The sequence below is a fragment of the Adiantum capillus-veneris genome, chromosome 13 (assembly GCF_014529385.1).
Source record: "Adiantum capillus-veneris isolate H3 chromosome 13, ASM1452938v2, whole genome shotgun sequence".
NCBI lineage: Eukaryota > Viridiplantae > Streptophyta > Polypodiopsida > Polypodiales > Pteridaceae > Adiantum > Adiantum capillus-veneris.
In genome coordinates this window covers 39,507,556-39,579,644 of record NC_140943.1, presented here as the reverse complement: position 1 = coordinate 39,579,644, position 72,089 = coordinate 39,507,556, and the positions used below count along the sequence as shown (strand labels likewise).

The 72,089-nt window shown below is 44.9% G+C and overlaps 1 protein-coding gene and 1 long non-coding RNA gene across 3 annotated transcripts; one reads left to right on the top strand and one right to left on the bottom strand.

Annotated features, from left to right (window-relative positions):
- The first annotated feature begins 15,341 nt into the window (after positions 1 to 15,341).
- On the top strand, positions 15,342 to 63,981 carry LOC147443849 (uncharacterized). Its single transcript, XR_015189987.1, has 3 exons — positions 15,342 to 15,934; positions 63,093 to 63,147; positions 63,843 to 63,981. It is a non-coding gene; the product is annotated as an uncharacterized LOC147443849 (long non-coding RNA).
- Positions 63,388 to 66,169, bottom strand: LOC147443848 (uncharacterized). Of its 2 annotated transcripts, XM_086526658.1 has the most exons (5): positions 66,032 to 66,169; positions 65,750 to 65,902; positions 65,097 to 65,474; positions 64,948 to 65,024; positions 63,388 to 64,777 (listed from the first exon to the last, which is right to left on the bottom strand). In XM_086526658.1, exons 1-5 carry the CDS (start codon positions 66,147 to 66,149, stop codon positions 63,773 to 63,775), a joined length of 1,731 nt encoding a protein of 576 aa, XP_086382784.1. In that variant the 5' UTR covers positions 66,150 to 66,169; the 3' UTR covers positions 63,388 to 63,772. The 2 variants fall into 2 exon arrangements, with proteins under 2 accessions (XP_086382784.1, XP_086382783.1); XM_086526657.1 differs by having other exon boundaries at positions 64,948 to 65,474.
- Positions 66,170 to 72,089: the final 5,920 nt, after the last annotated feature.

The following is a 72,089-nucleotide window of genomic DNA, read 5'->3' as shown; positions in this document are numbered from 1 at the left end:
GAAAAAATTTCCCTGGAGAACCAAGAGCGCGCTCTAGGAGATTCAAGACCAAATCACGATGGATTCCAAAACGACTATTAGAAGCCCAAGGCTACTATGATGGAAATGAGCAAATTTGGGTACCTAAACGTAAAATGTGTCCTTCCCTATCGACAACAAACCCATATGAGTCAAACAGTGTAACGCTAAAGCCAATGGCAGACCGTGGGAAGGGAAAGATCACAGAATGCTACACACCTAGTCCAGAGCTAGTTTGGGCTCCAAGGCAAAACCAATTTATTCCACCTAGCTCAGGAAGGGGGGAGTTCCCTGAAGCTTCTAGCTCCTCATGTAATTCATCCATAGAGGTAAAAGCTTCTACACAGCCTCCATCTATAGTAGCGGACCTCCATGAAGCTACAAAAGAATCCACACCTCCCAGTGTTCAAGAATCACCTGATGAACCATCTCAAGTTCGATCCTGGGAGAGTACCTTACCACCCTTGCAACTTGACAAGGCACCTAGGGTAATAGAAAACTACTGGCAAAAATCCTCACCTATTACCAACTGGAACAATTGGTTTCAAAGGGTGACGACATCATTTCAAATGGTATGATCTACCCAAGGAAGGGGGAAGTGTTTTTGGACATCCATTATTCACTTGCTTCCCTCTCAACCTTTCTCCCTGACCTCTTAATCTCCAATCTTAGGGAATGTATATATAAAGCCTTATACTCACAAAAACAAGATAAAAAAGTAAAAGAGCAAGAGCCATAACACAAATCATAAAAACAAATTATGCACAAGAACACGACCCTTGTAATATTTGCACTCTAACCATCATCTATTTGCGTGTACAGATATGGCTAGTACGCTAGAGTCATCCACTCCTGCCTTGGGTGAGAGGTACCCTCGTTACTTTTCACAAATATTTCACATGGTCTTTCCAGTGCTTGCATGTGAATGGGATTTGATAGGTACGCTAGCATGTGAGAGGAATTTTGAAGAGTTAGAATGGCTGATACGTCTCTTGACCACGTCTGATCCATACTTAGTAGAGAGCGTTTCTCCCATTGCACAAGCCTACCCTTTTGACCAAGATGATTATAGGCGTCTAGTGACCTTCTTAGTAAACATGGGCACCTATGATGAAGAAGAAAATTTACAGGACTACACAGATGGCACATATGGTCTCATGGATGATGACTTTGTTTATCTCGACGACGAGGATAGGGGTTTAGCCTTAGGGTTTCCCCCCAACCTCTACAATATCCTATTCCCTTGACTCTCTAGGGGGAGTGCAAATAATTAGGTTAGGGTTCCTTATGTTTTTTATTGTGTTCAATAAGTGTTGGTACCTTTTCCCACTAATGTGCCTCCTGGAGGTATTCCTTTTGTTTCCTAGTGTGTACATGAGTGTGTTGCTATTGATAGGATTTGGACCTTCATGGAATCTTTATCTCGACTCACTCTTCAAATCAAGCGCGACCATCGACACAAACAGGTGTTTCTTGTCCATTAGCATTGCCCCTTATCTTTTTTGCATCTATGATTGTCTGCTTTAATTGTGATTGGTAGCCTGATATTCACCGCATTTTCTTAGTATCAAACATTTAATTCAATGTAATTTTTTGTCATAATCACTTGTCTAGGTTTAAAAATCAAGTAGTCCGACTAAGCTAGTTTGACCAAGTTAGGTGTTAGAGATCTTCTCTTAATACCATGGGGAATGCCTTCCTAATAATTAATGGTTCCTTAGGTTCTTAATCCGATTTAGGCAGCATTGTGTGAAATGTACTAGGGCTTTCTAGTGGGCTTGACCCTATTGACCTTTAGCTTAAGTATTATAAAGGGAGTTTACTAGTGTGATGAGCCTAGGGAGGTGTATCAATGTTATATGACCCCCCAAAGTTACAAAATTAAAATGATGAAAATGAACAAACAAAAAATCAAAGTGCCACATTGTAAAATCTTAAGCTAGAAGAGAAATCTCAGCTTGATTGGGTACTTCACTCACATGTATCGCCGATGGTACTAGAGCCCTAGAGATTCCCAGTATGGGCGCTTTTTCTTGAAAAGCAAAAAACCCAAGGCATACAAAATAAGCACACACATCAAAATTGAATCACTGTGAAAAGAATTTGGGGGGTCAAAGAAAAAGTAATCAGTCAGGCGATGATTTCATGAGAAATTCCTTTTATGTTAGCTTAACTACAAGGTCTTCTAGATATAGCCTCTAGTCAGCCCTCGAACATGAATACTTGGCTCTCGCGATTAAACAACTTAATTGACCACAGAAAATTAAGAAGCTTACCCATGGTATTAATAGTCGATCTCTAGTGCCCTTCGACCGTTAAATTAGCGACCCCAGACTTGTTTAATTTTTTACCTTTACATCTGTTTATGCATTTGATTACATTGCAATTTAATGTTCATTGCTGACAAATTGTTTGAAATTCTTTTACCAATCAATTTGTCTACCTAAAACTGCATATGCTTTTTAATCACTTATGAGAATGCAATTACTGTGCCAATGTTGTTTGATTTTGCAGTGACTGAAGAAGGCTAAGGACATTCATCTCAAATGCTCTTCCACCTCAACAAACGAGCTTCAACTCAATAGCTTCCGAGGACGGAATCTACATCAGGAAGGGGGGCATGTTAACCCTCACGGCTCACGGACACCCCATCACCTACGATGAACGTGTATTATGTATTTGGTAGAGTCAGGTACCGGGCTTGTCGGACCAATAGGAAAAGGGTAAGAGTGATCGCCGATGAGAGGCGCACTCTAACTGGGACATTCAAGGGATTAGTTGGCTAAGCATGGGCGCCCAAGTGTGAATGGGGTGAGCTCATATAAAAGCCAACTAAACCTAAAATTCACTCATTCTCTCATTTGTGCAATAGAAGAGTGCTCTTGCTCCATATCCATCTCCATCTTCATCTTCTTCACCTCCTTGTTGTGTGTGTGTGTATGTGAGAGAGAGAGAGAGAGAGAGAGAGAGAGAGAGCGCGATCGAGCATTGCGGCGGCACGACAGTGGTGAAGCGGTTGAGCGCGACGTAGCGACGTCTCCTTCTTCTTCGCGGCGAGGAATCCTCCACGGCAGGAGCATAGAGCGGTGAGTGACACACCATTGCCCTCTTTTGAGCTTACTAGTTAAGCTAGTTGTGTGCTTGGAGCCGTCTATGGCTCGCACACAGTGTTAGGCAAGGCCCTTGCTTCGACAGTGCGGCAAGGAGCGCACATTTTTTGCCATTGCTTGCTTCAGAAGATGAAAAATTTGAGGAAGATGGAGAAGAGGGTGACCTCTTCTCGCCTTTTTCTTACCTTGGTCTCCCTTGTCTACACCATCACTTTCATAAGAGGAAGAAGATGAAGAAGATGGAGAAGAGTGTGACCTCTTTCTTGCCTTTTTCTTCTCTTGTTTTTTATCATCTCTCTTTGAATTATGGTGTGGAGAAGTGTGCGATGGTCTTATCCGTTTAGGAGGTGATGGAGAGCGTTTTGCCCATCGTCTTTGTGGAGCCATCTCCGTCGAGGTGGCAGGAGACTCACTTATTTCGCGTTCCTTTGGTGGGGGCTCTTGAGTTCTCTTTTGGGAAGGAGATGAGTCATCAAGAAGTAAATTTCTGAGCCCCTTCATATGGATCCTCTTCTGCTTCCCGAATTGGAGAGAGTCCTCTTTTAGAAGTCTCACAAGAAGGCTTCGTAGCTACTCTCTCTTCATGGTGGGGAGCTTGGAGAATCCCATGAGCACGAAGCTGTTGTTGCACCTCACTTTGGAGGGATGGATTGCCCATGGCTTGTTGAAGCTTAGAAGCAAGGTAGTTAACAAGCATAGGGGGAACCTTTATAGCCTGCTCAATAGCAAAATCAAAGCTATCAATATTAATTTCACTCTCTTTACTATTGTTAGCCATTCTAACAATTTTTAGGTGTAACATTTTTAGGTGTACTTTAGCAATTCAAGCCCTAGTTGCTACTCCTCTTTACCCCTTTAGAAAAGCACTCAAGCAACTGTACCCGTGGCTCGAATATCATTAATTGCAAGGAATAGAAGAGAGGGTCTTCCAACACCAAAACAGCACCGGCTCCTATCAAGCTTCTAATAGTTCAATAGTGGTTAAGCCGTAGGAAAGCCACGTAGGACTCCACTATTAAGACCATAGCTCTCGACGGTGATGCCCCTTTATCTGCACGAAGGCAAGCGCACTGCAAGGCTGAAAAATCCCTATTCTACTTACTCAATTGCAATTAATAATAGCAACCATTTATAGCTAGCTTGAGGACCTCCCTTCTTGAGCAAGAAAAGAGAAACCTTGTGCTCTGATACCAATGTAACATTTAATGGCCTAGTAACTTGTGTGTAGCGGAAAATAACATAGACATAGTGAGCATTTGTTTATAATAGATTCTTAATGAGCATAGCAAGAGTGCTTGGATGGAGGGAGAAACAAAAAGCATAACACCTAGTTAGATAGGCATGAACAATACTTCAAAAGAGAAAGAAATTAAGCTATTGACAATAGTTGAGGACCGGATTTACATGGAGCCGGTCTCCCCTCCAAAAGGCTTTGTATTATAGGTTTCCCCCATCAAGGGAGACATTTTACAATACGATTCTTTGTGTTCCTTCAATAACTAGCTAGTGCAATGAAGTTGGAAGCTTCAAGCACTAAGCAAACACTTATAAAACACTTCCTCATGGTCTCAAACCCAAGACCTCACACACCTTCGAAGATGGTGAGAGCTAGCAGGGTATGAGAGTAGATTGAGAGGAAGAAGGAGTAGTCTTACAAGAAAGAAGTGTATCTCCTCACATAATCACTCATAAAATCTTAGCATAGCTTAGTAATTAGCATGGTAGAGGAGATGAGCATGCATTGAAGCTTGGCTCTTGGTTGGATTTGCATCACAAAGCCAAGAGTTGTTGGTGTAGGCCTCCCTTCTCACAAGCTTGGAATAGATGATGAGCTTTCCATTAAAGCTTGAGAAGGAGAGAGAGAGAGTCTTCTTGCTTCACACATGAGATTGTCTGAGTGTGTGTGTGATAATGCCTTGCCAAAATCACCCCCCTCTCTCTCTTGGTCCCCCTCTTGCAAATTACTCTTGCTGGCACCCCATTGGACCCTGCAAAGCTTAGCCAATCATAATTGAGAAGCATAAGTGATAGCCTTGTGACATGTGTCCCCCTTTCCCCTTTTGTGAGAGCTTTAGGTAATTACATAATGCAACTAAACTCTCCCTTTGTCTTTTGGCCAATAGGAATCAGGAAAGCCATTGGGCTGCTGATAGCTCATTGGATCCCTTTGGAGACTGTCCAATAATCTTCTAGAGAGCTTAATTCTTATTGGTTCTTTTATTAAGTGTTTTTAAATGAATTAAACTAGATTTACTCTAGTCTAATTCTCATTGGTCCACCTCTATGGCCATCCAATAGGATTTGAGTGCACCTTTGGGCAATTGGCCTAGGGAGCTGACATGTGTCTGTCAGGACAACGGCAAGGCCGGACCAGACAAGGGCAAGGCCGGGCTAGGCAGTGTGAAAAGGGAGTCCAACTAGGGCAAAGAGCTAGGAGCCATGCTATATAGTGGGTGGTTGGAAGGTGGACTCCTAGGTTCTATTTCCCCTTGTCTAACATCGGTATCAAGAGTAAGGTTCCTTTTTGGGGAAGGCACAGCCATGGAGGAGGGGAGCCACACAATTTTGCATGTCGGGGTCAAGGGGGCGTGGAGCTCACCCCCTGTGAGGAGGACAATAGGGCCCAAGGCTGGGCAACATCCCTTGCGAGGAGAAGCTACATGTCGGCAAACTGCATCAAACTACACCCTTGCGGGCTCTATGGCATCGTGCCGGCGTGGGGAACAATTCTCGTGCCTGTAGGCAGGCGGGGACGACCATCATACAAGGCGGGGGGAGCTTTGCTCAACCCCTTGCATTGTCTGCGGGCTGCCATAGCCGGTGAAGCAAGGGAATTTCACACCTGACGGGCGCCCAACCCCATTGGGGGTTAGTGGCCAAGTTTTTTTTCAATAACTAGGGGACGGTACCCACAGTGGGGTACCCCCCCTCCCTCTTGTGAAGCTTTGGTGATGCTCGGCATCCCAACACGGCCGGCAAGTACATCCACCACACACATTCTCTGCGTATTATCGGCACAAAATCAGAAATTTAATAAAGCATCTCAAGGGGAGTTCAAGGTGACGTTATTTCTCAAAATCCATTATGGTCAAACGCAATTCTACCCATAATCGTTCGGCTACAAGGGATTAAGGAATTCCCTACACAGCGGACATTTCGGATTGATTTCCACTTGGATAATATCAATTATCCACCACACACATTCTCTGCGTATTATCGGCACAGAATCAGAAATTTAATAAAGAATCTCAAGGGGAGTTCAAGGTGACGTTATTTCTCAAAATCCATTATGGTCAAACGCAATTCTACCCATAATCATTTGGCTACAAGGGATTAAGGAATTCCCTACACAGCGGACATTTCGGATTGATTTCCACTTGGATAATATCAACTTCGACGGGATTAGCAAGACTAATTAAAGTTTGCAAGTGCTCTCAATCTCAGGTATTTTTCTGATTATTCCTTTCACTGCACTGTGTCGCCATGGATTTAGATATCAATATGACTTTTGATTGAGCAAAGTATGCCTGATCCTGCCCATGATGGCCTGCGATCGGATTCTCTCAAGGAGACTACCCGCGACGCTACGGCAGGTGATGACACTTATGAATTGCTCGACATTCAAGAATTTTGTGCACTTCAGACATGCATATCAATTATGGAAGGAAATTTTAAATCTTTAAATGAAAATGTCACTAAATTATCCACATTAGTGATTCAAAATTAATGCAATAGCAGTCCAAGGGTCCTGCTGACATGCACATGCATGAGCACGTTGCTACATAGGGACAAGGCCCTTCTAATCAAGGACAAGGTCCAACTGCTGATACTTTGCACACTCTCACTACAAAAGAAGTGGATGAGTTGTTGAAAAACACCAAACCACCGACTTTGAAGGGAGAAGATCGAGACCGCAATAAGGATGCAGTGAATATCTTTCTCAGCAAGTGGGATGGAATTCACGCCTTACGGTGTACTCCGGACACAGTCAGAGCTTTGCAAACGAGCCTAGCTCTGGAAGGCAAGGCCTACAAATGGTGGATGTCTCTCAAGGAGAAGAATATCATACCACAAAGTTGGGCAACTTTTGAAGCTATGTTTCGCAAAGAATTTTTGCCTACAAATGAGGTCGATCGGAATTGGACAGCTTGGGACACATGTTCCATGCGCCAATATACATTACTTGAATATATATCTTACTATCTTGATGCTATCCTCAAGTTGGAAGAACTTTCAGCAAGTATGGAGATTTATACGTGGTCCGACATTAGAGCTTAAGAAGCACATCAAGACCCAAGATCCTAAAACACTTGAGGAAGCCATAGTGAAAGCACATATTCACGAGGATCCAGATGAAAAGAAAGCACATAATACTCACGTGTGTGCTAATACACATGGTAATACACACACATAATATGGGCACAATAAAAGGAAATTCGTAGTAGCCAATGCAAAAGCATCTAAAAAACCCAAGGGGTCCAGAGGTCCTCTCTCTCCTGAGGACTTTGATAAAGCTAAGAAAGAGAAATTATGTTTTCAATGTTTAGGAAGCGGTCATGGCAAAAAGGATTGTCCCAAGGGGAAATCTATTGCTCATGGCAAGGAGAAAGCAGTGCACACGGTGCAATTGCTGCCTCTTCAGTCTTTCTCACGATTCTTTGGTAGATGACAGTGCTACTCACAATTTCATCAATTACGGATTGGTGAAAAAACTCAAATTGCCTCAAACTCCGAGTACCCACCGCTACAAGGTAGCAATGATGAATGGACATGATACCAAAATCTGGAATACTCAAGTCCGAGCTGTTCCGTTGGAAGTACAAGGTTACTCCACATCCTTGGATTTTCAGGTGATGAACATGGAGAGGGCAGATGTGGTCCTTGGTAGGGAGTGGTTGCATAGCCTAGGACCATCACTGAAGCGTAGCTATGAGCACAACAACTTGATGTTTGAATCCCATGGCGCACATGTGTTGTTGTTAGGAGAGAAGGATGTACCTTCTTCACCATTAATATGTACAGCTGAGCTTATGCAGCTCGTTTCTGATAATAAAATAGATCAAGTTTTTTTGTGTTACTCATTTTCTCTCTAACATTAAATCTGTTGAACATTCCTCAATGCCGCATGCTTCTCTCTCATCTCTTCCACCAATGGCTACTTCCAAACAAGCAAACGTTGCTAGTGAGTTACAAAAATTATTAAAGGAATTTCAAGATATTTTTCCTAATGATTTTCCACCAGGATTACCGCCGACACGATCGGTGCAACATAGCATCGACGTGGTTGCAGGCTATAAACCTGTCAGTAAACCGCCCTACCGCATGAGTTACTCTGAAGCTGCTAGGTGGAACGTGAGCTTGTTGACTACCTTAGCAGAGGGTTTATACAATCCAGTTCTTCACCATGGGCTTCTCCTATCCTATTAGTGAAGAAAAAAGACAGCAGTATGCGCATGTCCGTAGACTACCGTGGCTTAAATGTGGTTACGATTAAGAACAAGTACATATTGCCACGAGTGGATGAGTTGTTCGACAAACTCACTCATGCTCGTATTTTTATGAAAATAGACTTGCGGTCAGGTTATCACCAAGTTTGTATTCGACTTGCTGATATACCCAAAACTGCATTCCGAACAAGGTTTGGACACTACGAGTTTTTGGTGATGCCCTTTGGGTTAACCAATGCGCCTGCAACATTCATGACACGTATGGATAGTGTCTTGAAGCCGTACTTGGGCAAATTTGTCATCGTTTTTCTCGATGACATTCTAGTCTATAGTGCTTCTAAAGAAGAACACTTACAACATCTCAGGGCATGTGTTCGAGTTGTTACGAACAAATAAATTATATGCCAAGGAATCTAAGTGTGATTTTCTAAAAGAAGAAATTCACTATCTAGGACATATTATTTCAGCTAATGGGCTATATATGGATCAATCCAAAGTGGATACAATCCGGCAATGACCTTCTCCTAAAAATCTGGAAGAGTTATAGATTTTTTTAGGATTTGCAGGTTTTTACCGCAGGTTCGTTAAAAACTATGTTAATATTGATGTTCCTGTGATGGATCAACTGAAAGGCAAAGGCAAAGCTTTTAAGAGGGGACCCGCTCAACAGCATAGTTTCGATACATTCAAGGATGCATTAGCTACAGCTCCCATACTAGCTATTGTAGATCCTTTGAAACCATTCGTTTTGGAACGGATGCCAGTAACCGTGCTATTGGAGCAGTCATGTTACAAGATGGATGGCCAATTGCATTTGAAAGCAAGAAGCTTGATGCAGCTCAACAGAAGTACTATGCTTATGAACACGAACTCTATGCAATAGTGTCTACATTAAAAACATGGCGGCATTATCTGTATGGTGCTCAATTTGAGATTGTGTTTGACCATGAAAGCATCAAATGGTTTACACAACAAATGGACTTGCAGGGTCGGAAAGCCAGGTGGACCGAGATTCTTTAGGAATATGACGCCAAGCTCCGGTATCGTAAAGGTCGATACAATGTGGTGGCTAATGCTCTAAGTCATATGCCGGAGATCATTTCTCTCTTGTTCACGGAACTTCGTAGTGAACTTTTGGATTCTCTCAAAGGCAAATATGAGCATGATGACGTATATTCCAAAGTGTGGAGCCATGTACAAATGAGGGATCCTTCTCACTCCAATGATGGTAGTGTAACGTTAACCTCCACACCTAGTTCTCCTCTATCGAGTGATGAACTACAACGATGGAAGCATTTCACCATCGACAATGGGTACCTACTCCATAAGGGGAGAGTTTGTGTACCGACGGACACAGACATTCGGCGCCAAATTCTTTATGAATGTCATGATAGTCCAAGTGCAAGGCACCCGGGTATTAGAAAAACTTATGCTCTCATACAACGACAGTTTTACTGGCCAGGTATACATGGCTTTGTTCAAGCTTATGTCTTGCATTGCCAAAAATGCCAAGTTAACAAAGCAGAGCGCCTGAAAGCCGGAGGAATCTTACATCCTTTGGAGATTCCCATTGGAAAATGGGAAAGTATCTCTATGGACTTTATTGTGGGTTTACCAACCACTGTACGAGGTCATGACTTGGTATGGGTAGTAGTATACCGGTTGACTAAACTATGTAAGTTTATTCCAACCAAAGCAATGGTTAAAACACCAGAATTAGCCAAGTTATTTGTGGACAACCTATACAAGTTGTATGGTTTGCCAAGTAACATTGTCAGTGATCATGATCCCAAGTTTAACAGTCACTTTTGGAGGGCTGTGTTTAAACGATTGGGTACACAACTAAACCTCAGTACAGCCGATCATCCAGTAGCAGATGGTTAGACTGAACGAGTTAACCAAGTGCTAGAGGATATGGTAAGAGCATATGTAAAAAAAAAAAAGTCAGACTGGGAAGAATACTTACCTATTCTAGAGTTTGCCTACAATAGTGCTAAGCATGTCAAAACTGGATTTAGTCCTTTCATGCTCATGTATGGGTTTCAACCTACGTCATCTGTTACGGTGGGGTTGGCAACCGAAAAGCACCATACAGGTTAAGAATGTGCGACAAGCACAGGATCGGTATAAGAAGTATGCTGATGAGAAACGTCGGCAAGTTACCTTCGAGGAAGGGGAGGAAGAATTTTTACGTGTGCTAGAACATTCAAAAAGTCTGAAAACTGGTCCAACACCTAAATTATCTCCCCGATATTGTGGGCCTTTCAAAATACTCAAGCGAGTAGGTGATCGTGCCTACAAATTATTGCTACCAACACATTCTCGTATTCATCCGGTGTTTCATGTAAGCCGTTTACGTAAGCGGTTACATGGGGACGACAATGTCATTGACCAACAGATTTTGGTTGATTTCATTGAACCTCCTACCTTACCGCATGAACCTGAACATGTTCTCGATTATCATGAGTTATGTACACATCATCATGTACGTCAGTAAGCCTTAATCAAGTGGAAAGATCGACCTGAGGAAGGTGCCACTTGGGAAAACATTAGTGTTCTTAAGAAGAAGTTTCCCACTTTTGTTTTCGAGGAAGAAAACTCTTCTTTAAGGGGGGAGTAATGTCAAGACAAGGGCAAGGCCGGACTAGACAAGGGCAAGGCCGGGCTAGGCAGTGTGGAAAGGGAGTCCAACTAGGGCAAAGGGCTAGGAGTCATGCTATATAGTGGATGGTTGGGAGGTGGACTCCTAGGTTCTAGTTCCCCTTGTCTAATAGTGTCCACTATGCCCTTTGTGTAAAGGGGCTTGCATGAGTGTGTGTGTGTGTGTGTTTCTCTTTCATCCCCTACTAAAAGGGCTCGCCCCCTCCTCTATAGGAGCTTGCAAAGACTTTTTGGCACACTACAAAGCATCCAATTTTTGACACAACCTTAGCATTTTGGAAGTCTTAATGGGCTGAACCTTAGGGTCTTTCAAGCCCATTGTTGCACATTGCTCTTTTGCAAATGCCCCCCCTTTGGATCCCTGTTTTTCCTTTGGATCCCTACAGTGGACGGTCTACCAGCTTAACCAATATTCTAGCTTTTTTTCCCCTGGTACTTCCCCATATTAAATGATCAGTTTAACATGAGAAAATCATTTAGGAGAATTAGATATTAGTTATTATGACACTTTACTCTTGCAAGTCACTTGGAAACCATATCCACAATAGCATTATATACCACAAATAAAGAGGCATGTCTACAAGATGAAGAGCACACTCTCCATTACAAGATTCTATTCTTATTACACACTATGTTTACAACATGGGTAAGGTTTTCATCACATGGACATATGCAACGCATTGTGACAAATATGTTAGGGTATGTTTGATGTTTCCAATTTGTTACACTCTTGTAGGTATTTAGCAACCATAACCACGATAACATTATATACCACAAATAAAGAGGCATGTCTTTGAACTAAAGAGAACACACTCTCCATTAAAAATTTTAAATATCAAATAAGTAATTGTGCTAAGTTTCTACATATCTCTTCCCAAACTCGCTTCCAACAGTGGAAGCCCAAACTCGGCTCCTAACAATAGGAGTCCCTTGTGCTAAAAGGAGGATGCATATTTTCATGACTATTTTAGGAGGGGAGAATAGTGCCACCTCTGCCCACACACTCATCTTAACGACCATGCGTACAATATGTCTGATTCACTTGTACTATAGACGTGCACAAACATGACTAATTAAGAATTTGTTAATAAGGTACTTAAAATCAATCAAGATATATTGTCTTAAGTTGATTGGGTTGGCAAGGAGAGAAAAACATAGTACACAAAGGAGGATAAAGAAGTTTGATGTCATATGTTTTCAACGTCAAACTTAATTGATGTTTTCAACATCAATTAAGTTCCTTCAAATCATACAAATCCAACCTACTACCAATGAAAGATAATTTCTCAATGTAAGAGCCACTATTTTTGTTTGACACCTAGCTTTATGTGTGTGTATGTGTGTGCACTTTCCTTGGTTGATATATTAGCTTTACATTAGGATGCATCGTGACACTCATGATAGTGGGTTACTTGAGAGGAACAAATAATAGCAAATTACACATCGCTAATTATGTATACAAAGAGGGGTGCGCTTGCAGTTAGTTTTTTTGGAAAAATACTTGGTAGCTGCCTAAAGATAAAGCTCTACTTTATTGGTAACCAAAGGAAGGACTATGTGAGGGGGTGAAAGTGTTTTTGCTAACTCTCAATCGATGATGAGTGTTTGATATGATTTCTTCTCTCAAATAAAGATAATGATCTATTTTATACGTCTTTTTCTTTCTTTCTCTTGGTTTTTTAAAAACAAGCATGATTGCATGTGACATGATATCTTTTACAATTTTATAATAGTTTTATCTTGGTTCATATCAATGATTAAGTCTAGTTTGTCACGTATGAATTCATCCCTTTTGCTAAGGATTTTCATACTTAAAAATGGTTCTTCCATGTTTGCATCTGTCCTTATGCGCTTAACCAATAGCTTACTGCAAGTACCATGAGGAAAAGGTGAAAAAACCTTGCCGTATGCCAAGAGTGCAATAGTAAACCTAAAATTTAAGCTCATTATATATTGGCTCAAATTAATGATTAAGTGTAGTTTGCTATGTATGAGTTCCTTAGTTGTTGACAAAGAAAATTCTTTTAAGATCTTATTGAATTTAGACTTTTGAGAAAATTACTTTTCATTTGATCATGAGTTCTCTCTTGTGTGTGTGTGTGTGTGTGTGTGTGTGTGTGTGTGTGTGAGAGAGAGAGAGAGAGAGAGAGAGTGAACAAAGTTGTTTGTTTTTGCTTTTCTCTTTTATACTTGTATAGGTTAACAACATACTGGTTCACTTTTTTAAAAAAATCAATTCTTATAAGATTCCCTCTCCCCGCACCATATTCTCCCTACCTTGCACCAATGCTCACCCACTATGGCAATGGAGTAGCTCACGGAGAGAGAGAGAGAGAGAGAGAGAGAGAGAGAGAGAGAGAGAGAGGACCTTGTCACCCCGCTCATCACCTCGCCACCTTCCCCTCACCTCTGCATGGACCCTACAAGTGCAGACCAGGTCAATAAAAGCCTCTCTCATATAATAAGCAACAATTTGGCGGATATCACCTCCCCCTCCCCCTCTGCGATTACGGGTCCATCATCTCCCTCTCTCTCTCTCTTCTTCTTCTTCTTCTTCTCTCTCTTCGCTTCTTGGCCGTGCGCCTGTTGCCTCCTTTGGTTCTTCCTCGGACTGGAATGTCTCAAAGTGTTGAACACCCTCCTTAACACACACACCCTCTCACACACTGTTGCAACGAAGCGGGAGATGGTGCAGACATGTTGCCAACACACACACACACACACACACACACACACACACACACACAGAGAGAGAGAGAGAGAGAGAGAGAGAGAGAGAGAGAGAGAGAGAGAGAGAGAGAGAGAGAGAGAGAGAGAGAGAGAGACGATCTGTGGACACCAAATCGCCATGCATGCATGTAAGCAGGCAAAGAGAGAGAGAGAGAGAGAGAGAGAGAGAGAGAGAGAGAGAGAGAGCAGACTAACATCTTCACTGCATGCTTAATTGAGTGCTCGTAGATTGCATGAGGAGAATCAACACTGATTCTCCTTTTCTTTTTTTTTTTCAAAGATCGTGGGACATACTTGTTTTTTTGAGAAAGTAAAAATAAATTATCCCATCAACAACAAATTAAAAATTCTCAAAGGTATGGAAAGGGGAGATAAAAAAGGAGAGGTGAGGGGGATCAAGTGAGACTTCCAATCAAGACAACATCTTATTCTATCAACATAATAAGCTTTGGAGAGGGTGGAAGTCCATTACTGCCATCTAATCTCCTTCATACCTTGAACATTGCTCATAAAAGAAATATCAGTTACAAAAGAGGATAAATAACTAGTTAGACTGTCAATCCCAGAGGCAAGAGAAAATCTACAGTGACCACCATCTCCATGAACAAAGCTATTTCTTGCCAACCATAGGTATCAAAGTTGTATGCCATAACAAGATGTCATCATTATGAAATTCCCCTAAAATTACTCTTTCAAAGAGAAGGGAGTTGGATGGATAAAGTGGAGCTAGCTTTGCTAGATCTTCATATATGGTTGGTTGTGAGGACATGAGAAGAATAGGTACTTAATCGTTTCTTTATTCTTGTGAAATTTGGGACACCATCTAGCATCTTTGCCTATCTTCATGAATATTTCAACTATCCAAATTCCTTGGTGGAGGATTAACCACAAAAGAAGGCTATGTTTGGCTTTCAAAGCAAAAGCCTAGACAGTTTTGAAACTATTAAGGCCATTGTTTCTTGTTCCAACACATGTTCCATCTTTTGATGAACTTCTAACATAACTCTTGGATGAGACCATGCTTGTGGGAGAAATTCTTATTGCATAGAAGTATAAATCTCATCCAGATCAATGACTTTACACTTCTTGAATGCCCCTTTATCCAATCTAGCACCATCTACTTGCATTCTAGACAAATGGAAGTTCATATAGTTGTTAGAAATCTAGAATCTCTCAACATCATCCTAAGCAGTGTAGAAGGAATGGTCCTTGTAGATGTCCTTCCATATCCTAATTCTAGCCTTGAAGAAAATATGATCTTTTCTCGTTATATTCCAATTTTGATTTGAAGATTTGCCCACTTCTCAAAATGTGACAATTATTTTGAGCAATGATATCTAAGGGTAAAGGGGCTATTTAAGAACCGGGTACCTCTACAGAGGCCCATCGCCCCATAATGTTAACACACGCTTGCTCTATACGAGAGACAACAATAAGCCTTTAATCCTCTGTTCAGTGTAGCTGAAAGTGAATCAAGTCCGTCAGATCGTAGTTCGACCTTGCTGGCTGCGATGGCACTAAATACCCCCCTTGAGTGGTTTCGCTTTGGTAGTCAAATTTGTTACACACGGAAACTTCGTTACTGTACTGCGTGGCCTGTTGTACTTCATTCACGATGGCGCTTCTACTATAGATAGCTGTTGCAATGCTCTTTCAACCGCACCCCTTCAATTGACATAGAGTGAAGTATATTGCACGCAGTCGGTCACTCACCTTAGGTGGCACTAACATGGTCCCTTTATCCTAGTACAGAATCGTCATCTGTAACTGAACCACTAGCTTTACAAAAAGTCTCCAAGCAATCCCAAAGAAAATTGATAGATTGAGGTTGTGTTGTGTACCAAAACCACTAGTGTCGTCAGCAAATTGTTGCAACAGGAGGTTCAACTGGCAAAGAGATGGCAGGCTACCGTCTGTGTCCATTGTCTAATGAGAGGATCATCGCCGTATCAAATTGTAGCCGTGCAGGTCTCTCTCTCTCTCTCACACACACACACACTTTTTTTTTTTTTTTTTTTTGTAGATCTGCTTTGATTAATTTACAAGTGGGAAACCTCAAAACGAGGAAAACCCACGAAAAGAAAAGGATACAAAAGACAAGAAAAGGATACAAAAGACGGAGCACTATGAGGCTCCGAAGGCTAGAAACAGTCAAAGTAAATCTTGTAGGCATCAAGAGTGATGTCTCCAGCTTCATAGGCAAAATGCAGCGCTTGACCAAGAGATAATTTGAAATAGGGAAAGGGGTCAACAAAAGTGCCCTGGAACATTAAGGAGTTCCTATGATGCTAGATGGCCCACATAGTCCAAAATCTGACCCAGGTGAAGAAGACCGCAAACTGAGATTGTGGTGACCGAAGCACCCCAAAAAGCCAAAATCGTCTCTGAAAAGAGCCGGAAGGAAAACGTAGTCGAAGAGCAGTCGACACTTGCCGAATGAAGGCTCTGGAGTGACGACAACTCCACAGCAAGTGTGGCACGATCTCCTCAGCTTCAAGGCATCTGGGGCAGCGGAAAGGCGCAATATGCCGAGCATGCAACACACTGCCAACAGGTAGAGCTCCCACCAAGCACCGCCACAAGAAAACACGTTCCTTCAAAGGCAGATGACTCTGCCAAATGCGAGACAATGCGTGTTGCCACCACAAGGATTACTCGGAAAGCGACCACAACTGATTACCCCGATGCACAATCCATACATCAGACTGAAGAATGGCATAAACACTGGCAGCTGAGACGTTGTCCAATGTAGTAGTAGCCAGATTCCAATATGAGAAGCGAGAGTCTTCATCTAGAGGAGGAATGGGCGAATGAACAACAAGCATGTTTTGAATCTCCCACCAGAGAGGAGAATAGTGAAGACCCAACCGAAAGTGGGAGACAGCATCAACGAAAGAAAGAACATAACCCGAGTCATCAACCACCTGATGCACCTGACAGATTCCTTTTTGGGAAAGAAAATACGCTTGGCGAGGAGACTGTTGAACCAAATTCTAAGCAAAAACCCTGCTCCAATGCAGACTCTCCAAGCGAAGAGAGTTACCCCCAGAGGATTGTCGACCATCCCAAGCCAAATGCGAAGTGACAACCTTCCAATCAACAATTAGAGAAGAAGTAAATGGACATCCAGGAATGTGTCCTTCAAGCTTCCCAAAAACAAAATCCCAATAAGTCGGTTTCCAATGACCAAAAGAAGGGGTGACAATGTGCGCACACAAATGTGTGACCATGAGAGCCCAGGGTTGCTGCTGCTCCACCAAAACGGGCAACAACATAGCTTTCCGAGCCAGAAGATGACGTCTCAAGTCCAAAATATTCAACCCTCTTAGCCGCTCGGGAGAACACAGCTTGTCCATCGATAGAAGCCGAAGGCCCCTCTTGCTAGACGAGGTCGGCCAAAAATGCTCTAAAATATTGGACATGAGGGATTGCAAGTGCAACACACACACACAAAGTATGACCATTGCTCGATATGTGTGGGTATGTAAGCTGCAGAGGTTTCTGAATTTAAGAAGCTTTTCGCTGCAGTCATTTTCTTACTCGTTTGATGGTAGTGCCGTGCCACACCTTAGTAGTAATGGTGTACTTGAACGCAATCCTTTGTAGCGGCAGAGGAACTGTTTGGCATGGAGATTCCGTTCAACCAAAATGCTGGAATTCAGAAACGAGCGCACATCAATAAACTTGCACTGGTATCAAGACCACCGTTTTTGACAAAGTGCTGGCTACCCTTCACATGTGCTACAAAACCTTTTTGCAACTGAGATCATGGAGGTTACTTTGTAGGAAGACTGGCTTTGTTAAACAGTTTAATCCTTGTCATCAGCCTTTCATGACCATGTAGTAGTCGTCTCTTGATACAAAGGAGCATCTACTAAACAAGGTGAAATTTTTCTAGCACACCATGTTGCAAGCCAGATGGGGGGTTGTTCATTCCCAGTTTGTGAGGGCGATTTTCTTATCTGAGCTCTACTTTGGTGTCACGTGACACATCCCAACCCTATGTGTCCGTGGACAAGCTACACCATAGTAGGGTTCCCGTCAGCCAAGTCAGTTAGATTAGCAGTGATCTGGCACTTTTGTGAATCTATTCGTAGACCGTGCATGCCCAGTCACTTAACATAGATGCATATCCTCCGGTTGCACACAGCATGATCATCGGAATTCCCATCAGAATCCACTAGCATCAGTTAGGGGAATTTTCCAGTGTATTTAGCCTATTTTCCTATTTATTGGGATTTTCACTTATTATTTTTAAGTGACTTTCCTACAAAAGTAGGTAGGGCAATTTTGCTAAGTTAATATATAAGCAAACCCAAGTTAGCACTTTCTGGCAAAAGAGGCAGCAGGAGCACCTTGCTCAACAAGCAACTTCTCAGCAAGACCAACCCCCGCGACTACTTTGGCGTTTTCTCCACAGAAGACCTAGCGCTTTTGCATTAGATCAGCCTTGGCGATTTGTGTACAGCAGATCAGCCCCGGCGTCATCACGACACAGCAGATCAGCCTAGCGTTTTTGCATTTGCAGAACCCAGGCGATAGAAGGACCAATTTCAGCCCCTGGCGTTTTTGGATTTCAGCAGCAAATTAAGACCGGCATCATTCACCTAAAGTGTAGCAGATTCAGCCCGTAAAGACCATCAGTTTTCAGCCCTAAGAAACCTCATTTTTCAGCCAAGACAACGCAGCCAAAACAGTCATTTTCAACCACCGAAACAGTCCTGAAATTCAGCGATTAGAAGATCTCAGATTTCAGCCGTCGCCGTCGTCGTCGTCATCGGCATAGACCAAGTTGCATAGTCCATTGCATACGCATTGTACACCTTTGTGCAATCAAAGAATAGACCACTCTTGCCGACGAGAGTGGGGCCTTTGGAGGAGGGTTTTACAGCCACTCGGGTGTCGTATCTCTTCTCTATCCTTCTCTCAGTCTCATTCACTTGCACGCACAATATCCACTCACTTTGTTCGTGATCACAGCACTCTCCATAAGACGGAAAGCTCTCTCTTTCCCTAAGAACTAAAAGGAACCTTGAGCAATAAAGATCACTAATCTTGAGAAAATACAACATTCATTCCGCCGCACCTAACATTGGTATTAGAGCTTTGGAAGTGTTCTGCATTACTCAAGGAAAGAACCACAAGAACCACAAGAAATATTTTTTGCTTGTTGTGATCGCACGAACCCAAGTTTACTTGGGCGTGGTGATTCCTAATCGTGTTTTGTTGAAGAGTGACAGGAATCCCAAGAAAGAAGGGCTTGTCCAGCCTCCCCTTGTGTCTCTTTTCACTCATTGAGAGCGGACCGTGCACTTAGCGGCCGGCCAATCGACGTGAGGCGGGAAAAAGAAACCTTGGTGTGAGCGCAAGGCCGCCAAGGGGTGCGCCCGCAGAAAAGGGTAGAACTCGGGTGAAGAGAAGATCTTTCTCCAACGCGATTTACAAGCGAAAGAAAACCTCAAGAACCCAAGACCCATAAGAACCCAAGTTCCTCGTGAACTTAAGAACCCAAGACCCCAAGACCCACAAGAACCCACGACTTCAGAATGGTCATCACTCGAAGCGGAATGGATACTTCGCTTGGAAGTGATGAGCATAAGAGAGGCGAAGAAGAATTTTCCCCACCAGGAGGTTTTTCTGACCCTTCCCCATCTACGACACCGATTGCACTAACTCCTATGGAGGCTTTCGACAAGAGGATGATTGACAAGAAGTTAGAAGACAAAGCAAGAAATGCAGAAAGAAGGACAGAATTTGATCGTGAATGCAAAGAAAGAAAAGCAGAAATGGAACGCAGACACGCAGAAAGAAAAGCAGAAATGGATTGCAGGCACGCAAAAGACAAAGCAGAAAGAGAAGCAGAAAGAAAAGCAATACAAGAACAAAGCGACCGACAAAACAAAGAGTTTTGGCGACTCTATTCTCAAGTTCAGGCACAGATGCAAGAGATTTGGGGAAAGGAGACTCTCTCAGTCTCTTCTTCTCCCAAGCATGACACACAGGATTTGCATGATTGTGTGAAGCATGATGATGATTTGATTGCCCATGATAAGCATGATGATTTGGATGACAAAGATAAGCATGATGATTTGAATGATATTGCTAACCATGATGATTTGGATGCCAATGATAAGCATGATGCTTTGAATGATAAAGACAAGCATGATGATTTGCATGATGATCAAGATTTGATTTCTCACAAGCATGATGAGTTGCATGAAGATAATGTGATTATTCACAAGGATGATGTGTTAGTGGATGCTTTTCCTAGCAAAACTAACCTCGCAGATTCGATCAATCACGAAGATCTGATCTTGGCTTTCGAGTCGAGGTCCAAAGAACCCCCATAGGACGATTCGATCATTCAAGAAGAAGAGATCTTGGCTCTCGAGCCTAGGTCCAAGGAACCATCATAGGAAGTATTATGTGTTCGCATGATTGGTACACACGCATTGTTCGAGTGTTTCATTCGTGAAGGTTTCCTGTATTTTAGTCAGCATCGTTATGTGATCCCTTTTCCTAGGCATGACATATTGTATGTTGAGCACGTTTCTCTCATGGATGAGCACAAGTGTATGCGGATTGTTCATGAAAAGTTGAAAAGTTTGTATGTTAGGAAGTCACATTCCATGTCTCTTCCTTGGCCTGACACATTTGTAGAAAGAGCACATGAAAGTATGAGCACCAAGCATGGGCATTTCCGTTGTGAATTGCCACAGTTGATTGCTCTAGATCATAAGAGAAAGATTCGATCTCATTGTTTGTATGTGTTTGATGAACGAGTTGTCACCCCGTCTCTATGTTCATCTACATTGCATACAGAGTCTTTTAGGAAGACAAGATTTTTTCCACTCACTTTACATGGAATGGGTATGTTCATGGTTGTGTTGGAGATGGTTTCAAGAATTTTTAGTCATGGAGATTCTTGAAGACGAAGGAAGCAGGTCTCTAGACGAAGATGACGCAAGAAAGGAGATTCAGAAGACTTTGTGTCGCTTTCGGCGCGGTCCAAAGAAGCAAGCGTTGCAGACCTTTATGAAGTTCAAGTACTGCGCGACCCACACATCAGAGTGGGCCGGCGAAGAGTCCCTTCCAAGATTCCGGATGCTATTGGCGATCTCCCTCAACGCCATACAGTTCGGTACCAGTACCTCACTTTGAAAAGGAGGGGATGCCACGTACACATCCAACCCTATGTGTCCGTGGACAAGCTACAGCATGATCAGGGTTCATTTCAATCCAGTCAGTCTAGATTTAGAAGTGATCTGGCACTTTTGTGAGTCTATTCGTAGACCGTGCATGCCCATTCACTTAGTGTAGATGCATATCCTCTGTATGTCTTGTTGATGCCTGGATGAGCAACAAAAGGGACTTCATGATGTTCTTGGATCAAAATTTTCCGCAATGGTGTATTGTGTGGAACACAAATGCGATCAATGTAATACAGCAACTCATTGACAATGGTGTAAGCTGCAAACATATTCATCTCTGCAGGAGTCGGAGTAGAGGATTTAAGGGCTTGAAATGCATCCCCAAAATCTCGATCTGTCAAATACTCACGCTTGAAACAAGCAGGTATCTCCATCTGCACACTAGAAATGGCAAAATTGATGGCTCGAGGAAGACGGCTTAAGGCATCTGCAACTGCATTTGCAAGGCCTGGCACGTATTGAATAATCATATGAAAATTTGCCAAGAACTCAACCCATCGTCCTTGACGAGGATTCATCACCGGTTGAGTAAAAATGTATGTCAATGATTGATGATCTGTCTGCACCACGGAATCTGCGCCAAGAAGATAATGTTTCCAAGTGCAGTAAGCATGAATAATGGCTAAAAATTCCTTGTCATAAACTGGGTATCTCATTTGTATGGCTGAAAATTTGCGGTTGTCAAAAGCAATGACACGCTCATTCTGCATAAGAACACCTCCAGAAGCACGATCTGACGCATCGGTCATGACCTGAAAAGGTTGAGTAGGATCTGCAATAGCCAAAACTGGAGTTGTCGTCAAGGCATGTTTAAGGGCTTTGAACGACTGTTCTGCTTCTTCAGTCCATTGAAGTTTATCCTGCTTGGTAAGCTCAGTCAAAGGAGCTGCAATGTCGGAGAATTTGTGGACCTTGGTATGATAAAAGTTTGCCAGTCCCAAAAAGGAGCGCACATCTGAGATGGTGAGCGGTAAAGGCCAATCCACTATGACCTATATTTTCTTGGGATCGACTGCAATGCCACTGGCAGAAATAATGTGACCAAGGTATTCCACTTGATTCTTGAAGAAATCACTTTTCCTCTTATTGATGTATAGCACATTGGTTCGCAAAACTTGGAAGACAAGCTTCAAATGTTCCTTGTGATCAGCCATCGTTCGACTGAAAACTAAAATGTCATCCAAATATACGATTACCTACTTGTCCAAGTATGGTCTGAATATTTCGTTCATCAGCGTCATGAAAGAGGCCGGGGCATTGGTTAACCCGAATGGTAATACCAGAAATTCATAGTGACCATACTTTGTGCGAAAAGCTGTCTTGTACTCATCACCAATGCGAATGCGAATTTGGTGATACCCTGATTTTAGATCAATTTTGGAGTAGATTTTTGCTCCCAAACGGGAAACTTGTTTTTGATCGTCAACTTATTCAAAGCACGATAGTCGATGCAAAGACGCATAGACCCATCCTTCTTTTTGACCAACAGAACAGGAGCTCCAAAGGGACTTTTGCTTGGGCGAATATGACCTTTATCCAACAAATCTTCTAGCTGCCGCTGTATCTCTTGAGACTCTGAGTATGAAACTCGATAAGGGGCTTGAATTGGTGGAGGTTGGCCGGGGATCAAATCAATGGGATGATCCACGGGACGCCGAGGAGGCAAAGTTGTTGGTAGCTCGTCGGGAAACAAGTCCAAATGTGGTTAAAAGAAGGGTTGCTGCAAATAGGCAATTTTTGAGGAGGATTTAACTTCTGCTTCTTCTGCACCGGGTTTAACATCTCTTAACATGATTAAGGCAGTAGCACAATCACGTTTTCGAACCAGCCGTTTGACTTGTAAAGCAGAAACCAATATAATGGGTTTGGCACTGAAAAGACCACGAAGCTCTATTTCCTATTGCTTGTGAAAGAGTCGAATTGAGTGATCTCTGAAACTGATTATTGGATCATACTGAAATAACCAAGATTGGCCAAGGATCAAGTCGTAATGTGACAAGGGCATAACTGAAAAACCAAGCTGATCTTGGTAATCCTGTATTTGAAAATCCAGCTTTTCAATCCTTTTGTTGCACTCGAGGAAGGAACCATCAGCAAGTTCTACTTGGTAAGCTGCCTCACTAGGTTGAGTTGGAAGGCGCAATTTAGTAAGCAAAGATGTGCTGACGAAATTAGTAGAACACCCACTGTCCACAAGAACGTTGATTGGCTGCTTGCCAACAAAGCCAAGGAGGCTGAGAACCTGATTCGAAAGATCCACTGGAGCAGTAACGTGATTTCGAGCATTCATCATTAAGGCACTTACAACCTTGGAAACTCGAACACACTGTGCTGCTTGTTTGCCTTTGTCTGGGACAGGAGGTTGGCTGTGGACAGTTTCTGCAATTGTGGTCTCCATGTGAGAATTCTGGCGAGGATTTGAAGGATTTGGCTTCTTGGGGCATTCATACCATCTGTGATCTCCATGAAAAATTGTACATAATCCTGTACGGTTGGAGTTGGAGGTTGAAGGAGTTGATGAAGAGGATTGCTGTCCAGAGGACGTGTTCGGCCGAAAATCACGACGACCATTCCTTCTATGATTGGGACGATTGTTTCGTCGATTCTGATTATTTGCCGAAGAGGAGGCTCTGGAAATGGCTGCTTGGCCAGAAGATTGTTTGTCCATCAGAGTATTGTCTCGAAGTGTGAGCTCCTGAGAAAGAAGGCTGATTCTGACCACCTTGTTCTTGGTAATTACGTTGTGAAGAGCTTGCAGAATTGGAAACTCGATCACCAGGAAGGAAACTTCTGAGTGGGCGCCGATTGTCACCAAGACGCTCAACATAAGCGATTGCAGCATCCAGTGTGGCAGGGTTAAATTTATGGACATCATCTCGTAGGGAAGACTCAAGTCCGTCAACAAAACTGTGGAGTTTGTCGGAAGGACTGAGTATCTCTATCTCAAGAGTTAATTTCTGAAACTCTGAGATGTACGCGGCCAAGGAGCCAGTTTGGCTCAGGCGGCGGAGAGAAGACCGGGCGTGGAAATCGGCATTTGCAGGCTCAAAAGCCTTGCAAAGAACGCGCCGGAATTTGTCCCAAGTAGCGGTGATTTTTCCATCTTTGATGCGACGACGCCACCAAAGGAATGCAGTATCCTTCAGTAGAGAGCTAGCCAAAGCAACTTTCTTGCTTTCAATGAGATCAGTATTTGAAAAGTAAACCTCCATTTTGAAAAGCCAATGGTCCAGCACGCGCTTATCACGGCGACCGTTGTATGGCTCGGGCAACTTTGCATCTATCTTCTTTTTTTGTGCTGTGTTTACTATCTTAGAAAGATATTTCAATTCAGGATTGTCTACCTCTGGTTCCGGAGCGTCGACTTGTTCAGGAATTGACTCTGCTACCGAAGAAACTAAATGGATAGCTGGCTGCGTCCTCGAAGAAGAAAAGGCCTGCAGGACATCCAAACGTGCGGTCATCGATGCAAGACCGGTGGAGAGGGCCTCCTGGAGGACGGACATCTGTTCTCTGAGGATGGCTATCGGATCGTCTGGTACAGCACTGCCTGTCTCTGACATTCTGACGGCTCACAGGGAATATCTCGGAGAAGTTGGAGAGGTGTGGTTGCCGTACAAAGATGAAGCTGCTGCTGATGCTGCGTCCCACTCCTCTAAGAAATCTGGTCCAAGATCCGAATCCTCGATATCTTCCACCTCGTCGATAGGAGGTGTGTCGTCTGGCGTCAAAGGCGTGTAGTCCGGAAGCTGTAACTCGCTGTGAACCCGAACTAAAGGCTGCTAGAAAATGATGTCATTTACTGAATCCACGCGACACTCCGTCAGAGAATAAGCCAAGTGGGGGTACCGGCTCAGTATGTGCTCGTAGTGTTGCAAATGAAGAGGCTCGCATGTAACGATGATATGTGTCACCAGGAGGTGTATTTTTCCTGTTGCCTTCCGTAAATAAGTATTAGATATATTTATTTTATTTTTACTTGTTTGTCTCGGAACCCTTGAAAAGGTGCAAGTGGACATTGCATGGCCAGTGTGAAACGGCTACAGCCAAATGGGTTTCTCACATCGGGGATCTAGGTCGGTCAGACAGGGACTGCCCGGGCCAGTTAGCACTGAATTCTAATGAGTATGGAAGCTCGTGTGCGCCAAACTGGAATTTGGGCCACTCGTCAAGTCACTGCAACTTTATAAGTTGAAAGGGGCCAGTAAATTAACTCACATTGTAGATGTTGGTCGAATGGTAGTCTTCAATGATGGTCAGGAGACCGATAGGGACGCCATGGAAGCATCTCCTAAAATTTAGGGAACTGCTATTTTTGACCGGAAAATGTGTTCGCGTCATTAGCTCTGGAATGACAAGGGGAACATTTTATTGCTCTGCTGCCAAGTTAACTGACGCACCAGTTGAGATATTTTTAGCAAGGAAATCCCAAACTCGGAAACTGCGCGATGTGTCAGCCTGTGAGCGATTCTGCCACTCTGGGAGGCAAAAACGAGCTGCATATCAACAAAGGGGGCGCCATTTTCAGCCTCAGGTGGATTGTAGCAGGTACAGAAGCTATGGAATGCTTACCTTGCCCTCTATGCATAGTATGGTGACGGGAGTGATGCCTCGCACGCTACATACTGCTCTCTTTCTCCCCTACGTACAATATGTTATGCCCCACTAGTGGGCTTCTCATTTTACCTATGTACAGTTCTGGGGGTGTATGCGCGTTTGCCAAGGCAAGAGCCTTCTGAACAGGAACCGGATTAGCTAATTGCTAATCCCCCACAGGTACGCACAGTTCCATCACGAAAGATTGCGAGTTTGGAGAGTTTTCTCGCGTGAAAACTCGTCCAATTCACAGGGGAACTGTCCCATTGCGTGCGGGAGCCCTTGGGACACGCGTAGGCGTGTTCGCTCCGCTAAAAACGATCCGAAACAGGGAATTACAGCCTGCTGTGTTTTTCTGCAGGTTTAGGGTTTCGCACCTAAACTGCAAGGGAACATCGGGGGAGCCTTGTGAGAGCCTTGGGATGCGTGTACAGGCTTTTGGGCTCCCGGCAGTGAAAAACAGAGAATTACAGCCCACTGAATTTCTGTGACAGCTCACCAGAAAGCTTCCAGATATCGAGGGAATCTGTCCTAGACAGATGTTTTTGACCTACATGGGTTTTTGCGCCGTTATGTTGTCGAAATCCGGTCAAAAACCTGCGTTTTCAGCCCTCGCTAGGTTTGGACAGCTTTGTGAAAGCTTGTGCTAAGTGGTCGGATCGTCTACCTTAATTTGAATAAAGAAATACCGAAAGGGGCGCCAGTCTTTGGGGCCTACAGGGTGTCGGTCTTGTGTGTGCAGTGACATTCTAGTCGCTGGACGCAACTGTGTTCTCTTCCCTTCTCAGTGCTCTGTGTAAAGTTAACAGGTAATTGAAATAGTACCGCCCTCTACGTTGTATAGGCCAGTTATATGGTTCCATCGACGGGATAGTCACTTTTTCTTCAAAAAGTGCAGCGTGGATTGTTGTGGGTGAAAGCAACACAGAGCTTGTCGATATGGCAGAGAAGAGAGACCAAATACCTGAAGAGGGATCTTCCTCACATGGCACAGAGAAAATTCCTTCAACTCTTCAAGAAGAGGACAGGTTGTTTAGAACTCAACTGCGTTGCTACATGGACATGTTTCAGCAGTTGGCTAACAACCCAAGGATGCAGGAATTCTTACAGGCTCCGACACAGGGTTTTAAGCCTCCCACACAGGGTTTTAAGCCTCCCACACAGGGAATGACTGAGCCGTTGCAGGAAAAGGAGATTTCCAATGCGCAGAGGACTCGTGATGCTCGAGGGAAAGCCCATGTGGTTGAGCAACTAGCGGTGTCCAATGATCCAAAGCAACTTGCTTTAGCTGGACAGGAACTGTTTGTGAATGGTCAAGGGAGCAATGAACAGGCTATGCGTCAGACCCTTCCATTACCTAATACTTATCCTGGTTATTTTGGAGGTGGTTCAGTGTTTCAAGCTATGGCTGGACCTTCCACAGGTTATATGCCAGGGAATGTGTTCGGGACAATGCAAACAGGCATGGGTAACTCTATGTACGCGAACATGGGTGTCCAACCAGGTTTTCAGGGTGCCTATGGCCAGTTTCGAGTGCCTGGAACACAATTTGGTATGGCTGGTTTTTTGCAGCCATACGTACAAAATGCAGATATGACAGGGAAAACAGTTGATGCGAGTGCTGGAATGAACACTCATGGAGCACCACTGTTACAGGCACCTGTTTATGATAATGTGGCTCCTTTGAGTCAGCCTAAGGATTACAAGGAAGGTGGGCAGGGAGTGAAGTTTGAAACTTTCAGAGGAACTGAGGACCAATTAAAGGCTTTGACCTTCATACAGCAGTTCGATGCAGCTTATGCTGGAGGAAACTTCACGGAATCTTCAAAGATACGCAAGGCTGCCACTTTCTTGAAAGGGAATGCGCTCCAATGGTGGACCGCATTGTTGAACCAGGGTCAAGCCCCAACAACGTGGGTCCAATTCAAACAACTTTTTGCGCCTGCATGGTTGACAAACACTTTTGAAGTGGATGTGATGACAGAATGGCACAAGTTGAATGCTAAACAGTGTGCGAATTTGGAAGAGTACAATAAACAGTTTTGGGCCGCACTGTTGCCAGTCACCTCTTACAGGTTTGTGCCTTTGTCAGAACAAATTGAGAAGTACTGTTGCGGATTGCCCAAGAAAATCAGGGACTACTGCACAAAGACTACTGTCATGAATATGTTTCAATTGATAGAGAATGCAAGAGTGGCCAACAATCTGTTGAAGGGAGATTCCGATGGATTTAATAGCCACAAGAAAGGGGCCCAGGGCAAATAGTTTTCAGCCAAGGGCAATGTTGCAGCAAAGCCTTCTGAGTCTCCTGCAAAGAAGCCCTCCACTGAAGAAGCTGATACGTCTAAGAAGCAGTCTAAATCTTCTTCGGAACGAGGACAAGGACAAACAAGGCATTTTTCTGGCAAAACTTTTCAAGAAAGGAAAGCTCTTAGGGAGGCCAAGAAGTGCTACATTTGTGAACAGGAAGGACACTTTGCAAATGAGTGCCCACAGAAGAAGTCACAGGATAAGGATGACAAGTCAGACCATAAAGGGAAGAAGCCAAAGCCGAGTGCAGGACTTGTTCCAGATTTGGTTGGAGATCAGCCAAACACAGATGCCACGGAGCTGTGCAGAGCTTGGGGCGAAGTTAGAGACTAGACAGTGCTGGTTTTCTTTGATCTAGGAGCCCGTGCAAATTTCATATCACCAGAATTGGCATCAAAGTTGGGCATTTGTGCAGAGGAGATGGGTATGACAGGCGAAGCAGGTTTGGCATGCCCAGGACATTCAAAGCCTGTTACTCCCATTCTGGGAAAGCTTCGTCTGCACATTCAGAGCTATGTGGATGCGGAAGAATTTCATATTATGCCGCTTGAGGGCTGTGATGTGTTATTGGGTATCCCATGGTGTTACAGGTTGCATGCTATGGTGGATACTTACAACAAAAAGATTACCCTTGTACATAGAGGAAAGACTCATGTCCTTGATGTAAAGCTTAAAGGCGAGTCTGTTCCAGTTGTTTCTGCTTCTGCTATTTCATCTGTAATAAAGAATCATCTTTCTGCGTACTTGATCTTTGCAAAAGAAGTACCTCAAGTTGTATCTAATTTGTCTACCTTAGATAAAGACAGGTCAACTTTTTTGAGTGGTTTCAGTGATTGTTTTTCGGACTCTTTGCCAGGGGAGTTACCTCCTGAGAGACCTGAGGATCATACTATAGATCTTGTGCCAGGTTCTAGTCCACCGAATAGACCACCATACAGGGTTAGTGCAGCCAGTAGAAAGAGAGTATGGGTCAGGTCAACGAGCTTTTAGAGAAGGGGCTTATTTAGCCAAGTTCATCCCCTTTTTGTTCGCCTGTACTCTTAGTGCAGAAGAAGGATGGTTCATGGCGCATGTGCATTGACTATCGTGCCTTGAATAAGAATACTATCAAGAACAGGTTCCCCATACCGAGGATAGATGACATTCTTGATCGGCTTGAGGGAGCATCATTGTTTACAAGAATAGACCTAAAGAGCGGGTATCATCAGATACGCATTAGACCAGAAGATGTCCATAAGACTGCGTTCAGGACAACATTTGGTCTCTATGAGTTTCTTGTCATGCCATTTGGTCTCACAAATGCTCCTGCCACATTTAATAGAATGATGGACAGAATTTTTAGACCACATAGAAACTTCGTGGGTACCTTCTTTGATGACATGATTGTCTACTCAAAGTCTGAACAGGAGCATAGGGATCACTTGACCGCAAATTTCAATGAGCTATGCAAGAATAGGCTACTCATTAATGCGAAGAAAAGTGAGTTCTTTTTGCAAGAGATTCACTTCCTTGGGCACATTGTTTCAAAGGATGGGGTACGCATGGATCCCGCTAAAGTGGAAGCAATTAGGTCATGGCCAGACTTGAAGTGCCGTACATGACATTCGAAGCTTTCTAGGCTTATGTTCCTATTACAGGAGGTTCATCCGAAATTTTGCTGAGATTGCTTCTCCACTCCATCCATTGCAAGGAAAAGGAGTTACTGTCAAGTGGACAGCCAAGGAAATTTTAGCGTTCAAACACTTGAAAGAGAAGCTGACTTCAGATCCGGTAATTATTTTGCCAGATCTTTCTAAACCTTTTGTGGTTCAATGTGATGCGTGTGGCCATAGTCTTGGTGCAGTTCTGATGCAGAATGGCCGAGTAGTCGCATATGAGAGCAGAATTCTTTTGAAGACTGAAAGGAACTTGCAAGTCTATGAGAAAGAATTGCTCGCAGTAATTCATGCTCTCACTAGTTGGAAACACTATTTGCTAGGGGCTGATTTTGTGGTCCAAACGGATCATCAAACCTTGCGATATTTTCTTACACAGACGAAGTTGTTTGAGAAGCACATGCGATGGGCAAACATCTTGTCAATGTTCCATTTTCAGATTGTGCATGTGCAAGGGAAAAAGAACGTGGTGGCTGATGCGTTGTCACGAAAGCCCCAAATTTCAGTAGTGTCAATTCCGTACCATTGTGAACTAGACAAAATGAAGACACAATATGCTGAAGATTCAGATTTTGCAAGGATCTATGACCAGCTTGTTGATGGGCAACATCATGAGCACTATATGCTTAAGAATGACTTTCTCATGATGCATGGAAAGTTATGCGTTACTAAACAGTTACGGCCAAAGATTTTGATGGAAAGTCATGCTCCACCTTATGCTTGGCATCGTGGAGTTGATGCGATAGTGAAAGGGGTTGAGGCATTCTTCTATTGGCCAGCTTTGCGTCAAGATGTTGACACATTTGTAAGATCATGCTTAGTATGCCAAAAAGTCAAATTTGACAGACAAAAGCAACCGGGATTGTTGCAGCCATTGCCGATCCCTGATAGGCCATGGGAAAGTATAGCAATGGACTTTATCTTTGATCTTCCAAGGACGCAAACAGGAAATGATGGGATTTGGACTATCATTTGTAGGTTCAGTAAGCAGGCCCATTTCATTCCTGTTAGGAAGAAGATAAAGCCAGAACACATGGTCAAGATATTCATGAGCAATATCTTTAAATATCATGGGATGCCTCAGTCAATTGTCAGTGACAGGGATCCACATATGACGAGTCTTTTCTGGAAGGCATTGTTTGAGAACATGGGCACTACACTCAAGTTCTCTTCTTCGTTTCATCCGCAAACTGATGGACAGTCAGAAGAGGCAAATTCTATTGTCTTGGACCTGCTCAAATGTTATGTCTCAGAGCACAAGGCAACTTGGGAACACCATCTCCCATTGGTTGAATATGCTTACAATAACACTGTGCATATGTCAACAGGTAAGGCACCATTTGAGATAGTGGAAGGAGCAAAGAAAGTCCCGCCCATTTTGCAGACTAAGGACAAGATATTTGAGGCAGACAAGTATGTGCAAGATATGGATGAAACATACAGGAAGATAAAGATTGCTCTTGAGAAGACTCAGGCTAAGCAAAAGAAAGCTGCTGATCGTCACCGTCGTGAACTTGTATTTTCACTTGGTGATTGGGTACTTTTGCGCTTTGAAAAGGCCAGGTTAAGGAAAAGGAAAGGCAAGGAACGCTTGTTTCCTAAGCTTAGTATGCGATATTATGGTCCTTTTCAGATTTTAGAAAAGATCAGCGATGTAGCTTACAGCTTAAAGCTACCCGAAGGCTAGAAAATACATAATGCTTTTCATGTCAGCCTTCTAAGGCCCTTTGTTGGTGATGTGCCAGAGAATATGCTTGATGAGGAACAACCCGAAGTGGAAGAATTGGATGAAATCCTTGTTCCTGAACAGATATTGGCACATAAAGAAAGAAAGGTTAGAGGAAAAGTTGCAAGACGCTATTTGGTGAGGTTCAAAAACTATCCATCGTTAGATGCCAAATGGATGGAAGACTCTGAATTGGTTGATTCACCTCAGCTATTGCAATTGTATCTTGAAGCCTTTCAGATGGAACCCACAGTGACTTGATGCAGCCTTTTTGGAGCAAGGCAAGAGCATGGTTCATGATGCTCAAGAGAGTAGTTAAGCAATTGTATCTACTCTTTCCATACAGAATTTAGCTAGAGAAGTTTGTGCTCAAGAGTACATCAGAAGACTTCTATGCTTGATGTATGTGTCGTAGCCAGGTTGGTGGGATTGTTTAATCGTCCAACGCTACATTTCCGGAAGCATGTATATCTTGGATTCCCATCATAGAATATATCTGATATCAGGAGATACTGCATGTATTATTGGCATGCAATCGCTTGCAATATTTCAAGGGTGGGGTGTGTCACCAGGAGGTGTATTTTTCCTGTTGCCTTCCGTAAATAAGTATTAGATATATTTATTTTATTTTTACTTGTTTGTCCCGGAACCCTTGAAAAGGTGCAAGTGGACATTGCATGGCCAGTGTGAAACGGCTGCAGCCAAATGGGTTTCTCACATCGGGGATCTAGGTCGGTCAGACAGGGACTGCCCGGGCCAGTTAGCACTGAATTCTAATGAGTATGGAAGCCCGTGTGCGCCAAACTGGAATTTGGGCCACTCGTCAAGTCACTGCAACTTTATAAGTTGAAAGGGGCCAGTAAATTAACTCACATTGTAGATGTTGGTCGAATGGTAGTCTTCAATGATGGTCAGGAGACCGATAGGGACGCCATGGAAGCATCTCCTAAAATTTAGGGAACTGCTATTTTTGACCGGAAAATGTGTTCGCGTCATTAGCTTTGGAATGACAAGGGGAACATTTTATTGCTCTGCTGTCAAGTCAACTGACGCACCAGTTGAGATATTTTTAGCAAGGAAAGCCCAAACTCGGAAACTGGGCGACGTGTCAGCCTGTGAGCGATTCTGCCACTCTGGGAGGCAAAAACGAGCTGCATATCAACAAAGGGGACGCCATTTTCAGCCTCAGGTGGATTGTAGCAGGTACAGAAGCTATGGAATGCTTACCTTGCCCTCTAAACACAGTATGGTGACGGGAGTGATGCCCCGCACGCTACATACTGCTCTCTTTCTCCCCTACGTACAATATGTTATGCCCCACTAGTGGGCTTCTCATTTGACCTATGTACAGTTCTGGGGGTTTATGCGCGTTTGCCAAGGCAAGAGACTTCTGAACAGGAACCGGATTAGCTAATTGCTAATCCCCCACAGGTACGCACAGTTCCATCACGAAAGATTGCGAGTTTGGAGAGTTTTCTCGCGTGAAAACTCGTCCAATTCACAGGGGAACTGTCCCATTGCGTGCGGGAGCCCTTGGGACACGCGTAGGCGTGTTCGCTCCGCTAAAAACGATCCGAAACAGGGAATTACAGGCTGCTGTGTTTTTCTGCAGGTTTAGGGTTTCGCACCTAAACTGCAAGGGAACATCGGGGGAGCCTTGTGGGAGCCTTGGGATGCGTGTACAGGCTTTTGGGCTCCCGGCAGTGAAAAACAGAGAATTACAGCCCACTGAATTTCTGTGACAGCTCACCAGAAAGCTTCCAGATATCGAGGGAATCCGTCCTAGACAGGTGTTTTTGACCTACAGGGGTTTTTGCGCCGTTATGTTGTCGAAATCCGGTCAAAAACCTGCGTTTTCAGTCCTCGCCAGGTTTGGACAGCTTTGTGAAAGCTTGTGCTAAGTGGTCGGATCGTCTACCTTAATTTGAATAAAGAAATACCGAAAGGGGCGCCAGTCTTTGGGGCCTACAGGGTGTCGGTCTTGTGTGTGCAGTGACATTCTAGTCGCTGGACGCAACTGTGTTCTCTTCCCTTCTCAGTGCTCTGTGTAAAGTTAACAGGTAATTGAAATAGTACCGCCCTCTACGTTGTATAGGCCGGTTATAATATGCAACACCACCCAGCCCTGTGAGCACGAGGCATGCCGATGAGTGACATAAACGAGGTAATTTTGGGGCAACACTGTTGGCTGTAATGCAGGTACAGGAGCAGGCTCGGGTGCCGGAAGGAAGTCGGGAACCTGTCTTTCCTCTGGAACTGGAAGTGGAGACGGGGAATCCGAAATGAGAATGACTTCCGGTTCGAATGCGGGTTCCGGTTTGGGTACGGGTTCTGCTTCGGGTGTATCTGGTATAATTATCACTTCGGGAGCCCGAGGATGATTTTCTGGCAATATTTCTTCGGGTACCTCGTCTATGTACGAGAGAAAATTGACGGGAACATCGAAGGCATCGTCGTCCATGACTCTGAACAAGCCCGCGTGCACGTCTGTTGATGGCCAGATTGGTGGCGCTAGAAGTTAGCAGAAGAGGGTGCGCTGAATTTTTCTCCTGATGGCGCTATCTTGCCATTTGCGTTGGCTGCCGCTGGCCTCTTGGCTTTTTTTTAATAAATTTTTTTCCACAAAGGGGTGCCCAAGGGTGCCCACTTAAAATTAAGTGGGGCGGCCGGCCAAAATCTTGTAAAGTGAAAGGGTGGCCTTGATTAATAAACTCCAGCGCTGGCTTATTTTAAGTGAAACTGCGTTGCTGATTTTTAAAAGCGTAAGCTCTGCTGCCTCTTCGAAAAACAGCCAGCGCTGCCTTGTTGGGCTGCCGTGAGCGAGTTGCCGGGTTAAGGGGCGGCCTGGATGCATGGGCTCGCGGCTAATGCGCAAGGGAGATCCACGCGAAGTGTCACCTACTATTGGAGAGTCTTACTCCAGAAGCTGCAAGGGGTATGCCGCAACACCCACACTTTCTGCCATCTTCTGCTTAGCTTTTGTTGTATGTGTTTGAGAAAATTTTTTTTTACCTCATGCTGACATGGGTCCTGGCCATCTTTCTTCTTCTTCCATACAACTCCGGGAAGGGGGAGAGCAGCGGTGAGGGTGAGAGGCTCACAACCTTCGGGTCTCGGGAAAAATTTGCTCTGATACCACTGTAAGGATTCTAGTCGCTAATCCTTAATTAAGTACTTAAACTCATGATTAAGACTTAAGAAACTGAAACTGAACTCAGAACAAGACTTAGAAGACTCTGTAATTGATTGATTGAAAGTGTGATACAAGGGTTCCTTTTATAGGAATTGAATAGTCATCAGTGAAGAGGCATGTCTCTTTGTGAAGAGACATGACTTTAGGCGAAAAGACACATCCTTTCGGCGAAGAGTTGCAACCATTGGGTGAAGAGTTGCATCCGTAAGGTGAAGGGGTGTGACCAGTCGTCGAAGGAGTGTGGCTTTTGGCGAAGAGGTATGTCTTTTGGGGGAAGGGGTGTGACCATTCGAGAACAGGAGTCCTCTTGGGTTAGTCACACTTCGCATCTGCATCTGTAATGAATCAAGAAGAGTGTAACTAGTCACAATCGTGACAGCTAAGTTAATATATAAGCAAACCCAAGTTAGCACTTTCTGGCAGAAGAGGCAGCAGTAGCACCTTGCTCAACAGGCAACTTCTCAGCAAGACCAACCCCCGCGACTACTTTGGCGTTTTCTCCATAGAAGACCTAGCGTTTTTGCATCAGATCAGCCTTGGCGATTTGTGTACAGCAGATCAGCCCCGGCATCATCACGACACAGCAGATCAGCCTAGCGTTTTTGCATTTGCAGAACCCAGGCGATAGAAGGACCAATTTCAGCCCCTGGCGTTTTTGGATTTCAGCAGCAAATTAAGACCGGCATCATTCACCTAAAGTGTAGCAGCCCGTAAAGACCATCAGTTTTCAGCCCTAAGAAACCTTATTTTTTCAGCCAAGAAAACGCAGCCAAAACAGTCATTTTCAGCCACCGAAACTGTCCCGAAATTCAATGATTAGAAGATCTCAGATTTCAGCCGTCGTCGTCGTCGTCATCGGCATAGACCAAGTTGCATAGTCCATTGCATACGCATTGTACACCTTTGTGCAATCAAAGAATAGACCACTCTCGCCGACGAGAGTGGGGCCTTCGGAGGAGGGTTTTACAACCTCTTGGGTGTCGTATCTCTTCTCTATCCTTCTCTCAGTCTGCACGCACAATATCCACTTACTTTGTTCGTGATCACAGCACTCTCCATAAGACGGAAAGCTCTCTCTTTCCCTAAGAACTAAAAGGAACCTTGAGCAATAAAGATCACTAATCTTGAGAAAATACAACATTCATTCCGCTGCACCTTACATTTGGTGTGATGTCCCTCATAACACATTGACGTCCCTCCTTGGGAACAAGATATATCAAGCTCTCTGATAAGCTTTGCGGCATCACCCCAATGTGTAATACATGCTGAAACCCACTGCATAGACCAGATCCCAAAGTCTCCCAGTATCTCAAGAAAAGTCTACCATCCTCATTTAGGAAATTTTGGAGCGACAATGCCCTCAATGCATCTAGCAATTCAGACCAAGGCTTCTTTGTAGAAAGAAGCCCATAGTAGAAAGCTGTGACAAACTCTCTGATCTTTCACGTATGAGAGAGTTGTCACCCTATGAGCTCAAAGAACTTGCAGGAGACTCTATTCCCAACTTGTGTCCACATTGAGAAGCCCTCCTGTGATAGAAGAAATCATGCCTCCTCTCCTCCAGCTCTCTCACAAGAAGATTTAGAAATTTTCTCATGTAGGAAAACGGAGTCTTTCTCAGTGTTTTTCATACAATGCATAACATCATGAGCTTCTGCTCGAGAGGCACCGCATACCTAGCTAGGTACGATTGGGGGCAGGGGACCACCGGGCCGGGCGGTCCCCTGCCCCCAATCATACCTAGATAGGTATGCGGCGCCTCCCTCACAGAAGCTCATAATGTTGAGGTAAGTCACAATGTGGGAAATATTATGAGAATTTGTCCAAAACTTCTTGCGTCTGATCTCTCGTCAAGCTGAGCGTCCACCCAAGCACGTTTGGTTCTCTCTCGTGTATCCTGTAAAGGGAGGCCTCAGTCGACTGTGCAAGAGCCGTCTCATGGAAAGCTCTACTCAATTTTGCAATTCCCAAGGGCCTCCGAGGCTGCTCTTTGTGCTGCATCTCCATCACTGCTCATAGCAGACTGCCAATCGTCTCCATTGTCTCAAACAAGCTCTCAACCAAAAGGATACTCACAGGGATAAGAAATGCTTGGCTAACCTCCCGGTCACCCTCTATGACAAGACTCATTGGCGCATGGTCAGAGAAGGGGGAACCTGGTCGCGGAGCCACCTCTGGATCCCAAGAAGTTACCAAGATAGAACCGAGAGAGGTTGACTCCTCCCAAGCGTCTCTGAGAGCGAGGGAAGTTAAGACTCCCCTGCCGTCGTAGAAAAGCCTCATGCTGCCATACATCCGCCAACCTCAAAGTCATATATAATTTCTCCCAAACTGCCAACTCAATACTTGTAATTGTAGTGTGATTGCCATCCGTCCTATTAGATGGGTCCTCAAGCATGTTGCCCCCCCCCCCCATGCCAATGTTCCTTATCCAACAAATCCCGACTATAGAAGCCCAAAAACATGGTTGGGGGCATAGGCGTTGAACCAGCCAATGAACTCTCCTGAGAACACACAATATGCCGCTAGGCCCTACCAGACTTGGACGCTCCAAGCGAGAAATTAATAGCAACACATGAACTGAAAGTGCAACAACTGAACTTGAAAAAAAAATAAAATAAATAAATAAATAAATATATATATATATATAAAATAGACTTGGACACTCGAAGCCAAAGACATACTGCAACACACGTGAGAAATTGCAAATAACTTAGCAAAAGGGGGGGGGGGGGGGGGAGAGAGAGAGAGAGAGAGAGAGAGAGAGAGAGAGTCGATATCGGATGGCAGAGCTTCGTGAGGTTTTTGGGGTGCCAACTTTTGGTCTAGTTGCTTTTAGAACCGAGGATTTTCATGTAATTGCTTTGGGATAGGCCAAGGGCTTGTATAAGTGTGCCAAGGGCCTCATTCTCTTCATATCAACTTGGGAGCATTGAGAGAGGAGGACACTTGGACATTGTACCTTGTGAAGCATAATAATAAAGAAATATCGAGAAGGGGTGCTAGTCTTTGGGACTAGTGCATCTAGGCACGGAACTTGGTTGTGCTGTGCCATCTCTCTCTCTCTCTCTCTCTCTCTCTCTCTCTCTCTCTCTCCCTCCAAGTTTTGCTTAGCTATTGCAACTTCTTACGTGTGTTGCAATATATCTTTGGCTTGGAGTGTCCAAGTCGGTGGTATTAGAGCTCAGACGATTCTTCTTCTATGAAGGATCCAATCCCTTTTCTGCAACACATGGATTCCGACAATGAATCTGGCACGGAGGAAACTGCTATCTACTCACATGAGTGAAGAGACCAACGGAGGTTCTAGCAGGAGCCAGTCTCTTTCCAAGGAATGGGAAGCAACGAATGGCCCTTTTCCACCAAGTGACCTCGACAAGATGGAGTTTCATCGTGAATTGCAAGTTGACACTCGCACTAATTAGATGCTCAAGTACTCCAAAGATCCACAATATGCAAAGTTTTTGAAAAATCACCCGCTTGACGAGATTCGTTTGTGATGGCACACCTTTTAAGTTGGCTATGAAAGAGAAAGCAAAGCCGAGTGCAGACAAGTGAAAATTATACTTGCAAGATGAATTTGACAGGGCTATATAGCAACATGTCAATAAAGTAATGAAGACTACGAACAACTCTCAGAAGAAGAGTTGTGCAACAGACTATTATTGCTATTTGGGTTGGAAATCTACTTTTGAGGCAGCTAGCAAATCCAAGAAGTGTGTACGCTTTTGTTAAGAGTTTAGATTCCTTTCCGGTAGGAGCAGATTAGGGAGTGAGGGTTGTTTTGTGGCTATGCCCGCCTGGCCATACTTGAGGTAAACGTATCTTTTCTCGACGATGCACTCCACGGTGTTGCTCACCCGGTAGGTTGGCATGAGGCGGGATCCCCATTCCTAGGGTTTCTTGGGGTCAAAGTCTCTAGTTCTCTGCAATACTACCACTAAATATATTTAGTAGGTCACTTTCAATGAGTAGACATATTTATTAGCATTTGTTCTCAGCTTTTCGAGTCGTGGGGTTTTCTGCCAGCAAGTAGGGCAATTTATCAATTTTCCTATATTGGCAGCCCCTCCCCTTTTACTTTTGGCATGTTGTGATCATTGTAGAGTACCAACGTTTGGACACACTCTCTCTCTAGCGTTTGAATCCACTTGCTAGCATTTTTGCGTGTGGTCTCACCCTCTCTCTAGCGTTTTCTCTCCACCTGCCATCTCTCTCTCTCCAACGTTTTTGCATCTCATTCCCTCTTGCTAGCGTTCCCTTTCCCCCGCATGTTCACTATGGTGTGACATCGTCTACAGGTTGTTCTCGTACCCATACGGTGGGCGATTCGCGGTAGGAGCTTGAGTGTATGTTGAGCACGTTTCTCTCATGGATGAGCACGAATGTATGCGGATTTTTCATGAAAAGCTGAAAGGTATGTATGTAAGGAAGTCACAAGAATTTCTGAGGTTGGCTCGCTGCTGCTCGCACCTCTCCCCCCTTGCGCCATCGCCCTCCCTCACTCCCTCGCGCTGCTCTCCCGCTTGTCCACCTCGCGCTGCCCCCTTCCCCTCGCGCTACCCCTGCTGCTGTCCGCTGCACTGGCAGCCCGCAGCTGCCCGCTGCCCAGCTCAGCCAGCTCTCCCTGTCGCTCCCCCCCCCCCCCCCCCCCCCCCCTCGCGCTGCCCCCCGTTGCTGCCTGCTGCCCAGCCAGCCCGAAGCAGTTCCCGCAGTCAACCACGCCAGCCCGCCCCCTCCCACTGTCCGCCCCCCTCGCTTGCTTTTTACCGTTAGCCTTCTCCCTCTCCATTCTTGCTTGACGGGCGTCGCCAGCACCATTGACGTGCTCGGTCCAACAGGTCTTCCCCCCCTTTTTTCGTCGACGATCCTCCGCCTTTTCTTTACTAGTAGCAGACACAAATGGCGGCTCATGCTCCACCGTAGAGGGACTCCAATGAAGCCCCCTCGCCCGACCCCGCTGAGCCCACCATTCGACTTGCTCTTACGCCGGCAGAGCAAGCGAGCCTTGCCACAGAGGTAGAATGCTTGCAGGCGACTTCTGTCATCTGCAAGGTTCTCGGCACTCGTCCCAGCAGAGGAGAGCTGCGAGACCTTCTCCAGGCCCGCCTCCTCGCAGAGGTGGGCAAGATCTTGGATGTCCAGATTCTCGGACGGGGGTACTACCAGATTGAGTTCGAGACTTCCGAGATGGCCTCCAAGGTCATAGCTATGAGTCCATTGGCCATCCGAGCATCACGCGCCCACTTTCGACAGTGGCGACATGGTTTTGACCCGTCTTCGGATGTGCTAGTAGAGGAGGCGGACATCCCCATCTCAGTCTGCTTTCCGGGTTTACGGAGGGAGTACCTTCCACTTCTCTCCAGGATTGGCTCCGCCATCGGAACTGTCCTGGAGACACCTCGTACGGCAGCATCAGTAGCTGCTAAGGCGGCTGGCATCCCTTCAGTTCGAGTTTTGGTCAGAGATACCCACACGCTCTCGAAGGTCATCCTTCTGCCTCGGGTGAGTGGGGGTTGGTTTAGACAGAGTGTGGAGTACTCGGGTCTCCCGAACCAGTGCTTCATTTGCAGACAGATGGGCCACCTAGCGAAGGCCTGTCCACGGAGGAGACCACGACCCGCACCCCAGCCTCAGCCTCAGCCCCAGCCTGCCAAGGCTGGGCCGCAGCCACAGCCAGCGACACAAAGCACAGATTCAGCGCCACCCTCCGAGCCTGGGGCTCCAGCGGAGGAGGGGTGGCAGCACGCCCGTGGTCGTCGACGCCAGGGGCCACAGCGACAGCCTGGCACTCAGAGTGGCCCCCAGGTGCCTACTCAGCAGCAGTGGGTTCCCACGGGGAACCGCTTTGGTCCTCTTGAGCAGGAGGAGCCCCCTACGCCAGCCACCACCTCCGCTTCACCCTCGCCAGCCGCTCCGCCTTCCGATCTCCCCTCCTCCTCCTCATGCCCTCCCCCGCCCTTTGCTACCGCTCACTCCCCACCGCGCCCCCCCATGTCTCTGCCGCCCCACCCCGCTTCTCCTCTCCCCCGCCCCCCCCCCCCAGCCCCTTCTCCCCCTCCTCCTGCTTCAGTACCACAGTCGGCTCAGGAGACTGGACCCTTGCCGGCGGCCAGGAGATCTCTTGGCAGCGCCTTCGCCACGAGTCGCCTAGCGAGAAAGGGTCAGCCCTTCATGCGGCCCCCATTGCAGATTCAGACTTCTCCTCTTGCAGCTATCCCTCGTGGTTTGACGAGCTTTGACCTCCGACGCCGCTGGGATTTCTTCGATTACGGGTTTACTCGTTTTCTTGGCGATTCCGCAGCAGACCACGAGGCAGCCTGCTTCAGAGTCCACGCTTTGTTCCTCGCCGCTAGGGGGACAGAGGCCTTGGACTCAGCAGTTGGTTTCTCCTTCCCCCTATGTGGCAGGACTGAGACAGAGTGGTCCCTCGACTCAGTGGTGGGATGGTTGCATACACAGGTTCTCGAGTTCTCTCACCACATGGGAGAACTTGGCATTACAGATTTGCTGCAGACTTTGTGGCCATTGGCCAAGTTTGCGGTGACACCCCCAGATTCTGCAGGATGTAGACACATTGTGGTGTACTTTTTTGCTGATACGCAGTGTTTGCCTTGCTATGTATACATTCATGAGGACTCCTGGACAGAGGAGGTTGCTTTACGCACGGCTCGCTCTACTTGGGCTTGGACCAGGCACTCACTGCAGTCTCGCCTATCTAGAGGACGCTCGGATGCGGATTACTCCCCATCCAAGCCTGCTTCGAAGATAGCTCGTCTTGCTGTTGCGGCAGTATCTGTTCTCTCTCGCTCCCCATGAGGATCGTCTCGTGGAACGTGCAGGGACTAGGTGGGCCCTAGTTTCAGCGACAGCGGGGCCGATTGTGTCAGGAGCTTCAGCGTTGCCTTGTGGGAGGAGAGATTGATCTCCTTATGCTTCAGGAGCACCATTTGTCTGAGAACCGCATTCGGCGATGTGGTCAGATCTTGCGTGGACGCTATGATACCTTTTGGTCAGCTGCTTTTGGACCTGGAGGCATCCAGGGTGGGATATGTATTACTATTGCGGACTCATTACAGCAGGCCATTGTGGGCAGAGGGATTATTGTACCAGGTAGGGCTCAGTGGATTACTATGCAGGTTCAGGGTAGCCTTGTGGGTTTCCTGAACATCTATGCGCCCAATGTGGCGAGTGCTCGTGCAGAGTTTTGGTCACAGATTGTTGAGTCTTTGCCACAGGTTGACCAGTGGTGTGTAGGAGGGGACTTCAACATGTTGGAGGACCCTTCTGACAGGATCGGAGGCAGCCATGCTACTTTGCATGGAGTCGAGTTAGCAGCTTGGGAGAGGTTTTGTATGACGTTGAGGGTCTCGGATACATGGCAGCATTCTGGCTTTGTGAGGCCTCCAGAGAGTCTTGCCTTCTCTAGATCGGACCGCAGAGTGGGAGGAGTGAATCTATCGCGCATAGATCGCTTCTACACTAGTGACCACTTCAGTGACTTGGGGGGATCAGTGGGCATCCTGGCAGGGACATCCTTCTCGGACCATGCACCAGTGATCCTCACAGTGGCAGACAGGCAGAGGAGTGGGAGCACGATGCTTCGCATCCCAGAGCGGGTCTTGTTGGACTCAGCACTCAGAGAGAGGGTCGAGGCTCTATGGACAGAGGGCATGGACAGCCAGGCTCCACCTGCAGACAGAGTGGCCTCAGGCCTAGCTCAGCTTAGCCACTTCTTTCTCCAGGAGTCTTTGGCTCGACGGGCTGCAGCGAGAGAGGAGCAGCAGCGTCTCAGACGAGGCATTGCTTCACTACAGAGGATGCAGGAGCAGCATCCAGACAGTCCATGGTTGGAGGAGCAGCTACATCAGGCTCGACAGGAGCTTGCTTGCACAGAGGAGAGGCGCCATGAGTTTGCCTTCCACCGACAGGCATCTCAGTGGACTCAGGTGGGTGATAGAGTGACAGGTGTTTTTTTTGAGACAGTGGGACCTCGGCACTCGCATGCCAAGGTCAATCAGTTGAGGAGACCCGATGGGTCAGTTGTTTGTGAGCCAGAGGATATGCGTGCAGTTGCTACTGACTTTTACCATGAGCTACTGTCGGCTGAGCCCGAGTCAGAGAGACAGGATGCATGCAGGGAGCAGGTCTAGGCACAGATGCCTTGTCTTGTGACTGAGGAGATGCAGCAGAGGCTTGAGTTACCTCTTCAGCTTGAGGAGCTGCACACGGCCCTTAGGGCCCTCTTTGTAGTGCCTTTCAGTACATTCTACACACAGGAGTGATGCCGGATAGCATGAGTGAGGGCCTGATTTACCTCATTCCAAAGGAGGGTGGCTCCTTGGATGAGATTCGACAGTGGCGTCCCATCACCATTCTCAACTCAGCCTACAAAATTCTTGCCAAGGCTCTGAGTTTGAGGATTCAGCCACTTTTGGAGAGCCTTATACATGGGACTCAGACAGGTTTTGTCAAGGAACGCAGTATCCTTGACAACATCTTCACTTTTTGGGAGGCTTCTGCCCTTGCACGGCTCCGTGGGGAGGACCTTGTGATTCTTCTTCTCGATTTTTAGAAGGCATACGACAGAGTTGACTAGGACTTTCTAGAGGGCACGCTACGTAGGATGGGCTTCTCAGAGGCTTGGATCAGAGGGGTGTCAGCTTTGTACAGGCAGGCCCACAGTCAGGTGCTTTTGGCAGGAGGTAGAGGTGAGCGCTTCATGCTCACACGATCGGTCAGACAGGGTTGTCCTCTTGCCCCCTTTCTCTTTCTGTTCTATGCGGAGGCGATGAGCAGATTTTTGGTGTCACAGCAGGTTGGTTTGAGGGGCTTAGCACTCCCTATACGGGGAGATGAGCTTCTGGACGCTGAGTTTGCCGACGACTCAGCCTTGTACTTAGAGGGCCAGGAGGCCAATTTACACAGATGTGGGCAGGCCTTGGAGACCTTCTGCTGTGCATCGGGCGCACTGATCAACTGGAGAAAGACAGTGGCTTTCTCAGTTGGTAGTGCTCCTGTGCTAGATTGGATGCCAGGAGAGGGTTTCAGGTGGATTCCTCCAGGGACTGCAGTTCGGTACTTGGGTTGTCAAGTTGGTTTGGATTTGTCCCCCGAGCAGCAGATTGCTCCTCTTCTCCTGTCCATCAGGAGAAAGCTGTTACATTGGAGCTCAACACGACTTTCGCTGGCTGGTAGAGTAGTAGTTGCCAACCAGGTGTTGTTGGCGACTATGTGGTACATCACTTCTTGCTGGATCTTCTCGAGTTCTTGCATCAGCCAGGTAGAGAGGTTGATCAGGAACTTCCTTTGGTCTGGTCGCGACACTCAGATTGCCCGAGCCAAGGTGGCTTGGTCGGTCATCACACTTCCTTGTTCTCAGGGAGGGCTTGGGATCATTGATCCAGCACAGCAGAGCAGAGCCCTTCTTGGGAAGTTCGTCGTCAGAGGACTTCTTCCAGGCGAGGAGCCCTGGAAGGAGTTCTTGTTGCAGAGGCTTCGTGCCAGGGTGCCTCAGTCAGGAGGCCCTTGGCAACCTTCGACCAGATGGATCTTTACAGAGTTGCGCCGAGTTGGTTTGAGCAGGAGACTGGAGGACCGATTCGCTGTGAGTTTGCTTCGTTCTTGGGAGCTATTGCGGCGTGGCCTAGAGCAGCGGCAGCCGACGTGCACGGAGGAGCGCCTACGGCAGCCCCTTGTCTGGAACCCCATGGTTAGCACTCAGAGAGGCCACTTGGTTGGGAGTAGGCCTCATGTTTCTTGGGGTCCCATGGCAGCAGGTCTAGCGCGCTCTCTAGGTGACTGGCTAGAGTTCACAGGTTTGTCAGAGGAGGTGCAGGTTGTCCAGCTACAGGGCATGAGAGGGGTTCAGAGCATGTGTCAGGACATCTCAGAGTCAGTTCCAGCTGATTGGCTCACGCCTCTCGAGCCAGTAGCACCCCGGTGGATGGGAGCCTTCACACGACTGGAGGTTCTCATTTCAGTCAGGGCTTGCTCAGAGACTGTCCCAGCCCTGTTCTTCGAGCTTCAGGGTGGGGGACGATTACAGAGAGTTGCAGTAGAGGCCCCGCAGGTAGCAGAGTGTTGTTTCCAGATGATCCGAGTTGTAGGCATCTATGGGAGGACTTGCGTCATAGACCCTGACCCAGCAGCTCTTGAGACAGGACACTGGAGGCTATGGGCTTGGGAGTGCTGTCCACTGGCACGAGTACAGTGGGATCCTGGTGAGTGGCTATGGAGGGACCCATTCTCTTCTGCAGACCGCCCAGGAGTCCCTTTCTTTCAGTACACTGTTCGGCTTGGACGTCATATACTTGCAGCACAGAGAGAGGCCCGTCCCGCTGCAGCACGTCATTGGCAGGAGGAGGGTCTCACAGTTGAGTTCTTGGCAGCTTTTTGGCAGAGGCTGTGGGACTCCAGACAGCCGAGGCGCGTCTCCTTGTTCCAGTGGTTGGTTGCACACAGAGCCACAGCAGTAGGGAGCTGGCTTGTACATAGTGGTCTCTCGGCCGCATGTACAGCCTGTGACCAGTTGGTGGAGAGTCAGCGACACTGTCTTTGGGACTGCCCCTCGGCCCAGCAGGTGTGGCTACGAGTTCTTCGGCTGATGCCTGCCCTCTCCACGGCTCGACAGTACACTTGGGGGGCGGCGGCTTGGTCCACCCTCACGGGCCCGGCACTTCAGTTTGAGCTATCTTCCACCAGCAGGATGATAGTGATACAGGGGGGTCGACCTACACTCCAGCCTGCTACAGACCTTACTCCACAGGAGTGGAGCAGTGAGAGAGCGGAGTGTTGGGAGCTCATCAGCGGCCTAGCTCTCTGGTTCATCTGGCGGGCCCGTTGTTTCCGCATCTTTGAGGCTCGCCCTGTACCACCAGCGGAGACTGTTCGTGACTTTTGGCTAGAGCTGATCCACACTCTCAGAGGACAGCTTGAGGGACTACAGGGCAGCTCCGACCGCATGCGGGAGCGCCGCGAGGCTTTCCTTCGTCTCTGGCGCCCTGGGCGGTTTTACTCCATGGTCCAGGGGGTGCTCAGATGGCACTATTGTCCACCTGTGTGGCTTTTCCCTCCTCCCATCTCTTGATTTAGCCCCATTGTATATATGCTGTTTTTTTCATTGGGAGAGTCTCCCCATCATGTTTGTTGTAGCCCTCTCTTGCAGAGGTGGATGTAGCCCTATGGGCAGCTTTCATTAACTAATAGAAGGATCTTTTTCTCGAAAAAAAAAAAAAAAGGAAGTCACAATCCATGTCTCTTCCTTGGCATGACACAGTTTCCCAACGAGCACATGAAAGTATGAGCACCAAGCGTGGGCATTTCCATTGTGTTATGCCACAGTTGATTTCTCTAGATCATAAGAGAAAGATTCGATCTCATTGTTTGCATGTGTTTGATGAACGGGTTGTCACTCTGTCTCTATGTTCATCTACATTGCATACACAGTCTTTAGGGAAGACAAGATTTTTTCCACTCACTTTACATGGAATGGGTATGTTCATGGTTTTGTGTTGGAAATGGTTTCAGGAATTTTCAGCCATGGAGATTTTTGAAGAAGAAAGAAGCATGACTCTAGACGAAGTTGAAGCATCAAAGGAGCCACATAAGACTTTGTGTCGCTTTCAGCGCGGCCCAAAGAAGCAAGCGTTGCAGACCTTTATGAAGTTCAAGTACCGCACGACCCACACATCAGAGTGGGCCGGCGAAGAGTCCCTTCCAGGATTCCGGATGCTATTGGCGATCTTCCTCGACGCCATACAGTTCGGTATCAGTATCTCACTTTGAAAAGGAGGGGATGTCACTTGACACATCCAACCCTATGTGTCCGTGGACAAGCTACAGCATGATCAGGGTTCATGATCAGGGTTCAGTCAGTCCAGTCAGTCTAGATTAGAAGTGATTGGCACCTTTGTGAGTCTATTCGTAGACCGTGAGTCACTTAGTGTAGATGCATATCCTCTGGTTGCACACAGCATGATCACCGGTATTCCCATCAGAATCCATCAGAATTAGATAGGGGAATTTTCCAGTGCATTTAGCCTATTTTTCCTATTTTTGACATTTTTCACTTATTAATTTAAGTGACTTTCCAACAAAAGTAGGTAGGGCAATTTTGCTGAGTTTGTATATAAGCAAACTAGAGCTAGCACTATTTGGCAGAAGAGGTTGTAGGAGCTCCCCCGCTGAACAGGCACCTTCTCATCAAGAACCATCAAGAACACCATAGCCTTGGCGTTTTCCCTCTCATTGCCCTAGCGTTTTCTATTTCAACAGTTTTCCACCGCAAGCCGGCCTCAAGCCCCTAGCCCTGGCATTTTCAGTTTCCCTCATCGCCAGCACTCCAAAATTCCCAACGTTTTTCACTAACACTATAGTAGCTGCCAGCGTTTCTCATTTTCAGCCTTTAGCGGAGAAATTGCAGCAGCGTTTTCAGCATTCAAGACAGCAGCAGATTCAGCCCTAGAGACTTGCAGGAGATCCCCATTTTCAGCCCTCAAAAAGGCAGCCAAAACAGAGCTTTCAGCCACCCGAAACAGTCCTAGATTTTCAGCCATAGCGTTTTTATGGACAGCAGATAGAAGACCGCAGATTTCAGCCCTAGAGTCGTCGTCGCCATCCCCATCGTCGTCACCGACAGCCTAGACTTGCATCAGTCTCATGCATACCATTTATACCAGATTGTGCAATCATAGGTAGACCACTCTCGTCGACGAGAGTGGGGCCTTCGGAGGAGGGTTTTACGTCGTCTCTGGTGTCGTATCTCTCTTCTCTCTATCTCTCAGTCTCATACACTTGCACGCACAATGTCCATTCACTTTGTTTGTGATCATAGCATTCTCTCATTAAGAACGGAAGGCTCTACCTTCCATAAGAACAAAAGGAACCTTGAGCACAGTTCGGAGCACTCATCTTGACAAAGCGCAAACATTAATTCCGCAGGCATAGATCGTGACTACGAAGAAAGAAGGGCAGCCATAGATCGTGAATTCGATGCAGGAATGGAAGCCATAGAGCGTCAGTACGACTTGGAAGAAAAAAGAAAGTGAAGCAAAATTTGATCGAGAGAACAAAGCAAGATAAGCAGAATTTGATCGCGAGAACAAAGCCCTCAAAGAAAAGAGCTACCAACACATGAAAGAGTTCTTGCGACTTTTTTCTCAAGTGCAGGCACCGATGCAAGAGATTCGGGAAAAAGAGACTCTCTTAGTCTCTTCTTCTTCAAAGCATGATACACAGGATTTGCATGATTGTGTGAAGCATGATGATGATTTGATTGACAATGACTTGCATGATGTTTTCAACGACAATGATAAGCACAATGATTTGCATGGTGATTTGAATGATAATGATGAGCATGACAAGCATGATGATTTGCATGACCAAGATGTGATTTTTCACGAGCATGATGATTTGCATGATCAAGATGTGATTTCTCACGAGCATGATGATTTGCATGAAGATGATGTGATTGTTCACAAGGATGATGTGTTAGTAGATGCTTTCTCTAGCGAAGCTAACCTCGTTGCAGATTCGATCAATCACGAAGAATCGATCTTGGCTCTCGAGTCGAGGTCCAAAGAACCCCCACAAGACGATTCAATCATTCAGGAAGACCCGGTCTTGGCTCTCAAGCCTAGGTCCAAAGAACCCTCACATGAAGTATTATGTGTTCGTATGATTGATACGCACGCATTGTTCGAATGTCTCATTCGTGTTCGTTTCCTGTATTTTAGTTAGCATTGTTATGTGATCCCTTTTCTAGGCATGACATATTGTATGTTGAGCACGTTTCTCTCATGGATGAGCACGAATGTATGCAGATTTTTCATAAAAAGCTGAAAAGTATGCATTCAAGGAAGTCACATTTCATGTCTCTTCCTTGGCATGACACATTTGTAGAAAGAGCACATGAAAGTATGAGCACCAAGCATGGGCATTTCCGTTGTGAATTGCCACAGTTGATTGCTCTAGATCATAAGAGAAAGATTTGATCTCATTGTTTGTATGTGTTTGATGAACGAGTTGTCACCCTGTCTCTATGTTCATCTACATTGCATACACAGTCTTTTAGGAAGACAAGATTTTTTCCACTCACTTTACATGGAATGGGTATGTTCATGGTTTTGTGTTGGAGATGGTTTCAAGAATTTTTAGTCATGGAGATTCTTGAAGACGAAGGAAGCAGGTCTCTAGACGAAGTCGACGCAAGAAAGGAGATTCAGAAGACTTTGTGTCGCTTTCGGCGCGGCCGAAAGAAGCAAGCGTTACAGACCTTTATGAAGTTCAAGTACCACACGACACACACATCAGAGTGGTCCGGCGAAGAGTCCCTTCCAGGATTCCGGATGCTATTGGCGATCTCCCTCGACGCCATACAGTTCGGTACCAGTACCTCACTGTGAAAAGGAGGGGATGCCACGTACACATCCAACCCTATGTGTCCGTGGACAAGCTACAACATGATCAGGGTTCAGTTCAGTCCAGTCAGTCTAGATTTAGAAGTGATCTGGCACTTTTGTGAGTCTATTCGTAGACCGTGCATGCCCATTCACTTAGTGTAGATGCATATCCTCTGATGCACACAACATGATCATCAGTATTCTCATCAGAATCCATTAGAATCAGTTAGGGGATTTTTCCAATGCATTTAGCCTATTTTTCCTATTTTTGACATTTTTTCACTTATTAATTCAAGTGACTTTTTCAACAAAAGTAGGTAGGGCAATTTTGCTAAGAAAATATATAAGTAAACCCAAGTTAGCACTAAATGGTAGAAGAGGCAGCAGGAGCACCTTGCTCAACAGGCAACTTCTCAGCAGAACCTTGGTGGATTCCCTCCAAGCAAGATCCCAAGCCTTGGGGTTTTCTCCAAGCAGTAGATTCATATCCCTAGCGTTTTCCACAGTCTTCATCGCCGGTAAGCCAAGCCCTTGGCGTTTTTGCATCAGATCGTCGCCGGAAAGACCATCACATGCCTGGCGTTTTTGGTCAACCTCAGCTTGCTAGCGTTTTTGGTTCTCAGCACACCTAGAGTTTTTGGATTTCAGCCCCAACTTTGCAGGGTTTTCATTACCATCAGAAGGCTGCAATTTCAGCAGCGTTTTCAGCAATAGAAGACTTGCAGATTCAGCCCACAAGAAGTAGCAGATTCAACCGGTAAAGACATCAGTTTTCGGCATTTAGGAACCTCAGTTTTCAGCCCTAAACCTGCAGATTTTCAGCGTAAAGGAACCACTGACAACAGCCCCAAAATCAGCGTTTTTGGCTCAGTCGCAGATTTCAGCCCATAGCGTTTTTGGACAGCAGTAGAAAGATTGCAGATTTCAGCCCTTAGGTCGACTTCGTCATCACCGTCGTCATCGTAGACGTAGCATAGACTTGCATCAGTCTCATGCATCACCATTGTACCAGATTGTGCAATCATAAGTAGACCACTCTCGCCGACGAGAGTGGGGCCTTCGGAGGAGGGTTTTACAACGTCTTTGGTGTCGTATCTCTCTTCTCTCTATCTCTCAGTCTCATACACTTGCACGCACAGTGTCCATTCACTTTGTTTGTGATCATAGCATTCTCTCATTAAGAACGGAAGGCTCTACCTCTCATAAGAACAAAAGGAACCTTGAGCACAGTTCGGAGCACTCATCTTGAGCAAAGCGCAAACATTCATTCCGCTGCACCTTACATTGGTATCAGAGCGGGAAGTGCTATGATCACAAACAAAGTGAATGGACACTGTGCGTGCAAGTGTATGAGACTGAGAGATAGAGAGAGAAGAGAGATACGACACCGAAGACGTTGTAAAACCCTCCTCCGAAGGCCCCACTTTCGTCGGCGAGAGTGGTCTACTTATGATTACACAAAGTGGTACAATGCGGTGCAATGGACTGATGCAACTTGGGACTATGCCGATGACGACGATGGGGATGACGATGACAACTTTAGGGCTGAAATCTGTGGTCTTCTAACTGCTATCCAGAAACACGCTATGACTGAAGATCTGGGACTGTTTTCAATGGCTGAAAGTGACTGTTTTGGCTGCGTTTTTGAGGGCTGAAAATGGGGTCTTCTGCATGAATCTAGGGTTGAATCTACTATCGTCTTCAAGGTTGAAAACGCTGCTGCAATGACTTCGTCAATGGCTGAAAATGAAAACGCTGATCTGCCTCCTAGTGTTAGTGAAAAACGCTGGTTTTCCGGAGACTGTTGGCGATCATGGGATGGCTGAAAACGCTAGGGGCTTGAGGTGAAGATGATGCTACAAAAACGCTAGCTGAATGTGTTGGCGATGAGGCAAAGCTGCAAAAGCCAGGTGCTTGTGGTCTTGAGGGGTTCTTGCTGAGAGAGAGGGAGTACCTGCTGCCTGAGGGCCTATTGTGCTCCTTGCTCATCTGCCCAAGAGTGCTAGTTTAGGGTTGCTTATATATTAACTTAGCAAAATTGCCCTACCTACTTTTGTTGGAAAGTCACTTAAATTAATAAGTGAAAAATGTCAAAAATAGAAAAAATAGGCTATATGCACTGGAAAAATCCCCTAACTTATTCTAATGGATTCTGATGGGAATATTGATGATTATGCTGTGTGCAACTAGAGGATATGCATCTATGCTAAGTGACTGGGCATGCACGGTCTACGAATAGACTCACAAAAGTGCCAGATCACTTCTAAATCTAGATTGACTGGACTAACTGAACCCTGATCATGCTGTAGCTTGTCCACGGACACATATGGTTGGATTTGTCACGTGACATCCCCTCCTTTTCAAAGTGAGGTACTGGTACCAAACTGTATGGTGTCGAGGGAGATCGCCAATAGCATCCGGAATCCTGGAAGGGACTCTTTGTCGGCCCACTCTGATGTGTGGGTCGTGCGGTACTTGAACTTCATAAAGGTCTGCAATGCTTGCTTCTTTGGGCTGCGCCGAAAGCGACACAAAATCTTTTGAGTCTCCTTCAATGCTTCCACTTCTTCTATGGACGTAGGTCCACCTTCTTCAAGAATCTCCGAGGCTGAAAATTCCTGAAACCACTTCCAACACAAAAACATGAACATACCTATTCCATGTAAAGTGAGTGGAAAAAATGTTGTCGTCCTAATAGACTGTGCATGCAATGTAGATGAACAAAGAGACGGAGTGCCAAACCGTTCACCACACACACGCAAACAATGAGATCAAATTTTGTCTTTATGATCTAAATCAATCAACTGTGGCAAGTCACAACGGAAATGCCCATGCTTGGTGCTTATACTTCCATGTGCTCTTTCTACCACTCTGTCATGCCAAGGAAGAGACATGGAATGTGACGTCCTTGAATGCAGACTTTCATGAACAATCCGCATATATCCGTGCTCATTCATGAGTGAAACGTGCTCAACGTACAATATGTCATGCCTAGTAAAAGGGATCACATAAAGACGCTGACTAAAATACAGGAAACGATCACGAATGAAACACTCGAACAATGCGTGTGTGTCAATCATGCGAACACATAATACTTCCTGTGAGGGTTCTTTGGACCAAGTCTCGAGAGCCAAGATCGGTTCTTCCTGAATGATCAAATCGTCCTGTGGGAGTTCTTTGGACCTCGACTCGAGAGTCAAGATCGATCCTTTGTGATTGATCGAATTTACAACGAGGTTAGCTTCGCTAGAAAAAGCATCCACTAACACATCATCCTTGTGAACAATCACATCCTCTTCATGCAAATCATCATGCGTGTGAGATCACATCTTGCTCATGCAAATCATCATGCTTGTGAGAAATCACATCTTGATCATGCAAATCATCATGCTTGTCATTGTCATCCAAATCATCATGCTTATCAATATCATTCAAATCATCATTCAAATCATCATGCAAATCATGTGTGTCTTGCTTAGGAGAAGAAGAGACTGAGAGAGTCTTCTTTTCCTGATCTTGTGCGAACTGTGCCTGCACAATAGAAAAGAGTCACAAGAACTCTTTCATGTGTTGGTCACTCTTTTCTTTGATGGCTTTGTTCTCGCGATCAAATTCTGCTTGTCTTGCTTTGTTCTCTGCTTGTCTTTCTGCGCGCTCACGATCCAATTTGGCTTGTCGTTCTTTGGCTTCCAAGTGTGCTTGCTCGCGCTCACGCACTATGGCTGCCATTCTTTCTTCGTATTCACGATCTATGGCTGCCCTTCGTTCTTCGTAGGCCTTTCTTTTTGCTTCTCTTTCTGCTTTTCTTTCTTTGCGTTCTAAATGTCTTTCCTTAAACAACTGCTTCAACTCCTCCATAGGAGTTAGTGCAATCTTTGTTGTAGATGGGGAAGGGGGAGGGTCAGAAAAACCTCCTGGTGGGGAAAATTCTTCTTTGCCTCTCTCATGCTCATCACCTGTAAGCGAAGTATCCATTCCGCTTCGAGTGATGAAGTCGTGGGTTCTTGTGGGTTCTTGGGGTCTTGGGTTCTTAAGTTCACGAGGAACTTGGGTTCTTGCGGGTCTTGAGTTCTTGAGGTTTTCTTTGGCTTGCAAACTGCGTTTGAGAAGGATCTTCTCTTCACCCGAGTTCTACTCCTTTCCGCGGGCGCACCCCTTGGCGGCATTGCGCTCACACCAAGGTTGCTTTTTCCCACCTCACGTCGATTGGCCGGCCGCTAAGTGCACGGTTCACTCTCAATGAGTGAAAAGAGACACAAGGGGAGGTTGGACAAGCCCTTCTTTCTTGGGATTCCTGTCACTCTTCAAAAACACAATTAGGAATCGACACGCCCAAGCGAACTTGGGTTTGTGCGACCGCAACAAGCAAAAAAAATTCTTGTGATTCCTTTCTTGAGTGATACAGAACACTGTCAAAGCTCTGATACCAATGTTAGGTGCAGCGGAATGAATGTTTGCGCTTTGCTCAAGATGAGTGCTCCGAACTGTGCTCAAGGTTCCTTTTGTTCTTATGGAAGGTAGAGCCTTCCGTTCTTAATGAGAGAATGCTATGATCACAAACAAAGTGAATGGACACTGTGCGTGCAAGTGTATGATGAGACTGATAGAAAGAGAGAGAAGAGAGATACGACACCAGAGACGTTGTAAAACCCTCCTCCGAAGGCCCCACTCTCGTCGGCGAGAGTGGTCTACTATTGATTGCTCAAAGTGGTACAATGATGATGCATGGAAACTGATGCAACTTGGGACTATGCCGGTGACGACGACGGGAATGGCGACGACAACTTAAGGGCTGAAATCTGCGGTCTTCTATTTGCTGAATTCTGACTCTGTCGATGACGACGGCGATGACAACAATGCGACGACGACGCGCTGAAAACGCAGATGCTGAAATCTGCGTTTTCCGGGCTGAAACTGTAAACCTTGCGGAAACTGACTGTGCGGCAAGGAACTGCTGCGGGAAGGTGAGATCTGCGAGGTTCGGGACTTGATCTGCGGGTACTAACTACTGAAAACTGAAAACGCTAATGGTACTTGACTTTCCGTCGCGATGAAGGTGCAAAACGCCGGGGCTGATCTGCAACCAAAAACGCTAGGGGCTGAAATTGGTCTTCTGTCGCCGTGGTTCTGCAAATGCAAAAACGCTAGGCTGATCTGCTGTGGTCTTGTCGCCAGGGATCTGCAAGAGCAAAATGCTAGCTGATCTGCGGTGGTCTTGTCCAAAAACGCTAGCCAAGCTGTTGTGAAGCAAAACGCTAGAAGTCCTTGGGTTCTGCTGAGAAGTTGCCTGTTGAGCAAGGTGCTCTTGCTGCCTCTTCTGCCATTTAGTGCTAACTTGGGTTTGCTTATATATTTTCTTAGCAAAATTGCCCTACCTACTTTTGTTGGAAAGTCACTTAAATTAATAAGTGAAAAATGTCAAAAATAGGGAAAATAGGCTAAGTGCACTGGAAAAATCCCCTAACTGATTCTAATGGATTCTGATGGGAAATACTGATGATCATGCTGTGTGCAACCAGAGGATATGCATCTATGCTAAGTGATTGGGCATGCACGGTCTACGAATAGACTCACAAAAGTGCCAAATCACTTCTAAATCTAGACTGACTGGACTAACTGAACCCTGATCATGCTGTAGCTTGTCCACGGATACATAGGGTTGGATGTGTCACGTGACACGTTTTCTCTCCACCTACGATCCCTCTCTCTCCAACGTTTTTGCATCTCATTCCCTCTTGCTAGCGTTCCCTTTCCTCGGTGTGTACACTACAGTGTGACATCGTCTACAGGTTGTTCTCGTACCCATACGGTCGGCGGTTCACGGTAGGAGCTTGAGTACGAGGAGGTCTATTGCAATAGATCCGAGATCCATCGGCTGCCCGGTCCTGAGAGGAGGTTTGCTCGGGGTTGCAGATAAGTTCATCACCCGATTCACCCTTTTCCGTTGTACCTTTGACATGGTATCAGAGTCATGGCGTGCTCTCAAATGAGATCGGTGATTTGTGAGTTTTTGGTGCTGAATTTCCATGACGATAAGAGACGGTTTGCTTTTTTTTTTTTTGCGTTTTTCACTCATTTGGGGCCGATTTCGGCTGTAGTGGGCACTCTTCTACCTCGACCTAGCCTCGTCACATGCCCAAGTTCTCCAACACTGTGGAGAGGGAGTGACGATTTTGACACAAATTCAGCCCGTGATGATGAAGTGCATCATGGGGATGAGACCGGCGATGGTGGTGAACCACCCGTCAACAAAGATCCCAATTCTACTCCGGCATAGGTGATCAACCAATCAAGATACCTACCCTCCCTCCCTTTCCTTCGGATCGGCACTTAAATGGAGACAACCATGTGTCACGTGACACATCCAATCCTATGTGTCCGTGAACAAGCTACAACATGACCAGGGTTCAGTTCCGTCCAGTCAGTCTAGATTAGCAAGTGTTCTGACACTTTTGTGAGTCTGTTCGCAGACCGTGCATGCCCAAGCACTTATATCCTCTGGTTGCACACAACATGATCATAAGCATTCCCATCAGAATCCTTCAGGGGAATTTTCGAGTGCATTTAACTATTTTTGACATTTTTCACTTATCATTTTAAGTGACTTTTGTTGGGAATTGAGTAGGGCAATTTCGGTAAGATAATATATAAGCAAACCTAGGCTAGCACTAATTGGCAAAAGAGCAAGGAGAACACAGGCCATAGGCAGCAGGTTCCCCCTCTCTCTCTCAAGCAGGACATTTTCCCCCTTGGTGGCGATTTCCTTCAAGCAAGACCTCGAGCACCCCTAGCGTTTTCAGCAGTAGCCTCATCGCCATAAGACCCCAGCACCTGGCATTTTTCATCAAAGACATCATCGCCACAACTCCCAACCCTTGGCGTTTTTCAGCAAACCAACATCGCCCCCCTTTCCCTAGCGTTTTCAGCATCGCCATAGCATCAGTAAGTAAGCGATTAGAGCCTCAGAATTTCAGCAATTAAAGACCAGCCAAAACAGCGTTTTCGGAGGACTTCAATGGGCTGCAAATCGGCGTTTTTAGGGGCAGCTGAAGGCACGAAAAATCTGCAGCAAACAAGCGTTTTGCAGCAGCAGATTTCAGCCATTGGCGATTTTTGGACAGCAGAGAAAGTGCATCAGTTTTCAGCCATAGAGTCGGTCTCATCATCCCCGTCGTCGACATCGATATAGCTTAGATTTGCATCAGTTCTCGTTCATCCACTTTGTACCGGTTTGTGCAATCAATAGTAGATCACTCTTGCCAACGAGAGTGGGGCCTTCAGAGGAGGGTTTTACAACATCTCTGGTGTCGTATTCTCTTTGCTCTCTATTTCTCAGTCTCATACACTTTCACTCACAGTGTCCATTCACTTTGTTTATGTCCATTGCACTCTCTCATTAAGAACGAAAGGCTCTCCCTGCCATAAGAATAAAAGGAACCTTGAGCACAGATTGGAGCACTCATCTTGAGCAAAGTTCAAACATTCATTCCGTTGCACCTTACATTGGTATCAGAGCTTTGGCAGTGTTCTGTATCACTCAAGGAAAGAACCACAAGAACCACATAATTTTTTTTGCTTCTTGTGGTCGCACTAACCCAAGTTCGCTTGGGCGTGTCGATTCCTAATCGTGTTTTTGAAGAGTGACTCAAGATGATCATACTGACAGGAAGCATTAGGGGCTTTCGTTTCTTTCCATAGGTAGTTCCATATGCACAAGAATCCCTATCCGAACTGTTTGAGGATGAGATGTCCTCCTTGGAACTGCTAGAGCTCTTGCGGTCTGAGATGTGCTTTTCTTGCTTCTCTTTGTCTTTCTCCACTTCTTTTGCTTCTTTTCCTCCTTGCTAGAGTCAGAGGAAGAAGAATTCTCTGAGTTGTTTGAGGATGAAAACGGTCATTCTCGAAGACACTCTTCTTGGATTTACTAGTTCCCTCGAAAGGGGATTTCTGACCTTGGTAGCCAAGATAATCCTTTGAATGGCTCTTCTACTGAGATTGCTTTGTAGTATTCATCAATTTGTTGAACTTATGCTCAAGAGCGTCGCCAAACTCTTCTTGTGAGTACCGTTTTCTGCTTTTTTGCACTCGCCTTTGCTTTCTTCTTCATTGCCGACTTGAGAGGTGAATGGATGGCGTCTCTCCATTGAGCGTGAACCTCGTCAAGTGGGTGGTTCTTCAGATACTTTGCATACTTTGGGTCCTTGGAGTACTTGATCATCCTTTTGGCGCAAGTGTCAACTTGTAGTTGAGGCCGGTTATTCCATGTAAGGATTCTAGGTACTAATCCTTAATTAAGTACTTAAACTCATGATTAAGACTTAAGAAACTTGAACTGAACTCAGAAACAAGACTCAGAAGACTCTGTGTTGATTGATTGAATGTGTGATACAAGGTCTCCTTATATAGGAGACGAAGAGACACAAATGAAAAGACACGTCTCCTGGTGACAAGACATGACTTTAGACGTAAAGACACATCCTTTCGGCGAAGAGTTGCAACCATTGGGCGAAGAGTCACACCCGTAGAGCGAAGGGGTGTGACCAGTCGTCAAAGGAGTGTGGCTTTTGGCTAAGAGGCACGTCTCTTGGGCGAAGGGGTGTGATCATCCAAGCGTAGGGGTCCTCCTTGGCATGGCACTTCGCGTATTTGCAACTCGGAGTAGATGTCATACTGTTAACATAGTCACAATCGTGACATTTCCTCCCATTTAAAATGAAAGCCTGTGTCAAAGAAATGACTTGTGATGTTGATAGAACTTTGGAAAAGCATTGAATCTTCGAAAATCTTCAATCTTTGAGTTATCGGAAACCTTTGTCTTGAACCTTTGCTTCTTGCAAAACCTTTTTGCTTTGACTGCTAAATCCTATGTCATTGCATTATTCAAAGACTTTTCAGAGGAATATGGCATAATCAGGTTGATTGCAATAAGAGATCGATCTTCAAAATTCTTCATGCGATGTAAGACTTTGGTTCAAAGTCTTCCAATAACTGTGAAATATTTGGCAAAGAGGAAATCTTCTCAAGACATTCTTCAGATGGGATAACTTCAACTTTAGTAATCACTGGAGAGGATTTTGGCTTGAGAGTGTAATCATCTTCCAATAATGAATCCCAAAATTCTTCAGAATCATCTTCAGAAACTGTCACTTCATGACTTGTAATTGGCATATCATCATCCAACAAAGAATCAAAGAAAGCATAGTCGTCTTCAAACTCTGAATCTGCAATTATCTCCTTATCTTTATCTGGTAACGAAGTATCACTTGGAAAAACTTCTTGCTTGAAATCATCTTTGTCTTCAGCAATTGATTCAGGAAAAGTTAATGAATTCAAAAATTGATCAATTAGAATTTCTGCATCTGCATCGGAGATCATATTTGCTTCATAATCCTCTGTATCATGCTGTTTGACTAGTACACGAGAGGCTTGAATCACTCGTTCCGCATGATAAAGCCGGTGTAAAATCAGTTCACGTCTATCTTTGAACAAATTGATAGTATGTCCTCAAAAGCTAATTGCTCGATCATATTGAAATAACCAATGCTGATCAAGAATCATGTCGTAATAAGATAAAGGCGTGACTTCAAAATCCAATTTATCTGCATAAGTTTGAATCTCGAACTGCAACTGTTGAACTGTCTGATCACAAGTCAAAATTGATCCATCTGCTAATTCCACACCATATATGTGAGATGTTTCCTGAGTTGGTAAGCCAAGCTGTCGAACTATCTGAGTATTGACAAAATTATTCGAGTATCCGCTGTCCACCAAAATGTTGATGGATCGACCATTGAGAGTTCCAAGAAGGCTCAAAACTTGCTTTGAAAGAGGCTCCAAAATTGAAGAATTGCACTGAGCATGCTTCATAAGAATAGTCGTATCCTCGGAGACACGAATCGTATTGACCACAGATTTTCCTTTATCCTTAGCAAAATCTGGTTGTTCACATTCGATGATGTTTCCGCGTTGGAATTTCTTTTCATATTAGACGGATTTGGTTTCTTGGGACATTGATACCATTTATGGGTACCACCGCAAATTGTACATAATCCTTCTTTCTTTGAAGTCAAAGATGCATTTGACGAAGAGCCTTGCTGAGTATTGGAATGCCGATCTCGAGAAAAATCACGTCCTTTACCACGATCAAGTGGAGGAATATTTGAAGAAGATCTGCTTTGAGATTGTCGATCTTGAGAATAGAACCTTGAAATTGAATAAGGTACTGTTGCTTGCTGTGTGAACTGAGACTAATGTTGCTGACTTTGGCTATAGCTGTCTCTGCGATCGCACTGTGAAAAGCGAGCGCTATTTGAAGATCTGTCACCAGGGAGAAAATTCCGTGTAGGGTGTCAATTATCGCCAAGACGCTCCACATAGGCAATTGCAGCATCCAAGGTATAGTAGGGTTGTATTTGTGCACATCGTCCTTCAGGTTGGGTTCGAGTCCGTCGATAAAGCTGTGAAGTTTATCAGAGGGACTAAGGGTCTCTATCTCCAGAGTTAGCCTTTGGAACTCTGTGATGTATGTGGCCAAGGAACCTGTTTGGCTCAGGTAGCGAAGAGAGGATCGGGCATGAAAATCCACATTGGCAGGTTCGAACGCCTTACGAATAGCACACCGGAATTTATCCCAAGAAGGTGTGTGTTTACCATCAGCAACCGGTCCTTGCCACCAAAGAAATGCTGTGTCCTTGAGCAGAGAACTAGCAAGTGCAACTTTTTTACTCTCGACCAAATCTGTGTTCGATAAGTAAACCTCTCAAAGAAATGCTGAGTCCTTGAGCAGAGAACTAGCAAGTGCAACTTTTTTACTCTCGACCAAGTCTGTGTTCGATAAGTAAACCTCCATTTTGAACAGCCATTGGTCCAACACGCGCTTGTCGCGGCGACCATTATACGGTTTCGGCAATTTAACATCAAGCTTCTTCTTCTGTGCAACATTAAAAATTTTGTAAAGTAATTGAAGTTCGCGATTGTCTACCTCTTCAGTTGGATCTGGTTCGTTTGGTTCGTCCACTGAAGCTTCGGAAGATGTTGAATCAGCATGCGTAGTCCTAGAAGTTGTAGGACGATTCCGGGAATTGGTTTGCGTCTGCATCTCATCCAAGCGAGTGTGAAGTGACGCGAGACTTGTGGAAAGTGTGGCCATCTGCTCCTTGATAAGAGTAAGGGCGTCTTCAGATTGACCACCTCCATCCTGAGAATTTGGCATGGTTACGCCTCAAAGGGAACTCTCGCACAGGTGCAAGTTGTGGGACGGGTACTCCGAGAGCGGAAATTATGTTTAGAACGGGTTCCGGCTCTAGGGTCGGGTAATAATCTGGAATAATTATGATCTTTGCTCTAGAGAATCTAGAATCACAAACACTTCATGTGTAGGGAAAATTCACCCGCAAACTTTTATCGGGGAATCCTGTGTACTGGTTCACGTCGGCCATGTGTGCGAATTGTCTTGCACAGAGAAGGTGCACACAGAGCAGAGCAAGGGAGAGGCAACGTAAGTTTTTTTACTTTTATTTTTTTACGTAAGCTGAATGTGGTTAAAAGATCCTTCTTACGTAATATAAAAACACCACAAAGGGACCGCCCAGCGTGACGTTTCAGCCCAGCAAAAACCCAAGCAGCCCAGCGTTTCAGCAAACGCAGCCCAGCGTTTCAGCAAACGCAGCCCAGCGTTGTCAAAAAAACTCAGAAGCGTTTTCAATATCCAGCATTTTCAGAAATTCAGCCTCCAATGTGCGTGACTCTTGGGGAAGGCGTGCGCCACTTCATGCGGGAGAGGCACGGGAAGAAGAGGCGGCATGCTGCCATATGTCTGCCGTTTCGCGTGAGAGGGTGTGAAACTCTCGGAACTGAAGGGGCACTTCTACTCGAACCTCCTCATGAACGGTCATTATCACCGGTACGCCTGCACACACACATTTGTATTGCTGTCCGTTATGTATAGAATTGGAACATAATAAATTTAAGTTACCTCATACGTGTAGTAGAAGTATACCATCTTTCTTCTGCTTCCACGCAACTCCGGGAAGGGGATAGAGTGTAGCGGCGAGGGTCCCCTAATTCCTTGGAAGGATTGGAATCTTCGTTGGTTTCTGCTGCTACTCCACTTTGCATACTTTGGGTCCTTGGAGGTACTTGATCGTCCTTTCGATGTAAGTGTCAACTTGTAGTTGAGGCCAGTTTCCATCTTGTCGAGATCTCCCGATGGGAACGGTCCATGGTCTTCCCTCGATTCCTTGGAAGGGTTGGAATCTCCGTTGGTTTCTGCTGCTCCTCCATTGGGATTGGGGTTGAGTTCATCTTCATGAAGTCGATAGTTGGTGGAACAGTTTCCTCTCTACCGGATTCACTGCGAGAATCCATGTGTGCTGTGGGAAAAGGGATCGGATCCTTCAAAGAAGAATAATTGTCTGAGCTCTGATACCACTGTAAGAGGCTTAGACACTCCATGCGAGAAATCTACAGCAAACTGCAAACAAGTGAATTGAACTTGAATCTATATATATATATATATGTGTATGTATATATATATGTGCGTGTGTGTATATATGTGTGTGTGTGTGTGTGTGTGTGTGTATATATATATATATATATATAGATAGATAGATAGATAGATAGATAGATAGAGAGAGAGAGAGAGAGAGAGAGAGAGAGAGAGAGAGAGAGAGAACAGAAGAGTTGACACGAAGCGGCGGAGTTCCGCTTCCAGATGCACTGCCCCCAAAGATGAGCGCTCTTTCCTTATAATTGATGCTTCACAAGGTACAATGTCCGAGGGTCCGCACTTTGCAGTGCTCCCAAGCTAATCTAACTGGAGAGGCCCTGGCTCTGCTTATAAATGTTTTACATGAGGCCCTTGGCCTAAAAACAACTGCCAGTGAAAAGCTATGGCTCCAAAACAGAGGGCTGTTCCATAAAATGTGGGAATCTATACGGCTGCCATGTCAGCAGCTTCCGCAATTTGGGCTGATTTCCGTACGACTGGCCACGTGTGCAAGATTCACAAGTTGCTTTATTTTAAGGATTTAGGCCGCTCCGCCATCTTCAATAAGTTGGGAGGGTTAGGTTTATTATCTCAGGCGATTCGTGCTGATTTACGTATGGCTGGCCATGTATGCAAGATTCGCAAGTTGCTTTATTTTAAGGGTTTAAAACCGCTCGGCCATCTTAAGTAAGTTGGGAGGGTCAGGTTTAGTATCTTAGTATGCCACGTCACAAACTTGTAATAAGACAGCTTCTCCCCATGCTGCTCACTCGGCCGAGTGATTGGCTGCTGTCATTGCCCTTTAGCCACTTCATCTGTCCCTTTGCCCTTCTTCTATGATAGTTCCTTCGGACTTGGAGTGCTGCCCTTTAGCCACTTCATTTGTCCCTTTGCTTTTCTCCTATGATAGTTTCTTTGGACTTCGAGTGTTGCCCTCTAGCCACTTCATTTGTTCCTTTGCCCTTCTCCTATGATAGTTCCTTCGGACTTGGAGTGTTGCCGGTTTCTTCTCGACCTTGGCAGCCTTTATCCTTTGGTCAGAGTGTTCTACTTCAAGGGGGATACCACTTCTCCGCCTACTTCACCTTCGCCAATTGGCTATGATACACTCATTTTTGACACTAGTGATTGGCTGCCATTATTGCCCTTTAGCCACTTCATTTGTCCCTTTGCCCTTCTTCTATGATAGTTCCTTCGGACTTGGAGTGTTGCCCTTTAGCCACTTCATTTGTCCCTTTGCTTTTCTCCTATGATAGTTTCTTTGGACTTCGAGTGTTGCTCTCTAGCCACTTCATTTGTTCCTTTGCCCTTCTCCTATGATAGTTCCTTCGGACTTGGAGTGTTGCCGGTTTCTTCTTGACCTCGGCAGCCTTTATCCTTTGGTCAGAGTGTTCTACTTCAAGGGGGATACCACTTTTCCGCCTACTTCACCTTCGCCAATTGGCTATGATACACTCATTTTTAGCACTTCCATTTCATTATCTTCTGCGACTTGTTTGTCACATCTGGTACTCCTTTTCCATATGCCATTTCTCTTCATTTTCAGGTGCAAATCAGATTGAGTTATTGTTGGTGTTCAGAATCTTGTAGTTCAGAATCTTGTAAGTATTGTTTCAGATTTCTTGTTGAATGTCGTGATTTGTCTTTTGACTGAGTAATCTAATTGAAATTGTTTGTATCATCTGCACTCTGAGAAATTTGTGCAATAATGCGAATCACTAACTACATTCATGTGGCAGCTACCTAAATTGATGCAAAAGAGTAATTAAGATGAATAAAGAAAAAGTAGACTAAATCACACTCAATTAGTCACATAAATGTAGACATTAAATACAAATGAGTAGTGTGCAAAAATGTCATACATTTGAAAGTGAAACTCAGATGAAATTGCACTGCTAAAAGCACGAGGTTTTCATTTTGTTTCTTGTACACAACTTTTTCTTGCAGTAAAAGGTTTCTCTTGCTCATATTATGTACAAAGGTCTGCCTATAACTAGACCTCTCATTTGTGGACAGATGAATCTGAAGTTGTCAACCAAGTAAATAAAGAAGCTAATTAAACTCAAAATTTCTAAGGATGGTCAACCAGAGAAAAGCTATTTTTGTAGCAAGTTAATGGAGTCACACTAACGGCAAAATTACTCTCGGGCATGTGAATGTATACATTGATTTTAAGTATGATACATGCTGCAGTGTAATCGATAGATATACATGATCGATAATTCTTTAGCGTGGTGAAATTTTGTTGCGGAATATGCTGCTTGCTTCACTGTAACTACTTGCTTGTCCGTCAAAGGAATCACCAGAAATGGTGGATGATGGAGATGAATTGGAGAAAGCGGTAGGAGATGTGTTAAGGTTTCTGAAGGATGAAGATGAGCTTGAAGAAGGAGATGCCAGCTGCATATCAGTGTTGTACTTGGGAGTCGGAAAGCTTTGCTCCATTGACATATCATGTATTCCAAAGTTTCCTTGCATGCCAGGGTTGCTCCCTTGAGGACCGCTGCTAAGATCGTTGGAAAAGGGTGCTGCTGTTGCTGCGGTAGTGCCCCTCCTCCTCCTCTGGGCTGCTAATGTTTGCTGTTGGGTGGATCCTGATGGTGGTGTAGGCACAGGAATCATCGGTCGCCCTGCACTCCCGCCAGATAGCCGGCTTGGCCTCCTTCCAGGTTGCTGTCCTCCAGCTGGTGTTGCCCTCATTGCATGTACCAAGCCTTTTGAGCAATTGGGCAAATGATCCATGTCATCTCTACTGCCGCCTTTTTGCAGCTGCTCCATCTCTTCCTCTTCTTGTTGCATTTTCAAGAGCAGTCCAATATCAAGCGACCCCATCCGGAATAGTCCTCCCCCGCCTTCGCTGCTGCCCATCAAGCTGTTGCCGGAGTTATTGACAAAGGAGCCACTTACAGCTGCCCTTTGCAGCATTCCCCCTCTGGGAGTAGACGAGGTTATCAGATTACCAGGGTTGGGTCCACTGCTTTTGAGGCCCAAGCCACCGAGAACTTGCGCTCGGTTTGCAGCCAGTTTCTGCTCTGTAACAGATGGCGGCCTTGGATGCTTTTCCATAGCATCCATCCACCCTGGATCAATGGTAGAGCTTCTGACAAGGCCACTCCCACTTGCTGGCATGGCGTATTGTGCAGTCGCCCCACGCTGCCAAGGTTGCATTCTTGTACCTTGAGATGGCTGTTGAGGAGCTGTACTCAGCCTCTTTAGAGTTGACCTATATTTCTGCACATATAAAATTATGCACACGGAGCTCACTGACCACTATCTGGAAGCAGTACAAAACACGCCGCAGAGTTATGAAATCATAATACAATGCCCATTCATATTATTTGACCTTAAGTCCACATTTAGCAGGGTCCGCATCATGTGTGGTGAATACGAAAGCGGCTCACCTGCAAGTGGCTTGCAACCTGCTCTCTTGTAAGGCCAGGTACATTCATAAGCTCCAGAATTTTCTTTGGGGCAGCTTCTGTACAACAAAAAAATTTATGACCCAAGTGATGTTTTTGTCTTGGGATGCGTAAGAATACGAAGTACTTACTGTCTATTCCTAGCTCATTAACTGCAAGGACAAACTTCTCATGCAGTGGTGCAGACCACTTCACTCTGGCCTTCCTCATGGTGCTCATGCTGTTCATTTCATCTAAGGTACACTCATATTGCTCTTCATTCAATGATCCTTCAACTTTGCTTTCAATGGGATATTCGACATCCATGTCCATGCTTTCATTGTTAGTACCTTCATCCACTTGGGCTTCCGATTTCGTGCTTGTAACTGCAACCTTGGTGCCTTTCCGTCTGACAACATGCTTCCAAATCGTCTTTAGCTCTTCCATTCTAATGGGCTTTATGAGATAGTCGCATGCACCGTGGGTGATGCCTTTCATGACTACACTGGTCTCCCCATTTGCGGACATCACTACAAGAGGACAACAATCAAGTTTTGCATTTAGAAGGCGCATTTAATTTAGCTCAAGCAACATATAAGTGGGAGAGGGATACTTTGTCAGAATTTTCTAAGAAGCTTGATGAGAATTGGAGTTTTTCGAATCAAAATGGGTGTCTATTGCAGAGGATTTTAAATATTTTTTTTTTGAGGTACAATGGGGTCTTTACGCACTCACGCATCCACCTTTACCACTAGGTTACATCCCATTGGCCTCTATGGCAGAGTTGAGAGGAATGTACACTTACTAATGACTGGAATGTCCATCTCTAAGCCAACAGTCTCCAGCAACTTGAAGCCATCAGCGTCAGGCATATACACATCACTCATCACCAGATCAAAGGTGTCGTTGTGCTCCCGCAGTAGTTGCAATGCTGCTGCCACCCGTGTACATGATGTCACTGCGCTCTCAACATGTTGAAAACCCACTTTGTGAATGATTAACATCAGAACAAATGTAAGACCTCTTGATCAATCTCTCTCTCTCTCTCTCTCTCTCTCTCTCTCTCTCTCATTTGGAGTAAAGCTACCTTGGTAATGGCAGCGCCGAAGCATGCGCTCCAGGACCATGAGGGAGAGGGGATCATCATCCACGACCAGCACATGAATTGCGGGCGGCGCCGACTCCTGCTGCTGCATGCTGCTCATCTTCTTCCCTTAAAACCTCCACTAAAGACGTCTACCCTGCTGCTGCTCTGGTGAGTAGAAGATGCGGGCTTCAAAATACATCATTCCATTGATGGGGTCAGAAAACATCAAATGCAAGCATTATAATCATCATTATTTAGAATAGTATCGTGATGGCTTCACTGTTAAGCTCTCTCTAGATGCAGCTAGAGGTGTACGACATCGTGTGTGTGTGTTTTCGTGAGAGAGTGCTACAATGTACAAAGTTTCCTTATGAAGTAGAGGGCTAGCTTTTGATTAATTTAGAGAGAGAGAGAGAGAGAGAGAGAGAGAACTTAGAGAGGTGTGTGTGGGTGTATGAGAGAAACAGAGAGAATTTAGAGAGGGTGTGTTTGTGTGTGGAGAGAGAGCGGGGGAGAGAGAATCCCAGAACTTGGAAAGGGTGTATGAGAGAGAGAGAGAGAGAGAGAGAGAGAGAGAGAGCGAGCGAGCTTAGAAAGGGTGTGTGTGGATGTATGAGAGAGAGAGAGAGAGAGAGCTAGAGAATGCCAAAACTTGAAAGGGTGAGTGGGAGATAGAGAGAGAATGAGGGAGGGAGAGCAGAAGAAGAGAGATGATGTGTGTGTGTGTGTGAGACAGAGCGCGAGAGAGATGATGCCTGTGCGAATGTGCATGCCAGGACTCAGAAGTTAGAAAGCATGTGTGGGGCAGCTAGAAGTCAACCTAGGTAAGACCCAAGTAAAGGTCGATGAGGGTAGCCTACCACACCTACTCTAATCTCAGGAGGCATGCTTCATGCGATTCCTCCTCTGCTTCCTCATGTGGAGATGATGATCCTCCCCTTTAGCTTCACATGAACCTCCATCTTCCCCTTTTGCACTCCCTCCCCTTTTTTAAAAATGTGGCACTCCCATCTTTGGTTGAGACCACACCCTAGGACCCACTCGCATGCAGTTGGCGAATTTCTCCACCAAATGTTATTAGCCAAGTATCATGGTCCGATACACGTCTCTCTATTCCATACTTCCAATGACATGAAGGCATGTGTTACACTCTTTCATGGTTGATTTTAGCACACTTTCATAAGGGGGTGTAGTTTACTTGTGTTACCCTACCCAAGTAGCTTTTCAATTCTCTAACTTAGTCCATTTGTTATTCATCTTCTCCATATACGCGACGATCTTGTGGCCTCGTAGGTTTAGGAGCCCAGTTGATGTCTTTGGGCTACCTTTGAATTTGCACAACAAGCGCCAACAATCTCAAGCTTCAATACGAGTCTCTTTTCAATCTGCATCCTCTACCACTCCTTGCTAACACGGAGAGCTCAAAAAGAAGTCATGGTCACACAATCTTTTGTGATCTTTTTTTCCTCATCAAGCTAAAAGGCAAACCAGAGTTGTGGCTATGAGAAGAGAGTTACTGAGCACTTGTACATGTTACTAGGTGTATAGTCCATATGAGTTTTGCAATTGCACATTGACGTATGTTATTTTCTTCTTCCATTGTTCCTATTGCGAAAAAGAAGCCTCGTATCAAGTACTAGGGTTGTGCTCTGTAGAAACCCATTAAGATCCAGGGTTGTGGGGCATGCCATCTCGGCCATTCATCTAGTAGCCATTATAGACGATATTTGGGGGAAATTCCCAAAATACCCCTCAAATTCAAACAATTCCCAAAACACCCTCACACACACAAGTCGCTAGACATGCTCCCTGATAATCTTTTAATTTGATAATCTAGAGTGTTTTTTATCACACCACTATGCATCATATTGCAAATTTGCATGTTTTTAAATAGGAAAAATTACCAAAATACTCCTCTAATTTGGGAAAATTCCCAAAATACCCCCAAATTTCAAAAATTCCCAAAATGCCTTTGTATCTATTTTTGTTGGATTGTTCAAGATTTTCTAATCTTTATTCCCTTTTTACAATTGAGATAGCAAAAATTGGCAATATTTAAAGTAATGAAGCAATTCGTCTCCAAAACCTATACAACCGACTCAAATTCTACTTTTAGCATCATGTATTGATAGACAATCAGTCTTCTTATGAAAAGCTACAAAAAATATATATTTTTGGAAATATTTAATCTCACACCCATGTGTATTTTGGAAAATTTGAAGGGCATTTTCAGAATTTATGACAAAATATTGGGGGTATTTTGGGAGTTTTTGAAGTTTAAGGGGTATTTTGAGAATTTACACAAATTAGAGGGGTATTTTGGTCATTTTCCCTTTTAAATACTACCCATGAAATTTTGGACTGATAGAAACCTCACTCATTTCGAGTATGGAGACCCACGCTTATTTCTCTACCTCAAGCTGAACACAATCCTCAATAGAAGGCCCACTTTCCACAAGTCTGTCCACCAACCAACTTCCAAGATTTCTCTTTTCAATCTTTTACTTCATTAATGTCTAATGGGCATGTGTATGTTGTGAGTTGTTATCTCTAAGAGGGGTTTCACATTGACAAAGTTGACCATAGCTTGTTAATTTCATAAAGCATAATCCCATGCAGTTTTGCAAGAGTGTCCAATGAAAGTATAGGAAAGTTATCGAAATATCCCTCAAATTTCAAAATCCCAAAATAGTCCTCATATTTTGCCAAAATTTCCCAAAATACCCTTAAATTATTACAGAATTCTATAATACCCCTTGGTATTCTCGCAAAGATCTCCAAACACTTTCGGTTTTGCAAAGCTTGATAGGAAGATTGGTTGTACCTCAATTGGAGATGATATAACTAGAATTTAGGATGGCATTGTGGGCTCTCAAGTTGAAACGACTTATTATTAGTAGACACAAACACGTCTATTTGTGAGCTCATTGGTGAATGTTTTAATATATAAGACACTCAAAGATAAATCTCTATTGTCCAAAAGACTAGCATATTCAAATTTTGGAGCAACATCCGAAGGAGAGCATATGTAAGATGAACGACTTTTTGTCAGTTGTAAGGGCAGAATCATAGATAAGTTGTGATGCCTCCAAGTTGCTTATACATTGAAGGACAAGGGAGGCAGCCTCGGAAAGAGGTTCCAAAGCTAACTCAAGACCTTGGGAGAGGGATAAGACTTGTAACAAAAGTTTGAAGAATTGGAAAGAAACTATTTTGGATAAGAGATTGCATTGCTTTTAGCCTTTCTAAGAAGAAAAGGTCTAGTTCTAGGAGAATGGGATTTTTTAAGGGGGTGATCCTTTAGGTATTGTGTAATTTATTCCATTATCCTTGCATGTTTCAGTGGGTCATGGATGACTCTCATGTGAGCAGTAATCTTATCCTGAGCGTGTATCTAAGAAATTATTTAGAATCTAGATAAGTAAATATGGATTAACGTGCAATCCTAAAAGACTATGATAGCTGTGAGCAAGAATCCAAAACTATAGCATAAGATGGACTACCTAACACCAGCCAATCTAAAGAGGAATTATACACAGTGGGTCCATCACAACTCTATAGCCCAAAAAATCTCTAAATCTAGTGTCCTGATCCCTAGAAGACTGGGACAACCTTGTGTTTAGGACGTGTGTTTTGTTGTTTTTAAACTAATACTTATACACAAAAAAAACATAACAGTTCAAAAGACAGCTAGCTTTAAACAAGGGACAAAGAACAGCACAAAGATGACTCAGTATTTGATTCAATTTTTGTACATTAATGTGAGGATGAGGTATCATTCTAGTGTTTTTGTACACGGGTTAATTAGCAATGATTGTCTATAATGTGAAATGGGTCAGGTACATCAATGACGGACAACGGCTAAGCCAAAAAGACCCTAAGAAAGAATAGAGTCCTTACATGTACCCATGTAAACAAGAGAACACATTTATCAGCCTTGAATACGTATTACAAGTGTTGACAAACCCTATCAATTGTTATCCATGCCCATGTTACAACCTTTTTAGACTTAAGTCTACTATCCAAAATAATTGTGAATCTCTAAAGATATTTTACTTGTCTTTTTTGTAATCATAAAGCCATTGATGCATAGTATAAGATGTGTTTCCTTTAGTTTATTTTTAGGTTCATTTTAACTTGAAATCAAAAAGATCATCACTCCTTCAAGATTCAAGTGGGTTTATAGGTTATAAATAAGGTTACTGATTATCCTAATTTTTTAAGAACGTTAATATTTATTTAGAATAAGTTCTGATCACAAGGCCACTACCCCTTCTGATCCAAGTATTTAAACCCTAGTTTTGTCCCTTAGGTCTCCGTGTTTATGTAGCTCTTTTTGTTTTGTTAAAGCCACTTCCTAAGAAGTATATGTTTACCAAATGGATCTCTTTATATGATTTCTTAATGACCCACGGGTACTTTGTGTTCTTGAATGTTTAGTGTCTACCAAAATCACTATTGGTTGGTGCTAAAAAAACCCAAACAATGGATAACTTTACTGCGGATTATTTTTTTTTATAAAAGACTTCCTTTGCAATTTCTAAAAAAGAACCTAGCCACCAGGTTGCTTTCTTTTAAAAAACTAAAATATAGGTCTGAAAAAGTCGTTTAAAGAGTTTCTATGAGCCAAAAACATTCCCTAGATAACGAGAACCAACTAATGCTTAAAAAAAGAACCTTCCTAGTGTTATTTATACACATCAAAGCAAATAAAGCATCAAACTCATTTTGATAACCTATGCCAAAGTATTGGTTATTTTTCCAGCTCAAAGGAAGTAAAAACCAATCGTTTTTAACAAAAATGTTAGCCCTGTTTTAATCCAGAGCATTAAATCAACAAAGTGAGGTCACCTAGGTCCTACGTCTGTATAACCAAGCCACAAGAAGGAGCTATATATTTCTCAATCACTCTCATGGCCTCAAAAAACAAAACCACATGAAACGCGTGTTCATATAATCATAAAAAATAGGTAGACCAAAGCAATATGCAATTATTAAAACCAGGGCGTAGTTTATTTACAATAGACCCATCCTCCAAAAGCGCACAATCCAGGCCACAGAAATCACACCGAGAAGAATGAACCAACTTAATTAACAGCTAGTAGGACACTTACTCTTTTTATTAAAAAAAATCACAATAAATGCTGATTACGATAAATAAGCCAGTAAATCAAAGAACATGGCGTATATTGCAGAAAAAACCCAAGCAGGGTAAGGCTCCAAACTGAGAAGCATCTCCATGCTCAACCATCTCCATAATACAAGTATTCACACACTTTAATCCCATAGTAACAAAAATGCCCTTAATCCTCTCTTTCACATACACACACTACGCAATCAAGACTAAGTGAGGGTAAAAAGCTTCCCTCACCTTTAAATAGGGGAGCCATCACTGGTAGTTGGCAAAGACCATCGCTAAATATATTGTGACGAGATCCGCACAACACCCAAGAGGGAAAGCCAAGGTGAGCACCTGCAAAGCTCATAAGCCAGTGTATAGTGATGGTGGAAGGGTGTAGGTGAGAGAAAGTGTCCATGAGAGCGTGAGGGCAACAAAGAATGCTGCAGAGCATTGAGGGTAGGAAAAGGTCGATGGTCATCACGTTTGGGAGAAGCGTATTCATAAAAGGCCACGTTTGATAATGTCCCAGGTAATAACACCCATCATACCACAAGAGACAATAAGGGCTAAGTTTCCATTAGAGGGTAAGAGGGGGATCTTATTGACAACAAAGGACGGGTTTTTCCCCAACCCAGTGAGAGAACTAAGACTAATTCAGTACCCTATCCATAGGGTCTTGCTTCCACCCAATAATTGGGGTAAAGAGCCGAGAGGTAGTTTCCACCACAGGAATAGCAGTAGCCCAATAATTAATTAGGCTAAGGGTTCAAGGTTCAAATAGGCTACCAAGAGATAGTGCAATATGTGTGTAAACAATGTCAACCTTGAAAAACCCAAATCATAGCAGATAGTGGTGTGTGTGTGTGTGTGTGCGCGCGCGCTCAATTTTGATTCTCTAGCTTTTTCTTGGTCCATTTTTGCGGATCCCCAATTTGT

Excerpts from the sequence above, each read along its gene's own strand:
- LOC147443848 (XM_086526657.1), bottom strand. The coding sequence starts at position 66,149 with ATGAGCAGCATGCAGCAGCAGGAGTCGGCGCCGCCCGCAATTCATGTG. Across the intron at positions 65,903-66,031 it reads TCGGCGCTGCCATTACCAAG|TGACATCATGTACACGGGTG; the intron begins GTAGCTTTACTC and ends TTGAGAGCGCAG. Across the intron at positions 64,778-64,947 it reads AGGTTGCAAGCCACTTGCAG|AAATATAGGTCAACTCTAAA; the intron begins GTGAGCCGCTTT and ends TTATATGTGCAG.